Below are 53,759 nucleotides of genomic sequence, written 5' to 3'. Positions count from 1 at the left end.
AAAAATCAGTATTTCATCTTTGTGCTTGTTTTAGCTTTGTACAGTAGTGCATAAAGACATACTATGCTGGTAGTGATTAGTTCATGATTATTCAATTAAAGTTCATTTAAAATGAAGAGCACATTTCAGATTCTCTTGAAAATATATTACAATTAACGTTTTGTGGTTATAATGCAAGCTAGATTGGCCCAAGATCTTATTTGTTTGTATGATATAATGATATACTTGTTTGCTGTGCCTATGTGTTTGTTACTCTTCTCTGGCAACACAGACGGGCCTGACAGATGGAGTGTTCTGAAGGAAGTGGGTCCAACTGAGAGTGAGTGGGCAGTGAGCGGGGGGAGGGGCACGACTCCCCTAAACTGCAATTCTAGCCCTTCTCTACCAATCTATGAACCACAACAGTGATAAAAATATTCTTTAATTCAATTATTAAAATTATTCTTCAGGTAACATTAACGACACAGAATTGTATGAAACACTTTGATTTGACCCTGATCAAGATTGCTGCATGCATTGAATGCATAAATATTAAACTTTTTACCCAAAGAAAAAATTAGTACATCCCAAAAAAAAAAATTGGATTTCCCTGTTATATTTGTGGGCACTAGTGATTCAGACTTCAAAAGGCCTAGTTTATACCTATGTAAAAAGTCTTGTTTAACTAGAATTTACTCAGTGTGAACAAACTCACTGATGACCTAAAACAGTATTGGCCTGAAATTGACAAGTGACTCTGGAAAAAAGTCTCAGCAAGGTTGTCCTGGCAGACACAGTACAGAACCATTCAATGGCAAATTAGGTTGAGAAACAGCATGTAATAGATGCACAGAGATTTGGTTCAAAATAACAAAACATTTCCTTAAAGGAATGTTTAGGGTTAAAGTTTGACTATCAACACTATTTGTGGCATAATATTAATTTCCACAGAATATAAATATGACCCATTCCTCAAAAAAAAAAAAAAAGAAACAAAAATTGCAGTCATGGTGACACACTAAGAAAGGAAATAAACTGGGCCCGCAAGGTTTAAAAGCAGAAATATTTTGTTAAAGCGTGGAGTGGAGATTTTTCCATGTAAACAGTCCCTCGCATCCTTGTGTTTGTCATGTGAAATTTAGCTTTACTGGCATCATATGGACATGGCAAATAAGTTGAAAGATTTGATTGTCTTGTGATTACTTTTGAAGCAGTGTCTATTTGAATGTTTATTGCCTAGCTGAGAGAAGTCAAAATTATTTTCTATGCCACAAATGCTGTCCATAGTGCCTCTATTAGTGTATTCCTTTAAAGAGGTACATTGACCACTTTAAATAAAAAATTGTTTTCTCACTTACCTCTCTAAACAAGTTTTGCATAAGTTTTACATTAGGGGACATTTTTAAACATAAATAGTGCCCTTATAATCTATCTAAGATGAAAGAGGGGAAAATTGGGGAAAATGTATTTGGTTTGCTGAATGCACAGGCGTCCAACAGAGAAACTAGTTCTATTGCAAATCATAGAGTACATACTTTCAGTATACTTTAATTTGTAAAGAAATATTTCAGGTTCAATACAAGTTATGCTCAATCGACAGCATTTGTGGCATAATGTTGATTACCACAAAAAAATATTATTTCGGCTCGTTCCTCCTTTTCTGCAAAAAATGCACAAATCTGGGTTACAGCGAGGCGGCTACAATGAAAGTGAATAGTGGTCAATCCGTAAACATTAAAGTACTGACAGTTTCAAAAGTATAGCTACAAGATGTAAACAATATGCATGTTTACATGATTTTAGTGTTATAAACTCGCTTACTAACCTTTTCTGTGTAAAGATTTATCCAATTTTACAACTCCGTTGCCATGACAACATAATGCTTTAAACCCTGTAATCCATGTAAATGACAATTTGAACCACTTTACAACTCAAACAAAACATTAAAAAGTTATAAAAGAGGAATTAATGCAAGTGTTTTTATAAAATTATAAGCTTCACATTTCTGCCTTTAAGCCTTCCAAAAATTGGCCAAGTTCACTTCTCTGGTAAGTGCTGTAACCGCTTTTCTTTTAAAGAAAAGGACGGACGAGTCAAAATAATACTTTGTGATAATCAACTTTATGCCATAAATGCTGTCAAATGAGTTTAACTTGTATTGAACCCAGAATATTCCTCTAACACTTTTAATGCATGATGAAGATGCAGTATCAAAATCCCTCTGCAAAGGCAGAGAACAATATCAGATAATACTAGACCAGTGTATCATAAATAAAAAATCCTGAACTATGGATGACAGGTTAGCGAGAGAACAGGTTTTGCTGTGGGGATCCAGATTCTTCATTTTTAAAAACAGGATAAAAATATATAAATGCTGGTTTCATACATGTCCACAATTTTAAAACTGGCTACGTTATTCAAAGTTTGGAAATATAGAATGTTTAGATGTTTTAGATTTTTTCAGGTTTTGTGGTATTGACCAATCTCTACAGTCTTTGGCAGTGTAACAACAGCACAAAACAGTGACAAAACTCTTTCAATAAATATGACTAATATGTCAGTTAATTAAAAAACAAATAATACAATTAAATCACTCAATACCAACTAAAACACAAAAGCAGTTCTGCAATAATAAAGACTATGATAACAGCAGCAATTAAAGCACATTCTCATTTCTCGCAAACTACAGTATGTTGAGGCCTTGAACTAACAACACTAAAAAGCCAGTACAATCTCCTGTGTAAAAAAGTGAGTGTTTTCGAGCTTCTATAAACTTCCAAATTTCAGCACAGAGCTGCCTGAAAGTGAACATCATTTTGAGGACATATGACTAGTTAGAGGACAACTGGAGGCAATTAGGGTAGTAGCAGTAACTTTCTTTTTAAAAAAAGTTGAAGGATAACTTGCATTTGACTCCCAGTGTTGTACTTCCAGCTGGATCATATGAGGTCATTGATTGAAGATACTTATTCTGACAGAGATGCTGCCATATGAGAAGCTTTTGCACATAATCACACACAGACATCTGCTTATAATTTCAAAATTCTCTTGTGCATAATTAAAAAGAAGTTCTAAATGTACTTGCTCATGCAAACTGCAAGACTCAGCAAAGCTGTACGAGCTACCAACTTGGGCAAATACTGATTATACAGCTTAACTAATCAGATACTCAGACCCACATAGAAACAATGATAATGTAAGCAGAGTAAAACAAGAAAATAAAATAAATGTAATAATGAGTCACAGTAAGCGTACAGGGCAAAAACATCCAAACTACATATGTCCTGTTGTCATGAATTCTGCTATTGATACGAGCTATGAATTACAAATTGAACATTAGTTGAATACAGTGTTTCGGCATTTTAATACATACAAAACCTTGAGGTGCAGCATCAATGCTTTTTAGAGTCCAACTAAAACCTTTCACAAGATATACTGTAGCATTCAGCAACACACAAACCAAGAAGGCAAAGGTTTGCTCAGGGAAAATGTAAATCATTCTGTACTGAGATTGGTCTTTCTCCCAATCTTACTTATTGAGACTATGACAGGCTGTAACACCACACTGCCATCAGATCTGCCCAACAACATCTACAAACATCCACATGGTCCCCAGTTAAAACAGAGAGACACATATTAAGGCCATTTTGTATTAAACGTGGTAGGCTCAGTTCTCCCTTGAGACCAACCACACATCCAGAGTCTGATAATCATCATAACACATAGTAAACATTTTCTCTTTCGCCCCTCTTTCTGTAGCACTAACACACACTTAGTCACGCACACATACATACTGACATACTTTAGATTGCCAAGATGTTGCTCTTTCAACATGTGAAACTGATATTTGTACATATAAACACAGAATCTTAGTTACATTAAGTTATAAATCCTGTAAAAATGTCTTCGCAGTAAAAGGAAATTGCTGTATTTGTAGGCTCAGAAATCGAAGAGGTCCTTAAATGTTAAATTTACATAGTCTCAAATGGAGGCATCTGTGTCTGCTTGTTATAGTGTTCATACCAAACCACTTCATATGAAGTATACACACAAACAAATATTGTCGTGTTTGAGCACTGATGGTCTGCTGTGAATTATTATCTTATTAGGGCAGTAAATGTGCATTTTATAAACAACCAGTTTATGTAACTGTAATGGCGATGAACAGAAAAAGTATGTTTAATAACTGAGTGGTGTCTTGATTAGGCATGAGATTTGGCTATTGGCTACGGAGAGTGGAGAGCAGGCAGGTGGAATTAAGGAACAGATGAAATCTAAAATTGTGCCTGCTCGTAAAAGATAGTTCAACCTAAACTACTGTTGTTTGTTAAGACATGAAGTACTGAACGTCAGTCCTTGCCGCATATGTTCAGATGAAGGTCATCGGCTCTGTTAGGAGTGGTGTGAAGGTTGTGCACTCATAGAGGCTCTACTCTTCTGAGGTCTTCCGAAGCTGTCTTTCATATAGGCTGAGTACATGATGAACAAACTGATACTGTTCCGCTGTCTGAATCATCCCACCTCTAAACACACAACAGCAAAAACAACAGCTTAAGAACCATTTTAAATGTTCCTCATCCACAAAATAACATAGTCACCTTCAGTCCATAATAAACCTATTATATAGAGAGGTAGCATTTGTTTTTGTAACACTTATATACTAACAATAGCCTAATACATCCACACCAGATCTTGCAATCTTCCATTATTCTAAATTACTTTAGGTAGCCCCGATACCGTTGAGGTCATGTTAACATTTAACATAGGCCCACTCTAGGAATTTATTCAGCTGCTTTCTCAGTACTAAAACTGACACTCATGTTAAAATAAAACTTGTAAATACAGTGAAAATACTTTGTACCTGTCCAAGCGTAGCTGGCTAGTGGTCTTCAGGATGTCAACCACCCCTTCATTGCTTAGTTGCTGACACAAAATGGAGGTAGCAATGAAACAGCCAGTGCGTCCTATCCCTGCACTAAGAGTAGAAAACAAGACATAAGGTTTGAGCTGGACAAGCATTATTTTTTAGAAGAAACATTTGCAGAAGTATGGTAAATGTTAAAAATAATATATTCATACTTGTTACAAAAACCCTTAACCTCCAGTCAAATATTTGTGATAGATACTGTACTAGTGAACTTACTTGGTGAACTCAGTGAATACCCATATACTGTCAATTACATTATACTGTATTGTATTTTATAGTGCAACAATGTATAGATGTATATATATTATTGGTAAATACACGAACATAGAATGTAAAGTGTTTTTTTATCCTCTTTCAGAGTTTGTTTTGTTAGTACCTGCAATGGACAATGACAGGGCCACTGTTGGGAGGAGCCTGTTTTCTTGCTTCCTCCACTTCCTGAACCAATTCCAGCAGAGGCGGGGCTTTATCTGGAGTTTTTTGATCCGGCCAGGATGTGTACCAGTACTGTCTGAGAGTACGCTCCTCACCCTCACTCTACACACAAACATTGACCTGTATGTTAATGCACAAAACTTATGCCCATACTAACAAACAAATATACATATTCTGTGATATCTCTATAAGGTATCTTACACAGATATTGTGATTACATTTCCTTCAATTATGTAAAACACTGCATTGCTAGGAAGTTTTGTTGCCATGACAGCAATGCCTCAAGAGGAAACACACTTAGAGAAAGAAAAATATTCCACTCAGCCAGTCCTTCTCTTTCTCTATTTCATTCACACAGACATAACACAAACAGACTGAAGCGTAATTGATTTTTATCTATTTGAGTAATACTCTTTATTTGCATAAATATAATGTGTTTTATTCTGTTCAATTCAAACATATTTCACAAGTTCACTGGTTCATATAATCCTGGAGCACACGGATTTGGTGTGCTGTCCATAATGGAGGGGTTCAAGCACAGGACTGTGCTTGAGCTCTGAGATCCCCCCTGGTCAATCTAACTAAAGCAGGAAATAGATAAAACATATTTGTATAATTGGTAATTGATAATAATTGGCAATAATACTTAATAACTGGTATAGGCGTTATGATGTGATGCCGGAAGAATAATAACCGGTGCAAGGGAAGTAAGCTCCTCCCATGCTTATGTTTGGAACTTCATTTTATTTAGCATGAGAAATACATTTTCCATGATCTATTGGGATAAGAGAGTTAATTGTTCATTGAAAAAATACTGCAACTTTCAGAACACAAATCTTCCTCCCAAGACCAAAAACACATTTATTAAAGCTAAGCTGTAAAAATGTTTCCTTCTGTACTTCCATAAGTTTTCCATTACCGAATCACATGACATTTATACATGACCTTCCACGATGTAATCCTTGTTTGGAGCATCAGACTCTTAAACAATTCTTCCCCGTAAAAAATACTTTCATCCTCCAAGCACGCACACACACACACTGTAAATAAAAAAGCAAACCTTCACAGTGAAAATCCTCAGACTATAGTCATCTGTCTGAATAACCTGTTCGACAGTGATCTCGATACCCTCACAAGTCACACTGTCCTCTGGCCAGTATTCTGTGCATTTCTGTGGGACACACACAAATATGTTTTATTATTACACGGCACTCTGGAATACTTGGTTCTGATTGGTCAATTGCAGTATTATGCAGTTCGAATATTTTTTATAACGACAGCTGATCTGTATAATTGATCATTGTTTCAGACAGATTTCCTACATAATGTATCTGTAGAAGTTTAATGTCCACCCTGTCATTCTGCAATCCCTTTCGTCTCACAAACAAATTTATTTTATGTCCATTTATCTATTTATTTGATATATAGCCACATAATAAGTGAAATAATGTGCAATTAGTTGGTCAAAATAATAAAAAACCCACACAGTGTGATCAGGATCAGAGTCTTCTATCACCCTGAAGGGGCTTTTTGTGTGATAATGGCCAGCTTACTGTACATTATACCTTTTGCACATTCATCCAGACAACCAGCAAAGCTCATTCCAGTTGAAACTTTATGATTTCTTATGACTACAGGAAATTGACCTAAACTGTTTCCTTTTTTAGTAAAGAAAAACAAATCCCTAAATCATATTCATAGTGTCACGAACGCCGATTGAGAAGGCGCCTTCACCGGCGTTCGTGACACATAGAGAGTCTTTGGTTTCTTTTGGAAGTGAGCTCTATATCATTGTCTGGGTTTTCTCTCTCTCTCTCTCTCTCTCTCTCTCTCTCTCTCGCTCTTTTCAATTCAGATAAGCTTTACTGGCATGACCGTATACAATGTTCAATGTTGCCAAAGCATTCATTAAAAAAACAAAAAACAAAACATGTATTCATAAAAAAAGTCAAATTATAAAATAATAATCATACAGGTAAGGGCACAAAATATAAAGAAAAGTAACTACAGAGAACAATGAGTAACAGTAAATTAAACTGACACTGTGATGAGGAGGAGGGTGGGGCCAGGCGTGACTATACATGCCCGGCCCCCAATCAAGCTACTCAGCCAATGAGAGGGATAAATGCAGCTGGATGTGGCAGTTCAGGAGAGAGAGAGAGAGCCACATGCAGCTGCCATGTGCATTTGTGTCTTTTTGTTTAAATCGAATATTACTTTGACTGTGGAGCCACTGCAAGGGGCGGAGGGGCTCACTACCGGCCCCCAGAACATGTTGGGGTGTTCCATCCATCAGGGGTCAAAGGACTTGCTCCTGTCCAACCACGGAAGAGCGGCTGTCGTCTGCCAGAGGGTGGAGGATTGGTCGAGGACCAGGCGACGGCGTGTCTGGGAACTGGCGATTTTTCTCTCTCTCACTGTTGCTCCGCCTCGCCCTCTAGAGAGGCATGGCAATGCTGAATTCAGGCTGTATCTGTCCTATGAGTTTAAAATATTTGTTTCCAATGCTCTCATATTTCCTGCACTCGGCAAGGAAGTGAAGTTCATCCTCTATGACCCCTTGAGTGCAGTGACAGTCTGTCCTCTCTGGGTCTCCATCTCTGTCTGTGCAGACCCGTCTCTACATCCAGACTATGGTCACTCACAAGATACTTCGTCAGAAGCTTCCTGTGATGGTAGTCTTTAATTTTTGTGAGATATGATGCCAATTCTGTCTTAATTTTTTGGAAATAGGTTAATTTGTTTATTTCTTTGAGTTTTCTTTGTCAATGATGAATATATTCTTCTTGAGTCATGTTTTGTATTTGTTTTTATTTTGCCTGCCTGAATTAAATTGATACATTTAGCTGGTGCTTGTCCACTAAGTAGTATAAAGGGTCACTCTCTGGGTGTGCTGCTCTGTGTATAAATGCACAGTGATGGTGATTTTCTGGGGAAGAGTCTGATAGGTGGAACCAGAATTTACATTCTCTCTCTCTCTCTCTCTCTCTCTCTCTCTCTCTCTCTCTCTCTCTCTCTCTCTCAGAATTCCAGTGAATGTTTGGGAATTAAATAGCTAGATAATTTGGGTTTGAGCCAAGAGTTAGAGTTCAATATCTCTTTTTCAGGACCCTGTATTTTAAAAATAATTTTGTAAAAATCCAAATAACTTTACAGATCTTTATTTTAAAGGGTTTAAACAATGCTTGTTCAATGAACCATAAACAATTAATGAACATGCACATGTGGAACAGTTTACACATGGTAGGCAATTAAGGTCACAGTTATAAAAACATAGGACACTAAAGAGACCTTTCTAATGACTCTCAAAAACACCAAAAGGAAGATGCCCAGGGTCCCTGCTCATCTGCGTGAATGTGCCAAAGGCATGCTGCATGGAGACATGAGGACCGCAGCTGTGGCCAGGGCAATAAATTGCAATGTCCGTACTGTGAGACACCTAAGACAGCGCTACAAGGACACAGGAAGGATCATCCTCGCAGTGGCAGACCACGTGTAACAACACCTGCACAGGATTGGTACATACGAATATCACACCTGCAGGACAGGTACAGGATGGCAACAACAACTGCCTGAGTTACACCAGGAACGCACAATCCCTCCATCAGTGCTCAGACTGTCCGCAATAGGCTGAGAGAGACTTTTGTCTCAACAGGGGTGATGGCCAGACTTGCGTTTATCGTCAAAGGAATGAGCATTACACTGAGGCCTGTACTCTGGAGCGGGATTGATTTGGAGGTGGAGGGTCCTTCATGGTCTGGGGCGGTGTGTCACAGCATCATCGGACTGAGCTTGTTGTCATTGCAGGCAATGTCAACGCTGTGCGTTACAGTGAAGACATACTCCTCCCTCAAGTGGTTCCCTTCCTGCAGGCTCATTCTAACATGACCCTCCAGCATAACAATGCCACCAGCCCTACTGCTTGTTCTGTGCATGATATCCTGCAAGACAGGAATGTCAGTGTTCTGCAATGGCCAGTGAAGGACCAGTTAATGGGCTAGGGCCATACCACCCAGAAATGTCCACGAAGTGCCTTGGTGGAAGAGTGGGGTAACATCTCACAGCAAGAACTGACAAATCTGGTGCAGTCCATGAGGAGGAGATGCACTCCAGTACTTAATGCAGTTGGTGGCAACACCAGATACTGACTGATACTTTGGATTTTGAGCCCCCCCTTTGTTAGTCACATGTCTGTGAAACTTCCATTTCTGTCTTAGTTCTTGAATATTTTTATGTTCATACAACTATTTACATATGTTAAGTTTTCTGAAAATAAAAGCAGTTGAAAGTGAGAGGACGTTTGTTTTTTTGCTAAGTATATGTATAGAGAGCCAGACCTCATTTTTCTCTTCGATGTTGGTGATCATGACAATAACGGGACAGTGCTCCTGCCAAACCATCCTCCAGAAATCCCCCACTGTGTTTACAGTAGGACCCTGTGTGGCAATGTACGCCTTCTCGCTCCCTCCATAGCCCTGAAAACAGTTTAAGAACAAACAATGAACCAAACGTTAAATTAAAAACAGCCTTTATTTTCATGTGACGTGGAAATGTTGCATAATCCTGCAAAATCTGATATATTATATATATTAAACATTTTAGGTAGTTCTTGCTCTCAATATAAACATAAAACTATGGCATAAATAAGCTTGACTCAACTAAAAATGTAAACAGATCAACTGTATGATAAAGAACGAATTTCCTTTTACCTTGAATGAGAATTCTATGTAAAGAACATGGAGGTAATGTGGAAAAGTACAGAACTGTTGCAACAGTGAAACAGTCTATATACACTGATTGCTTAAAACTGACAAAGTCAGATGCTAATGATTAACCACAGTTAGGCTTATTCTGTTCTTTGTTTTTTGTCTTTTAGGCTTATTTCTATTCTTTGTTATTTGTTTTATTAATAAATGATAACATATCGTAAAAAAAACTTAAATGTTCTATCAACAAGCAAAGCGACATTTATAATGTAGAGCTGACCCACACTCACCTTCAAATAATTTGCGTTGATGTAGGTGCTAAGAAAATCACCCTCCTCTTTTGCTTTCAAGCACACTCTGCTATGTGTGTCTACAATTTTGAGAAAAATTACAAAGATTTTATTATTTCAAGAGCAACCTTCGAAGAAGTTTCTGCACAAAACATTATATTGTAAATATGATACACACTTGGTAGTATGGTTTTGTAGCGATTCTTCCTCACCACACCAGGAATGCTGTATTCCTTTGGATCCACAAAGTTCATGGGTGTCTCCTGTTTGCAGCAGAATCACAAGTTGAGTACTGATGTCATGCTTTGGTTACGGTTTTATTGTGTACATATGCATGTGCATTACTGTTTTATTATGCATGTGTGTGCATACACTGTATATGCATGGGAGTGTAAATGATACTCACATAGAACTCAGCCTGCAGTATAGCATCGTCCAGTGCACGCTTGTGTAGCTCCTCAGGTGTAAGCAGGTTGGATGCATTCTGCAGGTATTCATGTGTGCTCTGCTCTCTGGGGGACAGCAATGCCCCATAGGGTTCTGTAGTGCCAGGGGTGCACATGTCCAGAGTCAGTGACACGTTTGAACCTCTCCTGCAATTTTCAGCAAAGTTTAAGTGACCATGGGGCATATGAAAGCAAAGGATCAAAGACTTCCATTCCATCTGAGATGAAGTGTGGGTGACAAAGGTTACTAACTGGCAAAAATAAGATTTTTTTAATGAACTTTTTTAGTGAAGGTTGCAACTTTTTGACTACTTTGCTAATGTTTTTTTTTTTTTTCCATATTTGGAATGCCCAATTCCAATGCACTCTAAGTCCTCATGGTGGCATAGTGACTCGCCTCAATCCGGATATGGCGGAGGACGAATCTCAGTTTTCTCTGCGTCTGAGACCGTCAAACCGCACAGCTTATCACGTGGCTTGTTGAGTGCGTTACCACAGATACCTAGCTCATGTGGAGGATTCACGCTATTCTCTGAGGCATTCACAAACTCACCACGTGCCCCACTGAGAGCGAGAACCACATTATAGCAACCACAGGGACGTTAACCCAATGTGACTCTACCCACCAAAGCAACTGGGCCAATTGGTTGCTTAGGAAGCCTGACTGGAGTCAGCGTCTTTACTTGCTGAGCTACCCATGCCCCCCTGCTAATATTGTTTTTAAAATAATTGCTGAACACATGAACTGGGAATTCTTCTGCTGTGAAAAGATTAATTTAAATTAGACTTTTAAATATTGAACTATTGCTTTTTTAAAGTTTAATGATGACATTAGTGGTCAGCTTTTCCACAATCACCATCACATTCTTTTCTCATTAAAATATTTAGCACACTGACACATTTATTAAACACTAAACTGACAATCCCATCATATGAAATGCTAAAAACAAATAAACTACAACAACAGCAATTTATGAGATATAGGCTGCGTACGAAATCTATGCTGTCTTCACAGGCTGTATACTGAGGTATACATATACACATCCTGTCTACAAAAAATGCCTTCATCTGGTCACCATAGATGCAGCCTTCGATGACTTTGATATCCCAAAAACCTGTGCCTGTGATTTGGTAGTTGGTTGAAAGAAAAAAAAAAGGGCATCTGATGGAGTGGTTGAAACCAGTTATTAGTTTTCAAATGTCCCGTTAAAAGTTTTTATGACTTCATTTTAACTGAGAAATAAACATTCTTAGTTATTTTGCATTTTCTTAGTTATTATTAGTTATTAGTTATTTAATGTTAGCTTGGTAATTTCTAAAGCTCACATAAATTTGTTTCAGATAATTGATTAGACATGACGTTCAATGGGTGCTTCTCATTTCTAAAATTGTGCATCCTTGTTTCCTTTCCTTGCTTCCTTTCCTCGTTTGTTAGCTCCTCCCTCTTAGGAAATGAGGAAAGGAAGCAAGGACAGAAGAATCGAATCAAGACGGATTTGTATAACGAATGTCCTGCTAACTCACGCGTCGCTTCAAAACGCTGTCTTTGTGCAGCTGCAGTACCACAGAGCTCTTTCTGTTATGTTGTTGAAACTTTAATAATTTATATTTTCATAATAAATTTAATAATTCAAAATGCACTGTTAAAGTATGTGACAATTATGGTTAATTTAAACTGCAAATGTAAACATGAATTAAAACTCTTGTGTCTGATGTGAAGGGGGAGGAGAATTTATGTGTGTGTCAGGTACTTCCACCAAAAAGTCTTACGCATAGGATGTACCTGTTGTACTTTCTCGCTCAAGTGTCCTCGGCAAGCTTCCTCCATCCTCCCTCCTTGCCTCCTCATGCTGCATTTAGAGTATTGCATCAATTTCGTGGTAACAGGCTTAAGGACGGAGGAGTGAGGAAACGAGGATGCATAAAGTTTACTGACTAGGAAGTGAGGCAACAAGACAGCTGTCTTAGCTTTCAGACATAGCCAAATCTTACATATTATGTGCTCAGATTTAACATATGAGATATAAATAATAGTCTGATTTTTACCTTTCTTGCAAGCCCACAGATTTGACTGTGAGAGAGACTGGGTCTGACTCAGTCTTCATGTCCATATAGCAGTCAAACACAGGTGTCTCAGGAACAGCATCCAACTCATAGAAATCATCCTGTTTAGCATCTGTCCATTCTGAATATGTAAAGGAGGGTTGCCTGCTCATTGACTGACGCCGGTCTTCAGGGAAACAAGGGGCGTTGCCAGGCACCAGGGTTTTAACGCAGAACAGAGCCTGTTGTGATAGTAAGAGAGAAAAAAAATTGAAAGTTCCAGCTTTACACCAAAGATCCTCAAGTTTCCATGTTTGTTAATTTGTTCTTTACAAAGACAATGTTCATCAGATGCTGTTACACCGTATAAATAGTACAATACTTTAGTGCACAGTTTAACGTGCATGATGATATTGCATACAGTGGCTCAGCATAACATACTCACTCCAATACCAAGGATGACTACGCCTAAGAAGAGTGTGGCTATGAGGGGCAACAAACTATCCACCCTCCAAATCTCCACCTATAGACAAGTGCATTTTAGTGTTTTTGTTATCAATTCAAAAACATGACAAGAAGATTTTTAATGACATGGCAGTGAGTCTCTTTAAAATATTGTTCTTTCTCACGTCAATCTTTTTCATTCTTTTTCTATCAGAGAAGTTGTTATCGAAGCTCTAGCTGAGTCACCTGCTGATCAGAGGCATCACTGGTGGAGAGAAGGTACTGAAGAAGATCCAAAACTTTGTGTGCTGCTGGAAAAGCCCTGTATCCATTCAGCATGTAAAGGACCCACAAACCCTGAACACAGCAATAAAACACATTTATTATTACACAACCCCTTCAAAAAGCAACAGTATATAGTACATGCTATGCAAACAGTATATTACACACACATTCTGATTCTGATAAAATGCACATACAAATACACGTGTACACAATAACAATACAATAAAAGCATTACATACTACAGTATGTCATCAGAGAGCACATATGCTTATCCAGTACATAACAATAACAAGTGATGTGAATTTTTTTGTGTGTTTGTTTTTTGTGCAAAAAATATGGAAGCAGGATCCCGCCATTTAATAAAAAATAAAAGGTATTTCAGACTTTTTATCTCACAATTATTACTTTTTTCTCAGGATTGCAAGATATTAAGTCGCAATTTCGAGAAATAAACTTGCAATTGCGAGATATAAAGTCACAATTGTGTGATATAAACTCACAACTGCATGATAAAAATTGTGACTTTATCGTAATTTCGACTTTATGACTCGCAATTGTGTGATATAAACCCATAATTGAGTTTATTTCACTAAATTTTTACTTTATTAATTTAAGATATAAAGTCACAATAGTGTAATTGCGAGTTTGCGCGTACATATGGGACCTTCTTAAAATTCCACCCACTGAGCTAACATTTTGGGAAAATATGTCACTCTATCAACTGGCAGTCTACTACAACCTTCAGAGTTGTGAAAGGTATTTTCACAGTTTTTTATATATATAACTTCTATGTATTAGGCATATCATTTGATTGAATGCTTGGACACCGGCAATGTTTTAGTGCAGTGGGTGAAATTTTCAGAGAGTACCGTATGTACAACAGGCAATGAAAGCGCATCCGAGAGTTTGCTAGAATTATTCTGTAGCTACAAAAAAGTTGACTCTTTTAATTCAAATGTTTTATTCCCATAAAGTATGGTTATGTACTCTTTAACTTAACTGTGCTAATTATATACTTGTAAGATTGTCACATTGAGAGAACATGACACAAAGACAAGAAATGCCACTGCAAAGGCAAAAAATTGCGTGATAAAAATGGATAACTGTGATTTTATATCTCACAATTGTGAATTATAAAGTCGAATCTGTGAGTAATAAAGTCGAAATTGCACAAAATAAAGTCTTTTATCACTCTTATCTAATCACAGTTGAAAATGTATGTCATGCAATTGTGACTTTATATCTTGCAATCGCTAGAAAAAAAGTCACAATGTTACCTCTTTTATTTTATTTTTTATTATGTGGCAGGATCCGGCTTCCATACAAAAATCACTTTTACCTGATGACCTAATGGCCGAAACGTCACAAAGTGATTAAAGTATTTTTGGAGAAGAAAAGCAGTGTACAGTACTTTCCTGTACTAAAACTCCATTTTTATTGCATTGTGTCTTGTACCTGTGCCCAACTCAGGTTTAATGCACACCTCTTTTTCCATTTGTCTTAAAAACCAAATTGATGATGAATTTAAATTTTTTTGTGAAACAGTTTGTATATTTGGTAAATTTAAATACGTATTTTGTGACTTAAAGTTTAATTTCAAAGTAATAAATGAATACTGTTTTGTCAATATGTGCATATATAAATCGTGCACAGCTGTTAAATGTTTGTCAGGCAGGATGGCGAATGGTGCAGTTACTGACTACAGTGTCAATCACAGCAGGCGCTGGAACAGACAGTTTTCTATAATTATATGCATGCACAAATTCGCACACAAAGACATATGCACATACAGACATACTTTATAGACACACCACAACAACTGGTATATTGCCTAGCCACATGGCAAGTTAGGGGGTATGGTTTTAATGAAACATTATTTGAATATTACATTAAAATAATATTTACTGTTTTTTTTAATTATTATTATTCAACTTTACATTCAATTGCTCATTATTTGAGAATAAAATTTAGCTACAATGGGGGTGGAAATATCCACATTGAAAATCTGGGATACAAAATCTGATTTAAACCTGGAAATAAACTGAAAGTTCTAGAATTCTGCACTATTTCTAAATCCTTAATCAAACCATGTTAATGCCTTTATTCAAAAAGTCAGATTTCCTTGCTTGCATTGATGCACACTAGATGCTCTTTGGAAAATTCTCAAATCATGCAGGATAACATGGATCATTAGGTTTGTGAAAGTCCATGCTAGCTCCAGTGCATGCTATTTAAGCAAGGGGTGACATACCAAATACAAAGTAATTTTACAAAGTCACTTTCACTCAAATTATTGTGGATAATATACAGTAATTTGTAATAAAAAAAAAAAAAACGGTATTAAATTAAAAATGCAAAACAGAGTGAAGCAAAGGCGTATTACATGTGAAGTAAAGTGTGGTGAAACTCACAGTGAGTTGAGACAGTGTGTACAGCAGGAGGAAAGCTCCAGCTGTAACACTTGCTTTCAGTACTCTCCCCCACAGACCAGACCCAAACCCCAGCAGGGGGTAATGAGTAAGTGGGGTGGCACTATCCTGCTCTTTGGGTGTGTCCTCACCAACAGGGGCTTCTGCCATGCTGCTCTTGAAACTTCCTGTCTATAGCTAAAACAAAGAGAGAGATCCATCTTTACTAAAGAAGAAAAATAAAAAAATAAAACTACTGTATGTAAGTACAGCACAACACAAAACAGCTAATAATTTAATGCAAGAACAAGCGGCACCAATACAATCACAGTAGTACACACTATGGCTTCTGCAATTAAATGCAATAATTCATGTCATTGCTATTTTATTTAGAATTTGGGAGAAATGTTGATAGCACTTTATAGAATAAAATAAGAGGCTATTTCTAATTACATATTCACCATTGTCACATACGAAAAGATCCAGAGATATAGAGAATCCAAATACAGCTAAGAAAAATGCAGTTTTGTTTGAGTCAGACTGAATCTAATAAACATATGCTACATTCAGAGGTTGTTAAAAAATAATTTTTATTACAAAAGATCCATTTTAATGTGAAATATTACAGCAGCCTTATAATAAATTGACTTTAAAATATTAATAATTTGTAATGATCACATGTCTAAGTATTGTATATCTTTCTCCTGTTCATTAGTATTATTTCAAAATAATAATCTATTACCCAAAGAGTGGAAATTATAATTTTAAAAACACTACTAAGATTTTATATAACTCCATACAATTAATATATTAATATATTAATATAAAAAATTATCAGAATTTACATTATACCTTCTAAATAAACTTTTCAAAAAAATTTACAGGCCTGTTTGCAGCTTTGGTAAACTTTTTTTTTTGTACACTGGCCAAAATGACACTGTTTTACCACAACACAAACATATTAATTTCTGATGTTTTCACTTAAAATAAATGTCATTGTTATTTGATGTGAACAGTGTATAAAAGCAACAACTCGGACAGATCAGTGTGTATCACCTTTGTTGGATTTTCATGTTTTACGGGGACTTTCCATAGACTTAATGGTTTTTATACTGTTCATATTCATATTCTATCCCCTAACCCTAAACCTCACAGAAAACTTTCTGCATTTTTACATTTTCAAAAAACATCGTTTAGTATGATATATAAGATGTTTTCCTCATGGGGACCAACAAAATGTCCCCACAATGTCAAACATTCGGGTTTTACTATCCTTATGGAGACATTTGGTCGCCACAAAGTGATAAATACACACACACACACACACACACACACACACACACACACACACACACACACACACACACACACACACACTGACTGCATTTACAGGAAAAACGGTCACTTCAGCAACAAACATGCTCATCCCCTTTTCACTCCATTTCATTCTGACCCTCCTCTCTATCACTCCATCTTTTCTTTTCTTTTCTTCCAGCATTATTCCTTTTCTCTTTCATCTTTGTTTAATGTTTACCCCATCTCTTAATATCTCTGACCCTCTTCCAGTGTTCTCTCTCCATTTAGTCAAAATGATCTCATGAGAATTCGTAGTATTCCTACATAAAGTTTGGTTCTATCAAACATACATTTTCTTACGTTTGCATAGAGATTGAAACGTACAATATTGATGTATTGACAGCATCTAAACATCATCATTTTATGTATTAACACCAATAGAAACATACAAATGTTTACGTGTACTGTTTGAATTGATTAATATTGAATAAAATTAATCAGTTAATTACATTTAATTTATAATCAATGACATTAGTTAAATGCCATTACATTTATTTAATGCAGTTGACATTATAATATAAATATTTATTCAGTTTTGTGTGATTACTGCTTATATCACTTTAACCAAAAATAAACTTTAAAATGCTAAAATGTATAAAAACTCTGTAATCCTTTAATAATTTATCAAGCTTTTCATTTTTTTGTTTGCCATGGGACACAAAAGGAGTTTTTTAAAAAAACACATTAATCTGCTTGTTACATGTTTTTATATAGTTGAAATGTGGTTATGTTTGGAGGTTGGATAGGGTTAAGTGATTTAAAATATCTATAAAACAATAAAAATGTACAAAGATATTTGTAATCAATTTGTTTATTCAAATATATTTGCAATATTTTACTTTTCTAAAGCTGTAAATAAGTAAAAATGCTTATGTTTTAGATGCTTTCAATGTGTACATGTTGTACGTTTTAGTGTCTATCCAAATGTACAGGCATGTACGTTTAAATGTTACAAATATTAATGTACAAATAGCTACGTATATTAATGAGATCATGCTGATCCAGTTCATCAATCGAATACCACGTTCCCCCTCTTATTTTCTTTCTTCTCTGATGAATATTATTAATGTATTTATTCCTGTACTTCATTCATGCTGCAGCTGGATGCTCTTGAATTATCAGAATGAGCTATATACAGAAGAGATCACTATGTTGCAGGATACATGTGACACACACAAACGTGTCCGCACAAGAGTAAACACCCTTCACGACTGTCTTTCTTCAAACATAAGCATAATGATCTCATACCACTTGCTCAATCAGCATTCAATTCCTGGTCAGAAACTGTCTGACAGGAAGAAACAGAGAAGGAACAGATTGTGCGGACAGTATTATCTGAATGAAACTGAGGATAAAATGTGCCATCGATCCACTGTTGCCAAAAACATCAATTAGTAAACGAGACTATATATATATTTTATATCTTCTACTTTCAACAAATATTTCAATAAGTAGTTATATCATAATTAAGCATTCATATTCCCATTCATCCTCACATATCTTTTCATTTTAACAAATATAAAACATTAGACTTTAAAATTACAACCTGTATTTTTGTCAGTGATAATGACACAACATTATTTACACAGAATAATATTGCGCTTATTATTGAATTAAACTGAGCTTAATTTTAGTTTAGACAGACAAAAAAACACCTGTGCCCTAGGGTGCAAGGAAAAAGATCCAACAAACTCATGCCTTACATGAAACTACAGTATCAACTACACCATTTGCTCAGTGACTACGAAGGCACAGATATGCTTAATAAAGAGACAATAGAGAACTTACTTTATAAAGAATCAACAATAGCCTCACATGACAGTGACAGATGCCTCTCTCAGGACCACACTAGGGTAGTTCTGTAGTGTGGTTGCATGATGGAGAAGAATAATGAGAAAAATAAGTAAAATAAGTAGTTTAAAGTGGTGGAGAGATAGTATTTGTATTGCATTAGCATCTAAATTATACTGTACTGTATATAACAGAAGATCAGAAATCTTACTCATGCAGCTCTGTATGAAGTGGGTACAGATGGCGAGACAAGCCGAGGACCCTGCGTGCCAAGTCAACCAACAGTAGGAGTTACTGAGCGATACCAAATAAATAGCTGTCCATATGTATCTATTACAGATAAATGACAGGTGGTCAAAATTTAGCAGAATATATGATAAATCCAAGTAAGACAAGAAGCTAGACAAAAGGACACAAGAAAATTAGGAAATTCAGCTGTGGGGGACATTTCTAAAATCTGAACAGACTGAATAGTCTTCTCCTCTATGATCAGTAAACAATAGCTGCAGAGGTCTGGTCTGGTGATGACGTGATCTACATTGGCATGGGGGTTACCATGGAAACAAATACACTCAGCAGCAAAAGGTTTATATAGAACCACAATCAACACCCCCACACACACACAGATATACAAACTCAAACTCAAAACCCACAGACACACAAAGGGATCTCACAGCAGACACAATCCATAGTGATATAAAAGGAGAAACACAGTTCCCATCTGCCTCTTGCAACATTTATAGGAGCACCTGCCTTGGTGTTTAATATATATATTATACTGTATATTGAGATTTGCAGTGTTGATAGAGTGGTCTAGGTGATTATTTTTTTTTTTTAATTCAATCATCATTTACCCTCATGCCATCCCAGATGCGCATGTCTTTATTTATTCTGCTGAACATATACAAAGATTTTTAGAAGAATATTTCAGCTCTGTAGGTCCATACAATGCAAGTGAATGGTTGCCAAAATTTTGAAGGTCCAAAATCCACATAATAGCAACATAAAAGTACTCCAGATGGCTCTGGTGTTTAAATCCATATCTTCTGAAGTGATATGATATGTGGGAGTGAGAAACAGATCAATAATTAAGTCCTTTTTCCATCACTTTCTTCTTCTTCTGTTTTTAATGATACACATTATTTGTGCATATCACCCTCTGCTGTGCAGGGAGGAGAATTTATTATAAAAATGTACTTAAATATATCATATTGTGTCTGAACACATGGATTTAAACAGTGGAGTGTGGATTTTGTTACTTCACAATTTTGGCAACCATTCTCTTGCATTGTATGGACCAAGAGAGCTGAAATATTCTTCTATAAATCTTAATTTGGGTTCTGCAGAAGAAAAAAGTCATACAGATCTGGGATGCCAGGAAGTTGAGTAAATTATGAGAGAATTTCATTTTTTAGCTATTTTTGAACTATTCCTTTAAACCCATATTCCACAGTTAGTCAGTTAGCCTGAATCATTGCATACAAATACACACACATTAACAGCATAGCTATAGCAATGTGCTGTACAATAAGGTATACTCTACATCCTACACACTATACTGAACAAAAAAACCATTAAAAAAAACAAAGTCAATGCGTCACCATGTTCATAACATCAATAATGGACAATGAAGTACAATAAATATTTTATTTGTCATGGCAGTCATTTGAAACGAAAGCCTTATTTCTTTTCATTTTGGATATACATAAAGAAGTTGAAATCAATAAAGAAATCATATTTAATTCTCCACAATTATGGATTAGCTAATGGTATTACCAAATGTACATGTTAATAGTTTTGATGAAAGAGAGCAATGTGAGAGAGTGAGTGAGAGAAACATAGAGAGAGAGAGATTACCTGGCTAATAGCAGCCCTACACTAAAGGGCTGGAGATTCATTGTGCTTTCTTGCATGAGAGGATTACGCTTTATGCTGGATGAGTTAAATCTGTGTGTTTTTGTTCTGCAGACTAGGCCCAATATTGTGCCATTTCTTTTGATTTCCATGAATGAGAGCTGTCATGGTTTCCAAAGAACCTACTCTCTCTGTCTCTCTCTCTCCTCCGCCCCTGTCTGCAAAATATTGTGGATGTGATTAGCTGGTTACATACATTTAAAAAAAGAAAGACAAAGATAGTGTCACAGATGGGATAGAGAGAGAGAGAGAGAAAGAGAGTGAGAGAGAGCGAGAGAGGGAGAGGGAGAAATAATTGATATAATTTAGACCTTTTCCTCATGTATTATGAATCACATTGCCTCACTGACTGGAAGCACACATCCCCTTTTATAAAAATAATTAGTGCACTAACATTCATTACCTGAATCATTCAAACAAACACTGAAAAAACTGAAAATATAATAGTCTTATGGTGGCTCACTGCATATATCCCTCTTCCAGGGTTGGGAGGTTCACTTTTGAAATGTATTCCACTACATATTAGAGAATACATGCTGAATATGTAATTTGTAAATTATTCTGTTAGATTATTCAAGGTCAGTAACATATTTTAAATACTTTGGATTACTTCTTCAGCACTTGTTTTGACTATAAAAACTCTGCCAGTACAGTAAGACAAAATACACTTATTAAAAACACATTCTCTGAAAAATATCTTATGCAGTGTTGTTTCTAAAACAAGATAATCAAACTGATATTTTCATATTTGTTTTATATTTTTGCTGGAAAATAATACAAAAAATATTATCAAGAATATGATTTTTGCCCTAATTTCAAAGGTCTTACTAGAAAAAAGAAATTATGATCTAACGTGAATTTTCTTGATAAAAAAAAATATGATCGTGTCTGGAAACATGTTCATGTAAAATGGCTAGAAATAGCATTTTAGCTTAGCATAAAGATGACGAATTACACAAGGTTTATTTCTATGTCTTCTGCTCCAAACTTACTTCAGACTTCTCCGTCTGCTCGTATGAATGTGACACATCATACGAAAGTGTTTCACCGCTGTTCAAATACACTTTGGATCACATCATTTATATATGAATAAATATTTTCCATCTGAAAGGACTAAATATTAAATGAAAAAATGACAATAAAATTTAAAGTAATCTGTTCAGTTATCTAAATACTTTTTGAATGTAACTGTATTCTAAATACCAATTCAATTGTAACTGTAGTGGAATACAGTTACTTATATTTTGTAATTTAAATACATAATCCTGTTACATGTATTCCATTACTCCCCAACCCTGTACATCCAATGCACACATATAGGCAAGCACTCGGTTACACACTGAATGGAGGTCCATCTGGAGAATAGCAGGCACAAAGGCTAGCTATCCTACACTTGTTGAACGCTGAGCCATTTAAATATAAAACAAAATTGCAAATCCACCCTCCCCTCCTTACAGAAATGATCCCATCCAAAACCTAATGATTAAGTAAATTTGTTTTTTTCAATAAACATGAAGACCTATCCATTTACTATGCAGGTAGGCTATATCTTTAGTATGTGGATCCGCCTCCAGCTCTGAACAAATACATCAGCCCAGATGCCATTCAGTCATTATGTACAACAAACACAGGCATACGTTTACCTATGGTTGTATGAGGTGGTGAGGTATATTTTTAAGAACGAAAGACTGAGTAAACATATCATATGAGTACGAGCACCTTAGTGAAACGTCTCGCTCGTTGACTCGTTTCGCCTATTCATTGAGAATAACACTGCGTCAATGTAGGGCGCCTCAGCATCCCACAGGACGCGAGATACGGTGAAAACGACACGGATAATAGTGCTAAATGCACAGTATATGAAAAATACAGATGCGCTCTTACCTCTCACATTGGTGAAAGCGGTGAAAATGAGCGCGGAGATTCGCGCAACATCATTAATATTCACATCACAGCGCTCGCGGCGACGCGCGCAGAGGCAGCGCGAGACGCTGCAGAGCTCGACTGCGGCTTTACATATCAGCCCGCCTCTCTTTACTGACAATCACAATGAGGAGGGTCTCTTTCTCTCCTTTTCTGTCTTTCCGTGTAGGCTATTATTTTTGTTTCGTGATATTCCTTTTGATTGATTTTTGGAAAGGTCTTTACGTGTGAGGTATTACATGGTGATGGTGTGTGGCTTCGCTTGAAGGTAAAATGGGGAAGAGAGATGCTGGAGATTACAGTGCGCTTTAGTGCCCTCTCCTATCTCCTCCAGTCCCTTCAGCGCTCACATTAACAACTGCGTCACTTCCTTTAGCAAATGAAAAAGCACTAGAAATGAGTGACCGTCATTTTATTTTATCTTTGAATCTTCTGAATTTGACATTCGGAGATATTTTAATCGTATTACCGCTTCTGAAGTAACAATAGGCTCTTTCTTTCTTTCTTTGCTTTTTCTTTCCTTCTTGTTTGCTTGATTAAGTTTCTACAATTTTGTTTGATCTAAGATAATTATTTCCTTCTTTCTTTTCTACTTTCTTTCCTTTGTTATTTCCTTCTTAACTTCTTTCATTCCTTCCTTCCTTCTTTCTATCTATCTTTCTTTTTCTTTTCTTTTCTTTCTTTCTTTCGAAATTCCAATCACAATGTTGTCAGCATATGTTAAACATTTATTAGGTGCGCTTTCTGGTCTTGACCAGCAGATGGCAATATATTAAACAGTGTACAGAAGCTTCGAGTAATGAACCCAATTTCAATACATAAAAAGCCCCATCCCTCAAAAAAGCTTATGAACAATTACATATATAAAAAAATACAAACAAATATTTGATTGAATAAAAATGCACAAATGGAACAATAAACGTAGGCCTATTTTAAAGCGTACTTTAACATTTCATTAATAGGAAACCATAAAAAAAAAAAAAAAAAAATACAAAAACAATTGTGGATCAATTAAGTGTTTTCATCTGAAATCTAGATTACAGTAGAGCTCTTTATAATCCTGCTCTTCCCTCACTAGGATGGAGAATGGTTGTGGAGCGACGGGTCCAAATTTGTCTATACCAAATGGTGCCCTGGAGAACCTAACAATTACCTGAGTGTTCCAGAGAACTGCTTGGAGAAACTTTACTGGTAGGAATGCAATTTATTGATTTTCCTTGGGAGAAATAGAAGTTTATGAAGTTAAAATTGTGCGTGAATGATTTCCATGAACTAAGATTTGTGAAGGTGTAAATAAAGTTGCAAGTGTAAGAAATATTTGCAATGCTTTGCATAAATCAAATTCTTGTGTTCTGTGAGTCTGTAATTTCGTATTAAAGTAAATTTAGATTTTTCCCCTCGCACTTTCACTTTTGGCACTGTTTGCGCCTAAACATTGCCAAAAACATTGCAAAACTGAAATCAGCAATATGCAAGCAAAGAGGGTTTAATCATCCGCAAAATTAAATATTTTCCAGATATAATCCGATATTTTGCCCCCCTTTTGTTGTGCTCGCACTTTTGCCACGAATTTCACAAGAGTTTTGCAAGCGCGAGGGGGAAGGCAAGTCTACCTGCTTCTAGTTACGAATCAATTAATTTTTCATTGAATGGTACTCTGACCCGATTGGTTTAATAACGTAATTGACCGCTTCATCTGGCTCTGTGTCGTTTCTCTGGATATCTCTTAAAATGAATACATGGATGCTCTTTTATTGTGAGTGTAAAGTTGCGCTGACACCATTTGTTGATCTCAATCTGGTGTTCAAATATTTCTTGTTGCAGTTCATTTTAATTACTTTTTATTATCATTGTCAGGATAGATAGATGGATGGAACTTGCTGGTATCATTGAACTAATTCTAGAAAGGAATGATACAAGAAATTTATGTTAACAGTTTGGCTTTATATGGCTTGCTTTATTTTGTTTTCTAGCAGGAGTTATTTGCAGTGTGTAAACCTCATTCTCCTGACCTCAAGAGGTGCACTAGCGACTGACGATAGCCGCCCTTGCCGGAGACCTCGGTTCGAGTCCCGTACGGAGCGGGTAAAACAGGAGCGTCACACCAGCTTATTCCATCTAAATGTTTTTTTTTTTTTTTGGTTACTAAAGCAGGTAGACCCACGTTTTCAAACCTTTTTCCAGTGAGAAATTCATTTCAAAAGTGTGAACGCAACAAAAGGGAAGATGTAGCTATGTACTACATTTATCAGCTTATTTCTGGAAGTTATTTATGCCACAAACATGTCACTTGAATGTTGTATTTTTTTATTAGGGCCCAAGCACAAAGTGCGTAGGACCCTATTGTTTTCGTTAGGATTATTATTATTATTATTATTATTATTATTTTTTTACGACTTACGGGGCACTTTTGGGGCTCTTAACATGCTCAAAAACTCTTGAAACTTTGCACACGGGTCAGAACCTGCGGTCATTAGGGCCGGGCTGAAGCTGGTACCCGGGCGTGGCAGGGGCTCGACAGCGCCCCCTGGAACAGGGTCCGAAACCTTGGTCTATAACTCAAACACGCTTGCATGTAATAATATGAAACTGGGTACACATATAGATCTCATCGTTTCATATATTCTTCATACTTTTACTTTTTACCCCAGACCAACAGGAAACCGCCTATTTAGGGTTGTTTGAAAACGCACGCAATGGAATTTGAAATACTCCTCCCAGAGAATTCCACCAATCGCCACCAAACTCGGTCAGCATGATGTCAAGACATTGAGCATGAAAAATTGCCGGCAGATTTTTGATATCTCTAACGGTTTGGCCGTGGCGAGGAAACGAAATGATGGCGAGAAAAGAGAAACAGGAAGTGTGTTATAACTTCTGCATACATTAATTGATCTCGATGAAACTTCAGCGGTGTGTTCGCTGTAAGAGGCCGATCGCATGGATGTGACTATTGTGAGTCAAAGTTATAGCGCCACCAACTGGCAGAAGGAAGTGTGTCACTTTCAAAATGCTTTAAAATCACCCACTTATTGTTACACGATTTACTTCAAACTTTATGTGTATAATGTAAACACCCGGCAGATGTAGACGTGTGAAAGGATTATTGATATCTTAAATACTGTTGTTGTGGCAGCTCTTCAAACTTGAATTTTCTTTTTTGATGCCTGGTGCAGGGGCTCAGTAGCGCCACCTTCAGACAAAAGTGGGGTATTGGTTTCATACTTTGACCTAGAGTCAGATATTTTGGTTTGAATGTGGAACACATTGCAAATGAACTTTGAAGCTCCAAAAAGCACACAAAGGAAGCATAAAAGCAAGGAAGTGTGTTATAACTTTTGCATATATTAACTGATCTCGATGAAACTTCAGCAGTGTGTCACATGGATGTGACTACTGTGAGTCAAAGTTATAGCGCCACCAACTGGCAGAAGGAAGTGTGTCACTTTCAAAATGCTTTGAAATCACCCCTTATGTCTCAATTGAACAAACAGTTGATAAAGAAATCGGGTATCAATATATTGAATTATGAATTATTGCAGTGATCAACTTTAATGTCCGGTTAAGATGAAAATAAACTATTGCTCTGTCTAAGCCATTATCTTTCTGAAACACGCCACAAAAACTTACAGAAACTGATAACACAAACATGATGTTGGAAATATACACTTATCAGAATAGTTATATTAAACTTTAGTCTATTTCAGTTAAAGCCATTTCAGTTATAAAGCTGTCTCATGTAATTTCTCCTTTAATTCTATAATATAACCACTAGGTGGAGTTCTAAGCCTATTTTCTGTATTCTCGTTGTTTTAACGTATGAAGAAGACTTATACATGTTGTTGAGAACGCAGTAAAGTGTGACGCATATTTCGCTCTGTGAGTTTTATGAGTACTCCGAGTCTTTATTAAAACCAACACATGAAACATATGTCTAAAGAAAGTAGGGATGGGCTGATCGATCCGAACGTATCAAAACGTCCGAGAATGATGATCAAATTTCAAAATGCTTTGAAATCACACTCTTATTTTTATTGTAAACCTGTGATAAAACATCGATGCTTGTGTTTTACATTTTTAAGAAAATAAAAAAAAATGGCAGCAAAACAACCACTTTTGTAATTATTGTTTTGCGATCTTTGCGATTGATTTTCTTTCTGATTAATTTTCTGATAAATCTACCATTTGTTGTTGAAATGACGTAGTTCCAACGGGAGTGCGAAGTGGAGGGCGGGTCCACCTTCTTCATGTAGCCAATCAGATGAGCTAATCGCTAACTCTCGATTTACTCTTATCTGATTGGTTTAAAAACACGCCAGTCACCAGAACACATCTTTAGCATAATTTGGCTCAGACCCGCTCTCGTTGCTGCAATGGTACTTTTAATAATGCACACATGCATGTTAAATAATAAATAAATAAAAGAACAAATGAATAAATAAATGAATAAATAAACCATGATTACTTAAGGTTACAAATACACACACACACACACACACACACACACACACACACACACTCCATCATTGCAATCTTGACATCGCAGCCTGTTCATTATATCCGCAATAAAATATAATAATAAAATAGTAAACCTAACATATAAAAATTACTCTGTTTAAATTAGGGCTGGGCGATAAAACGATCTCGATATGGCATCGCGATAATATTTATTTAGACTACGATGATAAACTTTTGACATGTTTACTCGATATGGATAGACCTAACAGCCTATTACAAAGCAGAAATAAACGGACAACAGCCAGTCAGAATGCAGATTTTGGCTTGTGCGTCTAAGTACACGCCCATTTGCTAGCGGAGCACTGTTTGAGCTACCGGCAGTGAAGAAAGTGAGTGTAAAGAAAAAATGAGTGGAAACGACGAACTCGAACTATCTTCCAAAGCTGAGGAAATTGTTGACAAAAAAGGTAACAAGACGTCAATTATATGGAAGTGGTTTGGATATCTGAAAAGCGACGACGCGCAAATAAAGACGGTCTGCGAAATATGCCGTCGGTCGGTGATAACCAAGATGGGAAACACAACAAATAAAACCTTTTCGGTCACCTGAAAAGGTACCATCCCAGCGACCACACCGAGAGTATGAAAATGCGGGCCCATGTTAATGTTACTCCGTCCAAAAGTTTTGCAGACTAGTCTTTCTGGCAAAAACCTATAATAGGGTAATTAGGGTTACATGAGCACTACCTAAAAGGTGTAGCATAGTGACTGGTTTACAATGTTTACATTTTGCACTTTTTACTCAGATTGCTACCTCTAAAACATTTGAGATATTTAAAACCAGTACACAATTAATATTTTATTTATCTGACAGTTAAGTACTTAAATCTGCCAGGGACTTTGTGGTTCACTTGTTTACATTTGTTGTCTTGGTTGTACCTCTGCAAACATTTTGAAATGTTTGCTGCCCTGCCAAAGAAATTTGATGTGATAGTACTGTAGTCACAGCTTTTAGTTTGATATTTTATAATCAGTTACAAGGCAAGCTAACTTGCATTGTTTTGTCAAGGCAGATAAAGCATGTTTGCTAAAAGTAAAATGTTAACATTTAGATTTAAAGTTTATCAATATTCTTTTATAACAAAATATATTCTCAACCAATCCTTGTTTGCACAGTTAAATGTTTGCATTGTTATTTATTTATGTTAATAAACTATATAGTTCAACTATTGAACCTTCTGGTTTCTTCAGGCATCATTATCAGTATACTTTTCAAACGGGCAGTATTATTAAATTATATATCGTAACAAATATCGATATCGATCAATATGGAAAAAATATCGTGATAATATATTTTGCCATATCGCCCAGCCCTAGTTTAAATAGTCAGTAGTACAATTCAGTATCATTCACAGTAAGCACCGCCCACTGTGATGTTTCCAAGCATATTTTTACGCATGTAAAGCGGATGATTTTCTACGTCGGTATTGGAGCGTGAGTAAAGTACAAAGCCTATAATAAAGAATAGTTTAGCATCCAAATACATCGCAAATGTAAAAACATTTTGATTGTAAAGAGAGCGTTTTTTTATTCGTGTTCTGTTCTGAATATCATTCAATTTCAAGGATTTGTTGTGGAATGTTTTGAGAGTATCATCAAATAAGAATAATTCTCTCGTTTTAGTGATTCCCTAGTTATTTTTTTTATAATTCTAATCAGGTAAGGCAAGTAATATTCTCTGTGTCTTTATATAAATAAACCAAAACAAAAAAGTTTGAGAACCGCTGCTTTATGGCACGTTTTGGATTGTGGTCAGCACAGAAAACAGCGCACGATTCTTAAATGGTTTGAAAGTTATATTGAAATGCTTACAAAGGAATGGATAAGAGGAATCGACATTTTTATTTAAAAACAAGTCATCTGAAACCTGACATCAAGTAAGGTGAGGAACAACGAATTTCATTCAATTTGAATGAGTGAATGTGGCTCTTAAAAGAGCCATTGTTGCTGCCCTTAAAAGGACATTTGTTGCTTCATCTTCTGAGTTCCACCTGCAGAGCTTCTCGGAGGTTGCTCGGCAGAAGCTGGTTTCCCTCTGGTCTCAGGTGGACTCCGTCTCTGCACAGATGGAACAAGCCGATGTTTCTGTGGTGAATGCAGCGCATCTGCCTCTCTGCCAAGAAGCCAGACATGGCGCCGTTGATCCACCGCCGGCTTCGTTCAATGCCATAGCCAGTCCTGCCAGTCTGTCCTCTCCAATTTAGATGGGGTAAAATGCCAGAAAACACCAGCCTGGTTCTGGGAAACATTTGTAAGACTTCGGTCAGGTCACTCTTTATTTCCCGAAGAAAATCGAGGTGGTTGCGGCCCACCCAACACAAACTGTTCCCTCCCAGGTGAATAATGAGAATATCTGGAGCTGGAGCTTTGGCCCTGAGAGATCGCAGAGCTGGAAACAGCTGCTCCCAGAGTCTGCCTCCTCTGCCGTCCCAGGTGATCTCACACTGAAGACCGAGGTTTCCGTCCAGGCGCTGCTCACAGAAGCGAGTATGCAGTGTGCGGATGATGGAACTGCCGACGATCCAAACACGTGAAGCCATCTCAAAGACGAGTGAGGGAATGTGATTTACAACCGGTATTTATGAGTGTTGCACGTTTGGTTCCTAAAGGTGTTACAGGCCCCACCCATTTCCAGATTCAATAATCGGCTCGTTCTTACATAGTAGAGCACGTTCAGCACATGCGCAGTCTTCAAAAACGGTGCTTTATTTATTTATGTACCGTACAAAAACGGTACATAAATAACATTTGTATGTGTTCTAAACAAAAGACACAGGTTGTACTGAATGTCAGCTTGTTTATTTGGTTCAAGATAAGGATTTATTAAGTCCACATGTCATGCAAACAAGAAATGCTTCTAACTAGGTCGAGAGCTGTCGTTGCGAATGTTCGTTGGAGCTCTACAGCACACATCTTCTCGACAGTCAAAGCGAGGTTACGTTATTGCCCATCGTGCACAGCAACCCTAAAGGCACGGGGGTGGCGGTGCCACCGGCTTGGGCCCGTCATCGCTGCTCGCAGCTTTAATTTTATTTTATTTTTTTTACAAATGATGACTAATTCTTCACGGTCATTCTTGCTGTTCATTAAACCCTTCCTTTTTTTCATATATCTGATTTCAGGTTTGCCATGTTTGGGCACGAAAACGGTGCCAAAAGTGCAAGCACGATAATTAGCAAGTCTGAAGAATACGCACCAAATTTACTTCATTTTAATTTGCAATTACAGATTTCCAGATTAACAACACATGAGTTACATTTATGCAAAGCATTAATATTTGTTTCTTACGCTTGCAACTTATTTGATACCTTCACAAAATGTTCCGTGCACATGACATTTTTACGCTTGCACAAATCTTACACCATGCACGCAAATCAATAGGCACTATTTTACCTTTATTAGTTATGTAGAATGAATTGCGGATTGCACAGTGCCTTAACTTGTTCATCTTGCCCTACAGGTAACCACTGCTGGAATGATTACATCTGTTCAAACTCCCTTGGCTATATTTGTGCTAAACAAGTCTGACATCTTTCTGCTCCAGATTTACTTTTACTGTAGTGGTTTGAGTTTACTGAATATAAATACCATCTATTACAGTTGCTTAAAGTTGTGTCAAGATTTGGGGGCTGAAAGCTGTCCTTGGGAGTGGTGATGCATTATGAAATATACAGTAGTCTTTTAATAACTTTCAGAAAGCAAAAGGTTGCTCAAACCATATCAAGGTCTTCAACTATAAAGCACTTAAGCAATCGAATACTGCAGTAACAATTTATATGAACTTCCTGATAGTCAATGGCACCATCTGACTTTGTTTTTTTTCCCCACCACTAGATGCGTGTAGACTTGTATTTATTGTACTGTGAAACTATCATTCTTTGAATTCGCTCTGCTAAATTACTGATTTTAGGTCAGTTATGACTCTAATCCCCACAGAAGTGCATAATACCACTAACAATAAAACCCAAATACTAGAGCCATATTATATATTTTAAAAACACTTTAAATGCCCACCAATTTCCTTTTTCAAGGCAAGTCAGTTCACTCCACAACCATCAATGGAATATTCCTGGATGGTCAATTCTATGGATCCAAGCAGCATAAATGTATAGCTCCGTTCTACTTGAATGGTAAAGGACCGTAATCCAAACAATAGGTCAAGATTACGATAAAAGAACATTTAAAATCTGACAACAATGGTTTCAAATGCTGCTTTAGCTCAGATCACCCTTTAAAACCTCCCATTTTCAGGCTAATGCGTGCTCGAGTTGACTGACAGGTGATATCTATCTAAAAGATGATTTGCTCTTTTACCTATCTAGTTTTCCTGAACAACCACTGGTTGGTGCCATGATGATTCTGTAAGGCTGGCACCTGGATGACTATGCAACTGTGCGAAAACCAAGTCAAAATGCTCACAGAACATCTCCACATGAAAAAAAAAAAACATGCCCTACTGAGCAAGGACCATAAAATGCAATTCTCACCCACATCTGCTTCCCTCTCTTACCTCACTTCAGGTCATTTTTAGAGTCACATAAAACTAAGTAATGACATATCCTGCTTCGTAATGGAAAGGGTTTTCTGATCATACACGTTTGGTATCATTCAAAAGGTGTGACTGGTACTATGGTCTCATCCCAATAACCGATAACATCTGGTAATACAGTTTTAACAATGTAAACAAATTTTGGCCATTACTTGGGGAGTGTTTTTGCTTCCTGTATCTTTCATCTAAATTACCTCCTGTATGCAGATAAAGTATGACCCCAGGACTTCCAGACCTAACCACTCCCGCAATTTCCTTTTGTTATGTTTTCTCTGGTTTGGGTATTTAAGGAAATGTGACACATTGTTCATGGAGACTGTAGTCTGATTATTTCACACAATTGATGTGTGTAGTTTTAATATAGGAAGTCTGTAGCCAGCTCTCCCATGCTTTGCCATTGCATGTAGTTTTTTCCATTGCCAGGTATATTTCGTTTACTTTTCTTATTTTTAGGAATGTTTATTTATTCTGATCATGTGTGAAATTGGCTTTGATTTTGTAATTTATGTTTTTAATCCTATCTGGCAAATTCATTTTATTTATTCTGTATACCTCTGAAGTCATTTATATAATTACTGGAGCTTTAATATTGGAGAAACCACCCAGGACATAGCCGGGTTGGAGAAAGCCATTTAAAGACTCGGTTTGAATTTTACTGATCAAAAGGACAATGAATAAAGAGGATTTAGATTAATCAATAACATAAAAATATTATAATAAAAGAATGATCAGAATACTTTCTGATCATTAGAGCTTTAATCTAAATTAAATGTCAACTAAAATTGGAGTCAGATTAATATAAGATTGGAGTCAGATAAAATTAATAATCAATTTGTAAAAGTGTAAATAATAATTGCTTAAGCGCTCCGAAAAGACCTTAAAAAAAGGGGAATCTATTGAAGTTCCACTCTGAACCGATAGGTGTTTATGTCCCTTTTTACAATTCTAATTTACTGTTTTCAGTTTCAGGTCTCAAGATGCAATGCAAAAACTACTAAAATGAGTAATCCAGATCTAGAACGACAAAAATATTTTTTTTCTTGGAGTAAAAATGAATTTCAGGCTCAACTTGTGCTGTTGTTGGCTTTCATTTCATGGCTTCATGTCAGGTCGTGTAATGTAATTTGAGGCATTTACAAATGTAATACCTTAAACATTACTCACTAAAAATATATGTCAATGCTAGTGAAAACACTAGAGACCATCTTGAAAACCGTTGAATCGTGGAACACTTCCGCGTTCAGGAAAAAGGTGGATAAGTCTGAACTTCTACCTGTGCTGAGCATTCCAATTGACTATTTTAACAGACTGTAATGATGTTTTCACCTTATTTAGTAGTGTCAATTTGGTAAACTTATTTGTTTCATGACAATTTATAATTAGCATAAAATAACGCTTTGCATTACATTACTCTGGGATTGGTTAAATTAAGGCTTATAATACAGCTGCTGAGAGAGTGACCGTAAATTTGCCATTTTCCGATTTCTGATTGTCGTAATGCATATGTAAAGAATCTTAGTTCGTGGGCAATGGAGGAGTCAGGAGACAACGAAGCAGGTCCGAGGTCAGTCTTTTAATGATCAGCTTCACGAAATTGACGGTCACCGTCAAAACAAATAAATATTCTTCTAAATAAATGACACCTCTCTGATCGTGGTGTTGGGCCTGCTGGCAGGCCTGCCGTCAGGGGGTCAAAGGGTACAGATGACCCAGGGCCCAAGGCCCAGGAGGTCCCCATGCAAAGGTCTATAGTTGACCCTTAATAGGATCAAGTACAACAATTTACTTACTGAATTATATCTCTGAAAATATAATGCATATGTATTTACATGATAAATACATTATATTTTATCATTAAAACACATTTCAACTTCTCATCTGATTCTGATACCCCATCTCCTGCTGTTATTGTGAAAATGGTTCAGTTGAAACACCTGGCCAATGAGATGTGTGGAACACACACGATGTGCATTGTGCATAGCGGGGACTGACTAGAGAGTCAAGATGCCTCACCAAAGGCTAAAATCAGGGGCACAAAAAAGAAATGCGAGCAAACAGAGAGCAAAAGTGAATGAAAGAAGCAGAGAGGCGATGGGCAAATTTCTTGCCAAGCTTGAAGCACTAGGTATGACAGGCGAAGCTGAACATGGCAAAAGCGAGGAGCTAGTGTAGACTAGCTAATAAAACTGCAGCTAGCTTAACCTTTAAATAATGTTAATACATTCACTTAACTGGATAAGATATCAATATAATAGGTAGATATAAATGCCCTTATACGTGTATGTTGGGTACAAAAGCCCATATTAAAAGGGCCCCGGTGCAAAATTATTAAAGACCGTAGTATTGATAAGCTCCGACATTACGGTTCTTTTTAATGTTTTGGTGTAATTTATAATCATATTTTACTCTGTTTCAGAGCTGCGCTAGTGGTCTAGGGGTGACCAGATCCCGACAAAGAGTAGCTATGTTAATGTGGGACATGTTGCCAATGCTGAGAAGTCAAATTTTTTTATATGACGTTGTGGCAGGGCGGAGGGCGGGACTGGGTGTGTATGATCACGACCCGGCCCCGCCCTGCCACAGACGTCTATCTAAATGAAAATTTTTTTTTTCATTTAGAAAATGTAGGCAGCAAAGAAGGTGACAGGTCCACCTGCACTTGACCCACGTGTGCGCAGTTTGATTGACATCAAACACAGCCTCTGGATGACAGCCTTCCCTGCTTTCTTCACAGCCATTGGATACAATTAATTTATTGACATTTTAGATTTGTTTCCAGTGAGATATTGAGTTTATAGTGACTTTGCTGGTGTAAACATTACTGTTGCTACTCTAGAAAACACATTCTTTTATTTATTAATTGATAAAAAAACAAACCGTTCCCTCTCGAGAGGTCTCTCCTATTGCGTAAGTAGCTTACGCTATGGGAAAACTCAGTTTCTCGAGAAATATTGAAGTCTTTATGTAAAACGCATTGCAGCTGCACAGCAGACAGCAATGAGCGAGGCAGCTCGGTCATTGGCTGTGCTGCGGCAACTCGCTCGAACCAATGGCGAGGCGGCTCTGAACGCGCGACCAATGGGCGTGCGCTTCACGCTCGCGCGCTCAGAGCCCGCCAAGATGGGCGTGGCTAGGGCTATATATTAGGCGCCCCGTCATGAGAGTTCTTTAGATTTAATCTCCTCCAGCAAAGACCTTCTCTTTGCTGGATCCTCCGGATTATTGGAGTCTTTTCGCCCGCCGTCGACAAGCCTACAGCAGGACTGCTACGAGGACGCCGGCGCTTTCAGCCGCCTTCAAAGCCTTCTGCTACGTCATCCGGCGCGCATCACCCTGATATCCTTTTGCTAAGCTACTTTGCAAGTGTTCGCCTCTGCGACGCTTTTTGTATTTTAGTAAAAGAGCATTTTCGAGGCGTTGTTCCAAATGCCTTCCACCTGCGCCTCATGCAGAGGCCTTCTTCCTGACGGGGACCGTCACATTATCTGCACTCGCTGCCTGGGACCTGACCACGCAGAAGCTGCTCTCACTCGAGGCGGATGCCCCGAATCTGACTCCCTGGGCCTCACCGAGCTGCGCGCTCGCTTCGCCGCCTTCGCCGCGAACGAGCCTGCTACCACCGTGCTGCCATCCCCTCTGTTCGAGCCGCGCAAGAAAAAGCGCCGCTCACAGAGGCCGCCAGAGCACGCGGACTTCAGTGACGTCACGCCGGGCCAGTCCCCGCGTGCTTCACCACTACCCGAGAACTCCCCACGGGCAGTCCATTTCACGCAGGCGGACCAGCACCCCTCCAACAGAGCGGTGGGTCTCGTCTCGTTCGGCGCATCAGGGGACGACGGTGAAAAGGATGACAGCCTTTCCATTGACGCTGCATCCGACGACTGGCCGGGCTCGGCCTTCGACCCCGCGCCGTCAACATTAGCGGACACGAGCACGGGCACCGCCCCTCGAGGAGGCTGTGGCCAACCATCTGTGCCCACTCTCCACCGCTGGATGGAAAGCCAAAGCTTCTCATCCCTCGAAGCCCTGCCGATCTACCTCAGCTCTCGCTGGTCGCGCATACGCCACTGCCGGCCAAGCTGCGTCAGCGCTTCATTCCATGGCTGTTCTGCAAGTTTATCAGGCCAAACTTATCTGCACCATGGACGAGTCTGGACCTGAACCTGAGGTTTTCAAGGACCTGCGCAGCGCCACTGATGTAGCCCTGCGAGCCACAAAGGCCACCGCCCAATCCATCGGCCGGGCCGTGGCTAACCTGACTGTCCTTGAGCGCCATCTGTGGCTGACGCTAATGGAGATGAAGGACGCGGATAAGGCGCCATTCCTCAACGCGCCTATCACTCCAAGCGGCCTGTTCGGACCGGCGGTAAGAGAGTTCGCGGAACGCTTCACTGAAGCTCGGAAGGATTCGCAGGCTATGCGTCACTTCCTGCCCAATCGCTCCAGCTCGTCACAGAGCCGCCAGAGACCGCCTCAGCAGCAGCAGGGAGCCAAAACGTGTAAAACATTACCCAGTCCCCTTACAGGCGGCTGGAAATGTCTGTACAGCAGTCAATGGGCCAGTCACAGAACTCGCTCACCTGCAATCAAACGCCGTTTTAACGGCGACACACAAAAATCACAAAAAGAGTCATTTTCTGCTTGTGTCACTAAGGGGTCACGTGTCCACACTAAAGTGTGCATTCCCACATATCAATACTGTCCAAACAGTGCCGAATACTTCCCCTGCTCCAGCTGGACGCCCCATAAATGTAGATCGTGTGCCTATTGTCATGTATGCACCACTACACACAAGCACTGTTCCCACAGTTATAAACACTTCCCCAGTAAAAGCGGGAAATACTATAAAGGTAGCGCGCGTGCCTGCTGTCCTGCATGCACCCCTACACACAAACACTGTATGCATGGCCAGAAACCCCCCGCCGCGAGCGGGAGGCTTTATGAAAGTGGCGTGCGTGCCTACTACAGTATATGCACCCCCACCCATAAGCGCTGCCCATACAGTTTCAAACAGTTCTCTGGCTCATGCCGCGAGCATAGAAACTCCCCGCTAAGAGCGGGAAGCTTTATGAAAGTGGCGCATGCCTATTACAATGTATGCACCCCCACCCGTAAACACTGTCGATACAGTTTCAAACATTTCTCCAGCTCATGCTGCGAGCATTACGGAGATAGCACGCGTGTCTGTAATCTCACACGCACCCCTGCACTCGGCACTCAACAAAGCTGCTCAGCGCGCGCCCACGCTTCTGAGAGCTGTAAGCTCAGTGTTAGCACAAGGCGATTCGCCGGTGGGGCCCATACGTCACTGCAACACCCCCCAGCCAGCATTCAGCCCATATCTGTGCGAGCAAAAGCCTGGGAAAAAATCCCCGACATACCGAAATGGGTTTTGAACATAATAAAACACGGTTACTCGCTTCAATTCACTCGCAGACCACCCTGCTTTTCAGCGGTGGTCGAGACGAAAGTGAGGAAAGATGTTTCACACACTCTCGGAAAAAAAAGTACAATTTTGTACCAAAGAAGGTACAAACCCTTGTCACTGGGGCGGTACCTTTTACTGGTACAGAATTGTACCTTAATGTAAAGAAACAAATTTGTACCATTACAATATTGTACCTTCATCTTTGTTACAAATTTGATCCTTTAAGGTACCACCCCAGTGACAAGCCCTTTTGTACCTTTAATGTGTCAAATGTGTTCCTTCAAGTATTCAACCATTAAAGGCCAATACTTTGTTTCAGGTTAAAATATTTCTTTTTGTCTAAAATCATCTTTACAGTTTACAATGGAGACTTCAAACATATTTTTAACAGAACATAAAAAAAAACATTTCTCCATTTGCTACAAAACATTTCATAAAACAATTACACTAAAATGTCAATTTCATTCTCCCATCTACAATAAAAATTCACAAGCTATTTAATAAAAAAACATTCAGACTTTTAAATTAATTTTTACCTTCCACACAATACCCTTGCACCCTTGACATCTTGCAAGATTTCTTGCTGAACAGACTGCGGTAGGACATTTTTTTTCTCTGCATTTCAATACAAAGGAAACCAGATTTCCTCTGAAATTAGTCAAAAGATCATTCATATCCAGCACAACATCTTCAGGAGTATCCTCTGCAGTGTCAGTGTTGACTTCATTGTCACTAATGTCAACTTCATCCTCTCCAGTGACGTTATAATGACTTGGCCAATTGTGAGTTCTGTGTTTTCTATATACATGACGCCTGAAAGACTCGTATTTGAAAAAGTAATTTTGGCATCCATCAAGTCCGCAACAGATGGAAAAGTCATGCTCATGAGCATGAATCAATCCTATATGTTTGATTAGTTTCACTACAGTAAAGTGTCTGCGTGAACACTTTGGACATGCATAGGGCCGTGGCATCCTCTCAATCTAAGATAAAAGATTAATAATCCTGACGACAGCAGTTGGCAATGGCTTATCACCAGGTGCAGTTACCTTCAACACATGCCTTTGGAGAAAGAGTAGAGTGTTCCTGTTGTACGAGGGATACGCAAGGTTGAATACAAAATACGCGCAAAAAGCAGAGAGAACACCGTCCTCTACCCCAACTGCTCTGCAAACTTCAGATCCCTCCATTTTTACAGTGCTGAAGATTCTCTTCTCACTGAAGACCTGTTTCCAGTTAGACGTTCCCAAAATCTGTACAGTGGGATATGGTGTGGCTGGTTCTTCCTAAAAAAAAAAAATAGAAGAACCAATATTATAAACATCAGAAGTAAATCTGGATTAAATTCATGTTCCCAATGACTAGTTACAACTGTCCATCTACACTTCTTATTTAATCTCATTTCACTACATTTCTTTTTTTTTTTTTTTTTTTTGTATAATTGTATTATAAGACTTTAATTAAATTCAATAATGTAATGAATCTGAATTTAAAAAATACAAGCAAATAAATGAAAATAATTTTCAAAAGCCGAAATTTCGGTGCATCCCTACTTGCTTTAGATTCTTTGCATTCAATACCTGTCCGATTGTGATATAATCATCCACTTTCTCCCTGAAAATCACCGGAAGTAAAACCAGAGCAGCACGAAAATCCATATCTAAAAAGACATTGAACATATATTAGGGGTGTAACAGTTCAAATTGCTCACGGTTTCGGTACGTGTCATGTTCAGAAAAAAGGTCTACTGACAAATAAAAAAAAAGAAAATAAGAACAAATAATCAAACTACAAGCAATCGCACAAATAAATACAATAAAGCAAAGATACAAATAAAATAAATGGTGCTTTTCAGGTTTTTCTGGTAAATATTTTGGGTAGCGGAACTTTTTACACTTAATTTTTCTTCAACAAACCATATTATAGATTAGGCTTGCTGCGATACTTTGTGTTACCGGCGCTCAGCTACAACACCGGTTACATCACTTGCCCAATTGTCTTATAGTAATAAAAAATAATTTAGTTCAGTAAGCAAACACTACAATAAAAAAATTGGACGTTTTACTTTCGAATTAGTGATTTAACATCCCTGCCCCCCGGAGTGTGTCACACTCCTATTAACTGGTCGGGAAATTTACCACATCTACCTTTTTCACATTTAAAGTGAGAACTGACTGGTGTTAAAATAGGAGGTTTCATGACTTTAAGCAAAATGTCTATAATGACTAAAAAATAAATATTAAACATTTGACTTACATATCCATTTCCCTCTGCATCTCTAAGGAAAGGGTATTTGGAGATAAGAGCCTTGACTGCGCAAACAGTCACTGTTTGAAGGATATCTATCAAAAGATTTTAAAAAAGTGCACACATTTACAACAAATTTTTACCAGGGTTTGGAATTTAAAAAACAAAATAGTGTTTTTTATTAAACTTACAGTGTGTGTTGAGCCATATTCTCGTGCAGTACTCGTACAATTTTATGCCGATAAGTGCTGATCTTATGACATGGTCCTTTATTATCCTATTTTAACTGAACATCCTTTGGGAATTTTGTTAGTGAGAAGACAAGAGGAAATGGGGTTGGAGTTCTTTGCTCTTGACAAAGGACTTTCAACCTTTGTGCTCATCAGAAGAAAATATAAGGGAACATAAATAAATTAAAAAAGACCTCAAATGATAATACTTGCCTCACAGCTGAAGGTGTAGTCAGGCATTCAGATAGTTCTTCACTCTGGTTCTCTTTAAGTTGTTGGATAAGTTTGATAAATTTAAATTGTTTCTTAAAAGACTTCTCAAAAAGCTGTGCCATCATGTGATCCATGAGACCAGCACTGACAGTTTCCCCATCAACTTCAAAATCTAAGAGTCAAAGAGACATTTGCTGAGTTTCAAAAAACTTCTCTAATACAATTAATTAATGAAATGTATATGACTTATAGATATGGCAGAATCAGTTAACGTTAATCACATTATTTTAAACACGGGAAGAGTGATGTGCAGACATAAAAAGAACACGCGTCTCAAGTTTGTCTGGACTTTTGCAAGATATACTTTGTGAACATGCACTAGACGGTTATTTGTGACTTATATCAGAGTTGGTTTGGGATGAAAACATGAAATACGCAGAGTTTAATGGGTATGAAACCGTATGTCTAACGAATGTCAAACGTTAAACTAACTTTAACTTACCGCCGAATAAATTTATGCAAGTTAACGTTACTTTAAACTTGCAGCACACAAACTAAATCACTTTAATCTATAAGCGGACAGCTAATAGCACTCGATTCATTCATAATTAAGCTAATTACACTTGCTAATGCCATGCTTAAATAGTTGTAACATTTAATAGATTTTTGATTTGATTAAACATAAAACTCACCTTTGAATTTTGTCTTTTCTTCCTCTGAGAATTCGAGTCCGGCCTCTGTTAATTTTAATAGTTGTTCTTCTGATGACAACGACGACAAAGCCATGGTTCGTTGTCTGCTTCCCGCTCTCCGTTCTGTTTGAAAATTCTTCGGCCAATCAGTGTCGTGTTGCTATGCCTAACAGTTAACAGTTAACGTTATACAGTGGGCAGTGAAGAATGGCTAACAGCATTGGGTGCCGTCGTATAGGTTATGCTAGATTTAAGAGCTAATTTCGATTTGAGTAACGTTAGGCTAGTTGAAACATTTACATTTTTTGCCTTGTGTACTAAATATAAATACAGATAACGTTAGTCAAAACTCACCTTTACATTTCGTCGACTTCTATTTGATAGTTACAATCCACCTTCTTAATTTCAACAGATTTTATGTCGAAAAAAACTGACAAAATGCCCGGACGTGCTCCAAACGTATGCAGCCTTCTTCCCGCTCTAATAATCCGTTACGGCAGCAGCGCCGCCGCCTTCGACCAATCAGTGTCTTGTTGCTATGCATATTATCTAACACACCAACCAATCGTGCATGAAACAGTAATTTGGCCGGAATGTAGTGGAAAGCAAACGACACATTCTGTGGATGGATACCAATTATGTCTTAAATGTAAATGTATTTTATCTATGAAAATATTTATTAAAACACTGCATGAAGTATTTTGTTTTATAAATATCACAAAACCTGCTTCCTTGTGGTTTTCCCATGTTTTTGGCACTATTTTTTCAGAACTGTTATGATAATGCACATTTAAGCCAGTTGTAGTTAATTTAAATATTTTACTATGGAAATTATTCATAACTTTACTATTTCATAATTTTCGTTCATAGAGATTGTATGCTATTTGCAAATGTAATAATAAGGGAGTTGTCTATCAAGGTTAATGTACCCTTGATGTGAGAACAATTTTGTACCTTCATTTCAGTTGTACCTTAAAAGTTACCAAACAGTATCATCATAGGTCTTTCCTGTACCATTTAGGGTACAATTATTAAAAAAGGTACAAATATGTTCTTCGAGGAACATTATTTGTACCATCGTGTACCTTTTTTTCTGAGAGTGCATATTCTACGCACCGAGGTGCTCAAACTGATAGAGAAGGGCGCTATAGAAACTGTCCCTCCCTCTATGAGCGAGGCGGGTTTTTACAGCCTTTATTTTCTCGTCCCGAAAAAGGACGGTGGCCTCCGCCCCATCCTAGATCTCAGACATCTGAACAAAGCTTTAATGATTCGCTCGTTCAGAATGTTAACGACCAAACATATCCTCGCGCAAGTTCGCCCCGGGGATTGGTTTCTATCAGTGGATTTGAAAGACGCTTACTTTCACATTCGATAGCGCCTCATCACAGGCCTTTTCTGAGATTCGCTTCGAGGGACAGTCATACCAGTACACAGTACTACCATTCAGCCTATCATTGGCCCCCGTACATTCACGAAATGTATGGACGCAGCACTTTCCCCTGAGACAGCGGGAGTGCGAATACTGAATTACGTCGACGATTGGCTAATCATAGCACAATCAGAGAGTCAGTTAACAACGCACAGATCTTGGATTATCAGCCATCTAGAATGCCTGGGTCTGAGAATCAATTTTGCAAAGAGCGTGCTATCCCCAGCCAAAATATCTCTTTTCTGGGAATAGTGCTAGACTCAGTGCAGATGACGGCGCCTCTCATCAGAGCGCCGCTTATTCGGCGCCTTGCAACATCATTCAGAGCGGCGCGCGCACGCCCCATCAAACGATTTCAAAGGATGCTCGGTCTCATGGCCTCGGCATCAGCTGTACTCCAGCTAGGATTGTTGCACATGCGTCCTCTCCAACGCTGGCTCAAGAGCCGTGTCCCCACTCACGCGTGGCGCTCGGGCCACTTTTTAATCAGAGCGAATCACGGCTGTATAAAAGCCCTGACGCCCTGGAAAGCCGTCGACTGGTATCAAACCGGCGTGAGTCTGGCCGTGAACACACGGAGAAAAATGATCACGACAGATGCCTCCAAAATAGGATGGTGGGCCCTTTACGAGGGCAGGCCTGTCTCCGGCTTTTGGTCAAACCTGGAAAAGTGCCTACATATAAACTGTCTGGAAATGAAAGCGGTCGCCTTGGCTCTCAGAGCCCTGCTTCCGTACCTGAAAAACGAACACGTCCTGGTCCGAACGGACAACATGACGATAGTATCGTATATAAATCGCCAGGGTGGACTCAGGTCGAGCTCCCTGCACTCTATGGCCAGGGAGCTCATCTTATGGTCACAGCACAACCTGCGCTCGCTGAGAGCAGCGCATGTGCCAGGCGTCCTGAACCAGGGTGTGGACATGCTGTCCAGAGACAAAATTCTCCCAGGGGAATGGTCTCTCCACCCTATGACAGCTTAGTGGTTATGGCAAACCTTTGGCGATGCAGAGGTCGACCTCTTCGCCTCCAGGGAAAATGCGCACTGCCCTCTTTTCTTCTCAAAAAGCACGGACGCGCTCGCCCAAGTCTGGCCGAACTGCCCCTTGTATGCTTTTCCCCCGATCGCGATGCTACCTCAGGTCATCAGTCGGATCAGGGAAGTGAAATGTGCAGTGCTCCTGGTAGCCCCACTCTGGAAGAACCAGACGTGGTTTCCAGAACTGATGCAGATGATGCAAGGGTCTCCCTCTGCCATCTCCATAATGAGAGACAGGTGTTAGAGATAATTATGACCCAGATGACAAGCCTTACCGCTCTCCCTCTCCTGCAGATCGACACATGACCACGCACCCCATGCCACAGCATATTTTGTTTTTCATTTGGAAAGATATTTTGCTGTATGAGCGAGTGTGTAAGAAAAAAATATATTTGATGTGGTCTCCTATTTGCTCCCATTCATGTTGAAAATTACCCTGCAATTGTTTACTTCTGTACTCTAAAACCTGAAGTGTGAAAAGGGTTCAATTCATCCATTAATTTAATACAAGTGGCTTGTCTCTGCTAAACTGTCTCTGGCCCCTCATTAAAGTGAAGCTGTTTCTAGGCAACAGATTTGTTTTCTTTTTAGGCAGGAAACAAGTATGCTCATTCTTTGTGTTGATCTAATTAATTTCTTTATCTCTAAACCAAGGGCCATCCCATGGCACAGGCGACATCTGCGGTTGCCTAGGGCGCAAAATGACGGGGACGCTGCCAAGAGGACTTTTTTTTATTATTGTCAGAACAGACCATACATACTTTTTCCTCTTTGAAAAAAAGAAAACTGAAAACTGCCTGAAAACTGCATCGGGCCGGAAGAGCAGAACACACATGAAGACGTCACATAATTTATGACAGTCCAGTGTGAGATATAAGATTAATAAAGTGCAGTGCTGATGTATATTGATCAAATGTTCAAAAGTCTGATCGCTTGGGGAAAGAAGCTGTCATGAAGACGGCTTGTGCGGGTCCTGATGCCTGATGGTAGCAGTGAGAACAGACCAAGACTCGGGTGGCTGGAGTCTCTGATGACACACCGCCTGGTATAGATGTCCTGGAGGGAGGGAAGCTCACCTCCGATGACGTGTCTGGCAGTTCGGACCACCCTTTGCAGGGCTTTGCGGTTGAGGGCAGTTGCATTATGATGTGCATCTGGTTTAATACTTCATTGTGTGCGCGTATATTTGTATTGCTTTAAGCCCTCTTTGTAAGTCCGTTCTCGCTTTGTAAGTTTCGTTCTCGCACACCAATTGGTCGATTATAAGAGGATTGCAGCAACTATTGGACAAATTCCTGCCTGTCAATCTCTCCACCAAGTGCTGTTATGCTTCGCATCAAAAAGTTGCTTGACAGTAGCAATCAAATTTACAGAAGATTTCTGCATCAAAAAGCACCAAAAATTCCCATGCTTTCGTCCAGGTCGAGACCCGTTGAAAGCAGAATATATGACATGTAAAGCTGGCACTTATGTCTCAGTTGCTAATAAAGGTGCAAGTGATTTTGAAGCTCATTAGCCCTGCGAAGCATAAGGGCTCAGCAAAAGGTGAATTTTCATCAGGTAAATTAACAGACTACTTTTTGCATCCAGGTAAAATTGTTATCACATTGCTTCATTTTACATGGCCATTCAAAATAATAGTAATAGTAAATTAAGGTACACACATGGCATTGAGTGTTCCAATTTCTCCTATTCATTTAAATAGAAGTGGCCCATCTCTCATAAATAAATAGTCTCTGCTTATACTTAATATCATTATTGACATATTAAATTGGACATAGAACGATTCACCCAAAAATGAAAATTCTCTCTTGATTTACTAACCCTCATGCCATCCCAGATGTGTATGACTTTCTTCTACAGAACACACATGAAGATTTTTGGAGTTTCAAAATTTGCCACCCATTCATTTGCATTTTATAGACCTACAGATCTGAATTGTGTTTGTGTTCTGTGTGTTGATTCTGTTTTAAAGACTGATTTACAGATAATTTCTGGGCTTATTTTTGTCTGTAAGTATAAATCTTCATTTGGCTTATTTTTTTTAATATATATATATATGTTTGAGAACCTTATTTTTAATTTGATAACACAACCCCTTGATACAGTCTCGCACTACCACTGCCATTTAATTGTTTTATGGAACAAGATTTATATGTGCCATTATGTGTTTTAATTTGAAATAAAACAGAATGTTTTAATTTTGGGAAGCTGCCTGCCCTTCACCCAATGCCTAATGTGCAGAAATAGAGAGAGAGAGACAAATATAAAAGAGAGCTGCCCTGCTTCAAACACAGCCACATCCTTTGACCCCTCTCCTTTGTCATCAAACACGCTTTCATGTAATAATATGAAACTTGGTACACATATAGATCTCATCGTTTCATATATCCTTCATACTTTTACTATTTACCCCAGCCCAACAGGAAATCGTCTATTTAGGGTTGTTTGGAAAACGCATGCAATGGAATTTGAAATACTCCTCCTAGAGAATTCCACCAATCGCCACGAAACTCGGTCAGCATGAAGTCAAGACATTGAGGATGAAAAATTGCCGGCTGATTTTTGATATCTCGAACGGTTTGGCCGTGGCAAGGAAACAAAATGATGGCGCGAAAAGAGAAACAGGAAGTGTGTTATAACTTCTGCATACATTAATTGATCTCGATGAAACTTCAGCAGTGTATTCGCTGTAAGAGGCCGATCGCATGGATGTGACTATTGTGAGTCAAAGTTATAGCGCCACCAACTGGCAGAAGGAAGTGTGTCACTTTCAAAATGCTTTGAAATGACCCTCTTATTTTTACCCGATTTACTTAAAACTTTTGGTGTGTAATGTAAACACACGGCAGATGTAGACATGTGAAAGGATTATTGATATATTGGATACTGTTGCCGCGGCAATGCTTCAAACTCGAATATTCTTTTTTGATGCTTTTGAGACTCTTAGCATTCTTGAAATTGCATGAAACTCGACAGACACATCACATTTATTAGCCAGTAGACATGTGCAAAGTTTCAGAAACGGGCGTGGTGCAGGGGCTCAGTAGCGCCACCTTTTGACAAAAGTGAGGGGGTTGGTTTTACACTTTGACCCACAGTCACAAAACTCAGTAATTATATTGTTCTCATCGAGCCGGACAACTTTCTAATTTACAGTCATTAGCTCAGACCAACAGAAAGTCCGATATTTTGGTTTGAATGTGGATGTTTTGGAGAATTTTCTCTGCCTCTCCCACTGACCCTACGTCTCTCTGTGTCTGGGGGGAGGGGGATGATTTGGCTGTTGAGTGAGAATGCTTTTATTTTTGTTTTTCAAGGATTTGGGGCCCTTAACGTGCTCAAACTCTTGAAGCTTTGCACACGGGTCAGAACCTGCGGCCATCAGGGCCGGGCCGAAGATGGTTCCCGGGCATGGCAGGGGGGCTCGACAGCGCCCCCTGGAATGGGATTCGAACACTTGTCCATATATCAAACATGCTTGCATGTAATAATATGAAACTCGGTACACTTGTAGATCTCATCGGGCCGAACAACTTTCATGCTCTAAGTTTTACGCCAGCCTAACAGGAAGTCGGCTATTATGGGTTGTTTGGAAACACATGCTCTGGAATTATATATATTCCTCCTAGAGAATGAATCCAATCGCCACCAAACTCGGTCGGCATGAAGTCAAGACATTGAGGATGCTACATTCCGGACGGATTACTGATATCTCGAACGGTTTGGCCTTGGCGAGGAAATTGATTTAGGACTAAAAAAGGACACATAAAGTGTGTTATAACTTAGTTAGTTCTATCTACAGTTACAAAACTAGGCGTGTATATTGTTCTTGTCAAGCCGAACAACATTCTAATTTACAGTCATTAGCTCCAACCAACAGAAAGTCAGATATTGTGGTTTGAATGTGGATTTCTTGGAATTTTTCTCTTTCTGACAGACAGAGTGGCCCCTCCCGTTCTGTGTTTTTCTCTCTCTCTGTCTCTCTCTGACAATGTGCCCCCTGCCAATTCTGTGTGTGTGTGTGTGTGTGTGTGTGGGGGAGCCGGACAACTTTCCAAATTTACAGTCATTAGTCCAACAGAAAGTCAGATATTTTGGTTTGAATGTGGAACACATTGCAAATGAAACTTTGAAGCTCCAAAAACCTCATAAAGGTAGCATATAAAGGGAGCAAATAGCAAGGAAGTGTGTTATAACTTCTGCATACATTAACTGATCTCGATGAAAATTCAGCAGTGTGTCACATGGATGTCTGGCAGAAGGAAGTGTGTCACTTTCAAAATGCTTTGAAATCACCCTCTTATGTCTCAAGTGAACAAACAGAGCAACAGAAAGTCAGATATTTTTGTTTGAATGTGGAACACATTACAAATTAACTTTGAAGCTCCAAAAAGCACATAAAGGGAGCATTAAAGCAAGGAAGTTTTGTTATAACTTCTGCATACATTAACTGATCTCGATGAAACTTCAGCAGTGTGTTCGCGGGAAGAGGCCGGTCGCATGGATGTGACTATTGTGAGTCAAAGTAATAGCGCCACCAACTGGCAGAAGGAAGTGTGTCACTTTCAAAATGCTTTGAAATCACCCTCTTATGTCAAGTGAACAAACAGTTGATAAAGAAATCGGGTATCAATATATTGAATTATGAATTATTGCAGTGATCAACTGTGATGTCCGGTTAAGATGAAAATAAACTATCGCTCTGTCTAAGCGATTATCTTTCTGAAACACGTCACAAAAACTTACAGAAACGGATAACACAAACATGATGTTGGAAATATTCACTTATCAGAATAGTTATATTAAACTTTAGTCTATTTCAGTTAAAACCATTTAAGTTATAAAGCTGTCTCATGTAATTTCTCCTTTAATTCTATAATATAACCACTAGGTGAAGTTCTAAGCCTATTTTCTGTATTCTCGTTGTTTTAACGTATGAAGAAGCTTGTACATGTTGTTGAGAACGCAGTAAAGTGTGACGCATATTTCGTTCTGTGAGTTTTATGAGTACTCCGAGTCTTTATTAAAACCAACACATGAAGCATATGTCTAAAGAATGTAGGGATGGGCTGATCGATCCGAACGTATCAAAACTTCCGAGAATGATGTTGTTTTAGGGTTGTCTCTGACAACACGCGATCCGCGAGGCGAGATTATTTTTGCTCGCATCTTCACGAAGGTTTGTCGGTTGTATACAATGTTTGCCTGTTTGAACATTCAAGCGATTTTACACTATTCAACTCAACAAATGTCAAAACAACTCAAATACATGTTTGCGAGCAGATTGTGTGACACAGCGAGCCGCGTCGCGTCTAACGCACGCACTCCGATGAGAGTTCGCTGTCGCTGCTGCTTGCGTCTGAAAGGACAATTTCATACAAAAAAAATGTAAAAATAGGCTACATGATATATTGGGGAGTCTGTTATGTCTCAAGTGAACAAACAGTTGAGAAAGAAATCTGGTATAATTATATTGAATTCTGGCATTATTCCAGATGACGTCCTGCTATATTTTTCTCTTGAAACAGCAGAAACAACTTAAACAAAATACTGCGTTATTTTTGCACATACAGATACATTTAATACATCATCACAAACTATGAAAGTCGTACTTTTATTTGTGTACACTTAAAATAACAACAAAACCTTGTGCTTTTGTAAAATAAAGAAAATAAACAGGGTGCTCAGTCTCTGTCTTCGCGATAATCTTTCTGAAACACGTCACAAAATTAAAGTGAACAAAATCAGCCATTCACACAGTCTGTATTTTATCATCTCACAATGAATACAGATGCAACAAGCACGGCACAAAACGAAAATAATGATACTTCTCAGTTCTCAAAAGATTAAACTGAACTGTGCCTTGAATATTGTATCATGCGATAAAACCCTCTTAAAGAGACAGTAACAATTTAGCCTTCGCCCTGAGCATTGACATCCGAAGTCATTGAAAAGTAGAAATGGTATTATTTTAAGTTTTTTTATTTCTCTCTTACGCTGTAAAATGCCACGTTTTTGAATGGCATGTAAAATGTAAAAATAATCACTCAATCTCCATTTTTTTCTCTGATCTGTTGCTATTTTAATGATTTAAAAATCAAAGCACTGACCATTTAAAGTGTGAGCTTGTACATTTTGAAATAGTTATAAACAGTCACAGCAATGCAGTGTTATTATGTGCCTAGATAGTCTTTCAAATAAAATGAGTTTACCCCAAAAAGATATTTCTCTCATCATTTACTCACCCTCAGGCACGTGCACACATAGACATCAAAGGGGGCTTGAGCACCTGCCCTTTTTCTTCCTCGAGAGAAAGTGCCCTTTTTTCTGGGGTGTTTTTTTATTTATTTTTTTTATAAATAAATTCATATATATATTCCTGTTTGCGCACAGCTTCCCTGTCAAACAAATATATTTATTAAATAAAAAATCAAAACATCAGGTCGGTAGATGAGATTTTGTCGATGCCCGCCCTCCCTCCCTCCCTCCCTCCGCGTCGTGTACAGTGCCTCGACTATACAACTAATTAGCCAAATGCAAATATAGTTAACTTGTGTCTTGCTAACATTCATGACTCATGAGCTGCTAGCTAATGTAATAGGTTAGCTAAAGTCTAGCTAAGGCAATATATCATGGCCATACAGGCCAATATACTGTACTTATTGGAGACATTACATGTGAATACAGTCAAATTTGTGTGATGTACTTAACATAATGATAAATAATCTTAAGATATTATATTGTATGCTATGTATTGTGAATACACCCATGTTAAACATAAAAATGTACTTCCATTGCATATCATAGGAACACATAAGAGTACATTATAATTACATTGATAAACCTGTACAAAGACCTCCAGATAAATACTGGCCTTCTGGATTAACACGTTTAAGTGCTGCAAAAGATATTGACCTATGACATCCTATGACATAAAAAATTATTCTACATTTGAATTATCTCATAGATGTGACTATTGTGGTTCACGGTCATAGGCCCCAAATGGCACACTTCATATGAATTTTCAGTCTTGTGTACTTATTTCGTGTGTCCATTAACTCCATGAGACCGTAGGGTGTAGGGAGTTAACTCCATGTGCACTTTTGCAGAGCCCGCGCTGATGCGAGCTCTACAGCACACATCTTCTCGACGGTCAAAGCGAGCTTACGTTATTGCCCATCGTGCACAGCGACCCTAAAGGCACGGGAGTGGCGGTGCCACCAGCGACCCTAAAGGCACGGGGGTGGCGGTGCCACCGGCTTGGGCCCGCCATAGCTGCTTTCAGCTATATTTATTATTGCTTTTATTGCAAACAAAATGTTGAATTTGTCATTGCACATTTATTAGGTGCGCTTTCTGGTTTTGACCAGCAGATGGCAATATATTAAACAGTGTACAGAAGCATCGAGTCATGAAACCAATTTGAAGATATTTGTAGTAAAAGCATAATTTTCCCCATAAGAAGCCAAAACAGCCATGAACAATTACATATATAAAAAGACAAACACACATATGATTTAATAAAGATGCGCCAGGAATAATAAACAAAACATTTAAATAATGAGGGAACAAGGGAAATGCTGCAACGGGTTCAAAACGAGGTTCAAAAACCAACCAAGCACAAACAAATTTGTTAAAAACCACTAACTTAGACAAAGAGTTCATGCTGTCTATTCCCCATTGCAGTGTGGAGGACACTTTTCAAAGATTTACAAGAGGATCTAGAACAAAGGAAAAGAAGGATCAACTGAGATTGCTTCAATCAGAAGAACACAACATTCAAAGTGATCACACAACACAGGTGGAGACACTGAGTTCATTAAATCACTCCTGATTTTTCAATAAACCAAAAGTGAACAATTACGTATCCTCATTACTCTTAATAGAATATTAAAGTGGGTCTCTTTCATGTAACGTTTACTGAAATTCTGAAGACTGATCCAGGGTTTGACTTGGTAACCTATTTAATGATTTTTCTATTAAACTTTATGCTGTTTTATTTCTGTACTTTGATAATCTAAATGCAGGTAGTTTAACATTTCAACTTTCTTGCTTGCTTTTTATGTGTATTATGGCAACGATGAGGGCCTTTTTGCTTCTTTGCATAATTTTCTACTTGAGGAATGCAGCAAGTAGCCAACAAGCCATTGTATAAACAAATCGGCAGAAACCTTTCAGCTATGACATTATATCGCTTGCTCTTTATTTTGGGGTCAGTGTTCAGCCCTTTCTCTTGTTACTATTTAATGCTGAATGACCTCTATGCACCATACAGTACACGACCACTTCAGTTTGGAGACATTGGATGGAATTTGTTTGTCTTGAGCTTCAAGAACTTTTTGCTGAAAGTTTATGCTTTTATAAATTTTTAATTTAAAAATAAAAAACATTCTGAATGCATACAACCATGGGATGGATGAGCCACAACAAACTGTCTTTGCTGTGAGTAATGCAAGAATGCTAAGTTTTTGTGTTGTCTAGCTCATGACTGTTGTCCCTTTTGGATGGAAACCTTTTAAAGGACAATTTAAAGGGAAGTTCTTCCCTCAAAGTTAATTGGGTCAAAGCAGAGGTGTGTGTGTGTGGTTTTTTTTTTTAATACATACAAAAATCTGTCAATAGAGAAAATGTCAACCTTGATGGGAATCTCGCTTCTGTACATAATCAGTTGGAAAAATACTTTCTACAGGCTTGTTCCACACGCTTGGATTGGTGGTCATGATGGTGAAATTGTGAGTGTACTTTAAAAAGAGACTGGGTTTGGGATCAGTTTAATTGTGTTTCCTATTAATGAAATGTCAGTGTTGGCATCTGAAGTCTAGATTACATTAGTGCTCTTTTATAATCCTACTCTTCCCTAACTAGGATGGAGAATGGGTGCTCTGGAGAACATGACAATTACCAGACTGTTCCAGGGAACTGCTTTGACTGCTATTTAAGTTCCTTATCCTGTGGATTTGCTTTTTTTTTTTTTGGAGAGGGGAGGTGACTTACAATGACAAAATGCATTGACCTTTTTATCCTACCCTACAGGTAATCATTGCTGGAATGATTACAGTTGTTCAAACACACTTGGCTATTTGTGCTAAATGCAGCTGAAATGAAGATATCTGTCTGGTCTAGATGTACTATTATTGTGGTTCTTATTTGCTTATCAGTGCCATCTATTACAGTTTGCTTTATGTAATGTCATACTTTGGGAGGTATGGGGCTTTCAAAGTTGGTGGTGATTCTCGCGGCCAAAATCTGTCTTTGGATGTTGTGAATGGTTCCAAAAATTACAGTGGTGGTTTTGGAAAGTCCTCTTCTGAAGCAAAAAGTTGCTCTTCCATTTAAAACTTTATTAATATATAATAAAGTTTTAAATGCAAGACCACTTAATTGCTGGAGCACAATGCCATATTTTAATGGGTCGCACTGTATACAATAACTTTCAAATTCAGCACCACCTGAAGCAGTTCTCAGCTTTGTAATCAAAGGAGACACTAAAGCAAGCTGATCTTTTGTCCCTTTTTTTTGGTCTGTTGTAAAATTGTAGTTGTAGTAATATGTGTGAATTTCATTTTGAGATCTTTTCAGAGTTGTAGAACGCAGGATTTTGTGAAGTTTAAGATCTATCCCAATGGACATCAGGTCTCATGACTTGGTGCCAGGTGGTGAAATTGTGCAAGCATTTCAGTGCTAAAAATTTTTGGATGTCTAAAAATATATCCAAGGCATAACTTCAGATATCTAGATATTAAGTTGTTACAACATTTGGCTAATAGAGCTCCGGTAATGCAAGAAGCTCATAAGCATCTATTAGACAAGGCTGTCATTTCACATTAATTTTATTCCAGCAGATTTTGCGAGACCCCTAATTAATGACCTGTTTTGACATTTAATTTACCAAATTAAGCTTTGTTATTTTATGAAAATGAAGGGTGTAATTTAGAGTTTAAATGCCATAAATCCTCCCAAAATTGCACGTGTTTTTTTTTTTTTTTACTTTATTGAAATTAGTGTTATTACATTTCATTCATAAAAAAAAATAAAAAATAAATGTTTTTGGGTCAAATTTGACAGAGTACAAATGTGATTCTTAAAAGTGCATGGTGCCATGCAAAGTGGTACACTAGGTTTCAAAACTAATAATACAGGAGAAATCAGTACCCAAATTGGTATCCACCTGGCTATGGGAGTGTCCATGTACTGGAAATCTGGAATGGATTTTAGCATTTTCAGAAACGCCGTGTCCCATGGTAGATTCTTCCAGCTCCAGCTCCAGTCACACTTGCATTTGGCCAACAGTTTGGAGAAGCTGCTACAATGCACAAGCATATACACAGATGAGCCAAAACATTATGACCACCTACCTAATATGCTGTTGGTCCTCCATGTGCTGCCAAAACGGCACCGACCTGCTGAGGTATGGACTCTACAAGTCCTACAAGGTGTCCTGTGGGATCTTGCACCAAGACA

The 53,759-nt window shown here is 38.2% G+C and overlaps 1 protein-coding gene across 1 annotated transcript; it reads right to left on the bottom strand.

Annotated features, from left to right (window-relative positions):
- Positions 1 to 2,840: 2,840 nt before the first annotated feature.
- On the bottom strand, positions 2,841 to 23,183 carry LOC127647417 (tyrosine-protein phosphatase non-receptor type 5-like). Its single transcript, XM_052131674.1, has 15 exons — positions 22,909 to 23,183; positions 19,322 to 19,440; positions 19,108 to 19,178; positions 15,967 to 16,161; positions 13,517 to 13,627; positions 13,272 to 13,349; positions 12,830 to 13,068; positions 10,744 to 10,930; positions 10,516 to 10,600; positions 10,338 to 10,417; positions 9,679 to 9,816; positions 6,402 to 6,512; positions 5,283 to 5,443; positions 4,841 to 4,954; positions 2,841 to 4,502 (listed from the first exon to the last, which is right to left on the bottom strand). Exons 4-15 carry the CDS (start codon positions 16,132 to 16,134, stop codon positions 4,409 to 4,411), a joined length of 1,566 nt encoding a protein of 521 aa, XP_051987634.1. The 5' UTR covers positions 16,135 to 16,161; positions 19,108 to 19,178; positions 19,322 to 19,440; positions 22,909 to 23,183; the 3' UTR covers positions 2,841 to 4,408.
- Between the last annotated feature and the right edge of the window lie 30,576 nt (positions 23,184 to 53,759).

Source organism: Xyrauchen texanus, chromosome 1 (assembly GCF_025860055.1).
Source record: "Xyrauchen texanus isolate HMW12.3.18 chromosome 1, RBS_HiC_50CHRs, whole genome shotgun sequence".
In the NCBI taxonomy this organism is placed as follows: Eukaryota; Metazoa; Chordata; class Actinopteri; order Cypriniformes; family Catostomidae; genus Xyrauchen; species Xyrauchen texanus.
Note: the sequence above shows the minus strand (reverse complement) of the source record. Positions and strands in the feature narration are given on the sequence as shown.

Excerpts from the sequence above, each read along its gene's own strand:
- LOC127647417 (XM_052131674.1), bottom strand. The coding sequence starts at position 16,134 with ATGGCAGAAGCCCCTGTTGGTGAGGACACACCCAAAGAGCAGGATAGT. Across the intron at positions 10,601-10,743 it reads TACTGCAGGCTGAGTTCTAT|GAGACACCCATGAACTTTGT; the intron begins GTGAGTATCATT and ends TGCTGCAAACAG. Across the intron at positions 5,444-6,401 it reads TGAGGATTTTCACTGTGAAG|AGTGAGGGTGAGGAGCGTAC; the intron begins GTTTGCTTTTTT and ends GTTTGTGTGTAG.